General features: G+C 41.9%; 17 protein-coding genes across 17 annotated transcripts in view; 9 read left to right on the plus strand and 8 right to left on the minus strand.

Moving 5' to 3' along the window:
* Positions 1-26,089: 26,089 nt before the first annotated feature.
* CABS01_08504 (ferric reductase like transmembrane component) lies at positions 26,090-28,066 on the minus strand (the record flags this gene model as incomplete). The annotated part of the gene is made up of 1 exon (XM_060541863.1): positions 26,090-28,066. The coding sequence occupies one exon, from the start codon at positions 28,064-28,066 to the stop codon at positions 26,090-26,092; it is 1,977 nt and encodes a 658-aa protein (XP_060402020.1).
* Positions 28,067-30,669: 2,603 nt separating this feature from the next.
* CABS01_08505 (ctr copper transporter) lies at positions 30,670-31,373 on the plus strand (the record flags this gene model as incomplete). The annotated part of the gene is made up of 3 exons (XM_060541864.1): positions 30,670-30,714; positions 30,770-30,800; positions 30,895-31,373. The coding sequence occupies 3 exons, from the start codon at positions 30,670-30,672 to the stop codon at positions 31,371-31,373; spliced, it is 555 nt and encodes a 184-aa protein (XP_060402021.1).
* A 1,435-nt stretch (positions 31,374-32,808) lies between these two features.
* Positions 32,809-35,877, minus strand: CABS01_08506 (fungal specific transcription factor; the record flags this gene model as incomplete). Its single annotated transcript, XM_060541865.1, has 3 exons — positions 32,809-35,112; positions 35,334-35,358; positions 35,654-35,877. The coding sequence occupies 3 exons, from the start codon at positions 35,875-35,877 to the stop codon at positions 32,809-32,811; spliced, it is 2,553 nt and encodes an 850-aa protein (XP_060402022.1).
* A 2,391-nt stretch (positions 35,878-38,268) lies between these two features.
* On the minus strand, positions 38,269-38,496 carry CABS01_08507 (uncharacterized protein; the record flags this gene model as incomplete). The annotated part of the gene is made up of 1 exon (XM_060541866.1): positions 38,269-38,496. The coding sequence occupies one exon, from the start codon at positions 38,494-38,496 to the stop codon at positions 38,269-38,271; it is 228 nt and encodes a 75-aa protein (XP_060402023.1).
* Positions 38,497-38,954: 458 nt separating this feature from the next.
* CABS01_08508 (mandelate racemase/muconate lactonizing enzyme domain-containing protein) lies at positions 38,955-40,417 on the plus strand (the record flags this gene model as incomplete). Its single annotated transcript, XM_060541867.1, has 4 exons — positions 38,955-39,058; positions 39,132-39,280; positions 39,350-40,317; positions 40,376-40,417. 4 exons carry the CDS (start codon positions 38,955-38,957, stop codon positions 40,415-40,417), a joined length of 1,263 nt encoding a protein of 420 aa, XP_060402024.1.
* A 1,283-nt stretch (positions 40,418-41,700) lies between these two features.
* CABS01_08509 (short-chain dehydrogenase) lies at positions 41,701-42,513 on the plus strand (the record flags this gene model as incomplete). The annotated part of the gene is made up of 1 exon (XM_060541868.1): positions 41,701-42,513. The coding sequence occupies one exon, from the start codon at positions 41,701-41,703 to the stop codon at positions 42,511-42,513; it is 813 nt and encodes a 270-aa protein (XP_060402025.1).
* Positions 42,514-43,705: 1,192 nt separating this feature from the next.
* CABS01_08510 (uncharacterized protein) lies at positions 43,706-44,061 on the plus strand (the record flags this gene model as incomplete). The annotated part of the gene is made up of 2 exons (XM_060541869.1): positions 43,706-43,960; positions 44,029-44,061. The coding sequence occupies 2 exons, from the start codon at positions 43,706-43,708 to the stop codon at positions 44,059-44,061; spliced, it is 288 nt and encodes a 95-aa protein (XP_060402026.1).
* Positions 44,062-45,572: 1,511 nt separating this feature from the next.
* Positions 45,573-45,872, minus strand: CABS01_08511 (uncharacterized protein; the record flags this gene model as incomplete). The annotated part of the gene is made up of 1 exon (XM_060541870.1): positions 45,573-45,872. A coding segment is annotated over one exon (300 nt), but the record flags the coding sequence as incomplete, so codon positions are not given.
* A 283-nt stretch (positions 45,873-46,155) lies between these two features.
* CABS01_08512 (HAD-superfamily subfamily IIA hydrolase) lies at positions 46,156-47,555 on the plus strand (the record flags this gene model as incomplete). Its single annotated transcript, XM_060541871.1, has 2 exons — positions 46,156-46,484; positions 46,544-47,555. The coding sequence occupies 2 exons, from the start codon at positions 46,156-46,158 to the stop codon at positions 47,553-47,555; spliced, it is 1,341 nt and encodes a 446-aa protein (XP_060402028.1).
* Positions 47,556-48,664: 1,109 nt separating this feature from the next.
* On the minus strand, positions 48,665-49,759 carry CABS01_08513 (uncharacterized protein; the record flags this gene model as incomplete). Its single annotated transcript, XM_060541872.1, has 2 exons — positions 48,665-49,399; positions 49,679-49,759. The coding sequence occupies 2 exons, from the start codon at positions 49,757-49,759 to the stop codon at positions 48,665-48,667; spliced, it is 816 nt and encodes a 271-aa protein (XP_060402029.1).
* A 30-nt stretch (positions 49,760-49,789) lies between these two features.
* On the plus strand, positions 49,790-50,280 carry CABS01_08514 (uncharacterized protein; the record flags this gene model as incomplete). Its single annotated transcript, XM_060541873.1, has 2 exons — positions 49,790-50,004; positions 50,103-50,280. The coding sequence occupies 2 exons, from the start codon at positions 49,790-49,792 to the stop codon at positions 50,278-50,280; spliced, it is 393 nt and encodes a 130-aa protein (XP_060402030.1).
* Positions 50,281-50,930: 650 nt separating this feature from the next.
* On the minus strand, positions 50,931-51,461 carry CABS01_08515 (the record flags this gene model as incomplete). Its single annotated transcript, XM_060541874.1, has 4 exons — positions 50,931-51,018; positions 51,082-51,112; positions 51,287-51,329; positions 51,426-51,461. 4 exons carry the CDS (start codon positions 51,459-51,461, stop codon positions 50,931-50,933), a joined length of 198 nt encoding a protein of 65 aa, XP_060402031.1.
* A 446-nt stretch (positions 51,462-51,907) lies between these two features.
* CABS01_08516 (uncharacterized protein) lies at positions 51,908-53,082 on the plus strand (the record flags this gene model as incomplete). The annotated part of the gene is made up of 3 exons (XM_060541875.1): positions 51,908-51,941; positions 52,054-52,875; positions 52,943-53,082. 3 exons carry the CDS (start codon positions 51,908-51,910, stop codon positions 53,080-53,082), a joined length of 996 nt encoding a protein of 331 aa, XP_060402032.1.
* A 371-nt stretch (positions 53,083-53,453) lies between these two features.
* CABS01_08517 (uncharacterized protein) lies at positions 53,454-54,599 on the minus strand (the record flags this gene model as incomplete). The annotated part of the gene is made up of 4 exons (XM_060541876.1): positions 53,454-53,843; positions 53,902-54,176; positions 54,232-54,403; positions 54,510-54,599. The coding sequence occupies 4 exons, from the start codon at positions 54,597-54,599 to the stop codon at positions 53,454-53,456; spliced, it is 927 nt and encodes a 308-aa protein (XP_060402033.1).
* Positions 54,600-54,951: 352 nt separating this feature from the next.
* CABS01_08518 (uncharacterized protein) lies at positions 54,952-55,569 on the plus strand (the record flags this gene model as incomplete). The annotated part of the gene is made up of 1 exon (XM_060541877.1): positions 54,952-55,569. The coding sequence occupies one exon, from the start codon at positions 54,952-54,954 to the stop codon at positions 55,567-55,569; it is 618 nt and encodes a 205-aa protein (XP_060402034.1).
* Positions 55,570-61,958: 6,389 nt separating this feature from the next.
* CABS01_08519 (RNA recognition domain-containing protein) lies at positions 61,959-65,243 on the plus strand (the record flags this gene model as incomplete). The annotated part of the gene is made up of 1 exon (XM_060541878.1): positions 61,959-65,243. The coding sequence occupies one exon, from the start codon at positions 61,959-61,961 to the stop codon at positions 65,241-65,243; it is 3,285 nt and encodes a 1,094-aa protein (XP_060402035.1).
* Positions 65,244-66,001: 758 nt separating this feature from the next.
* CABS01_08520 (helicase associated domain-containing protein) overlaps positions 66,002-69,941 on the minus strand; it is a gene marked incomplete at both ends in the record, with an annotated part of 4,700 nt that continues 760 nt past the window's right edge. Inside the window, 4 exons of the mRNA XM_060541879.1 lie at positions 66,002-66,244; positions 66,311-66,386; positions 66,435-69,149; positions 69,201-69,888. Coding sequence (XP_060402036.1) covers positions 66,002-66,244; positions 66,311-66,386; positions 66,435-69,149; positions 69,201-69,888 — 3,722 coding nt within the window. The remainder of the gene's footprint in view (positions 66,245-66,310; positions 66,387-66,434; positions 69,150-69,200; positions 69,889-69,941) is intronic.

Here is a 69,941-nt window from a genome sequence, read left to right on the forward strand (position 1 = left end):
TCTTTTTTATTAACTATTATAAAGAAAATAGTCTAACGAGATAGTGGAAGTATCCACTGATACTGTGTGTTAATACTGTGTAGCTAATATCGAGAATCGCCCGAGCAGCCAGCAAAGGTAAAAATAAAAACAAATTATAAATAGTTAAGGAAAATTTAATAACTATTTACCGTAATTAATAAAAATAAAAGAATAATAAACCTCTTATTATTATAATTATTAATAAGTTAGGAAAGTATTCGTATTAATACTATAATAAATATATAGTTATACGAGCCTATTTCTATTACTAAACTAAAAATAATAGCTAGTAATATTATTAAAAATCGTAAAAGGGCTTACGTATTATATATTACTATTATAAAAAATATCGTAAGGATAATGAAAACTAAATTATAAAAGGGCCTATTACTAAAACTTTAATCTAAAATAAAAATGTTTAATAAGTAATTGATAAAGGGACCGTAATTATATAATAAAATAAAATACTTAATTAACTTAATTTTAAATACTAAACCGCTATATAGCCCTATTTATTTATTAAATAAGAAATAACTTAATAAGCTTTATACGTATATTATTAAAAGCTTAGCGAACGGTTATATTATACTTTTAATTAATAAGGTTAAATTACTAATCTTTTTTATATTTAAAAAAAATAGTACGCTACGCCTTTATATAAACTATTATAAGCTAGATAAAATGATTATAAAAAATAAATACTTATTACTACTAATTAATAAGCTCTTAAATAGGCTTTATAAAATAAAATAAATTTTAAAAATAAATATTAAAAATACTTATTATTATATTTAAATTAAAAAAGAAAACTACTAGAAAATAGCGTTCTAAAATAAACATAGTTATTTTTAAATATATTATTATACTTTTTAAGCTAACGAACGTACTTATAACGTTCTAAGTATATATTTACTAAACGCTCGCTAACTTATTAAATACTTATTATATAGTATATATAAATAATTTTATAATCTATTTAATAATAAAAAAGTAGTATATAGAAAATATTTAAAAGGTCCTTTAACGTCTATAGTTATATAGGCTTATTATTAAACTATTAAAGTACTCTTTTTATTAAAAAAGGGTCGGATTCTTAAGTTATATTATTATTTTAAAAAGAATCGAGATTAACTTTTTAAAAATAAAAATAATCGCTAATTAAAAAGCGCCAGAGTTTATTAAGGATATTTAAGTATTTTTAAAGTTTTATAACTTTTATTAAAAGTTTATTATTAAATACTTAAGTATTATTATATTAATAATAGTATTATTAAAAGTAAAAAAAGGGTAAGTAAAGGAATTTTAACAGACTAAAGAAGTGAATAAAATATTTAATTAGCTAAAAGTTGTTTTTATTTTAGTAACCGTACTTACGTACTAAAATCTAAAACGTATTATAAAAATAAAAACCGACGCTTTAGTTAAAACTATTATAATAATCTTATTATAATAAGTTAATAAAAAATAGTAACTTATTACTTATTAATTATAGAAGGTTTTAAATATAGAGTAATAATAAGCTATAGGTTAATAAGAACTATTTATTATAATAAAAGGGCTAAAGTACTAGGCTTATTATTTTTAGGGCCTTTTATAAAAGTTTATATAATAGTTTTTTTCTAGCTTTATAAGTATAAAAGATCGACCTTAACGGGATTACGCTTTTAAAAAAGATTATATAATATAATATACTTTTTAATTATATAATATATATAGTGGTTTTTTTCCGGCTTTATAGGCATAAAAGATCGACCTTAACGGGATTACGCTTTTAAAAGAAATTACATAATACGGTATACTTTTTAATTATATAATATATATAGTGGTTTTTTTTCCGGCTTTATAGGCACAAAAGATCGACCTTAACGGGATTACGCTTTTAAAAGAAATTATATAATACGGTATACTTTTTAATTATATAATATATATAATATACCCTAAGTACGTACTTAACGTAATATAGTAATTTTAATATAAAAACCGCTATATAATTCGGAATAAGTAAGTTACCCTATAGTAGTGCTAATTAAAAAGGTTAATAATAAAAGTTAGTTATAATAGTTAGTTATAATAATCGGCTATAATAATTAAAGGCGGCCCTTAACTATAGAGGTTCTAAACTTTAATAGTAATATAGAGGTTTTTAAAAAAAGGGCTAAATAAGCTAATATCTATTACTTAGAGCTCGTAAAGATTCTTTTTATCCTTATCGCTTTTAATATTACCTAAAACTACTTTTTATTTAAACTAAATAAATTTATTAAATAAATTTATTAAATAAATCTACTAAATAAACCTATTAATATATAAACTATTACTTAGATAGCTAGTTAGATAACTAGTTAAGAGGTTAGTTAATTAAAATACTACCTCGACGAGAACCTACTCTCTTAGTATATAATTAGTAATTAGTAAGCTAGAACTCTTTAAAATTACCCGTTAATAAGTCTACCCCTCTCGGGCTAGGCGCCCTCGGCTAGCTCGACGCTATAACTATTATAGCTAATATAAATACGCCTAAAAATTAGTAAAGTACCTTCTAGTAGTACGGAATTCGGCTAAGTAATAATATAAACGCTATAAATAGCTAGGCTAATATAGATATTAAGATCTAATATATTAATACTAGCTTAGAAATTATGCTCTATAGAACTAAAAATCCCTTTAATATAGGCTATATTATAGGAGGAAGGAAATTTAAAAAAAAACAATAGTCTACCGAGACAGTGTGAGTATCCACTGATACCGTGTATTAATACTGTGTAAACGACATCGAGAATCGACCGAGCAGCTAGCAAAGGTAGAATACTAAAATAAATAGGCTATATTATAAACATAAAGGAATATATAAGGGGCCCCTTAACCCTTAATAAAAAAGAATATATAATATAAGATCTAGTTACTTATGTAGGTTAATATTAAGAGGTCTTATATATATTAAAGTAGGTATAGCTCGCCCTCTAGACGGCTAGAACTTAGAGGACTATAGGGGAAGGTTAGGAGCTATTTTAATTAGTAGTTAGGTATAGAGCATAATATACTTAGTTTTCCCTAATACGTAATATATAGTACGGCCCCGGCGGATTGCTCCGTCGGGGGGGATTATATAATATATATAATATGCCCTAAGCACGTACTTAACGTAATATAATAATTTTAATATAAAAACTATTATATAATTTAGGATAAGTAAGCTACTTTATAGCGGCGTTAACTAGAAAAGTTAATAATAAAAGTCGGTTATAAAGGTTAGAAGCGGCCCTTAACTATAGAAGTTCTAAACTTTAATAATAATATAGAGGTTTTTAAAAAAAGGGCTAAAAGGGCTAATATTTAGCTACTTAAAGCTTATAAAGATTCTTTTTATCCTTATTATTTTTAATATTACCTAAAGCTCTATTTAAACTAAATAAATTTATTAAATAAACCTATTAAACGAACTTATTAATATATAAACTACTACTTCGTTAAGAACTTACTTTACTCTTAGTATATAGTTAGTAATTAGCGGGCTAGGACTCTCTAAAAATACTTTTTAATAGGTCCCCCCCTCTAGGGCTCGATAGATTAAGCCCCCTTAACACCCTAGCTATTATAATTAATATAAATATACTTAAAGAGTAGTATAATACCTTTTAATAATATAGAATTTAGCTAAGTAATAGTACGAACGCTATAAATAGCTAGGCTAATATAAACGTTAAAATCTAATATATTAATACTAGCTTAGAAATTATATTTTATAAAGCTAGAGATTTTTTTAATACGGGCTATATTATAAATATAAAAGAATATATAAGGGGTTTTTTAACCCTTAATTAAAAAGAGTATATAATATAAAATCTTATTACTTATATAAGCTAGTATTCCCCCCGACGGAGCAATCTACCGGGGCCGTACCGTATATTACGTATTAAAAAAAACTAGGTATATTACGCTCTATACTTAATTACTAATTAAAATAGCTCCCGACCTTCCCCTACTTCTAGTTATTTAGAGAGCGAGCTATACTTATTTTAATATATATAAAACCTCTTAGTACTAGCTTATATAAATAACTAGATTTTATATTATATACTCTTTTTTATTAAAAATTAAGGGGCCCCTTATATATTCCTTTATATTTATAATATAGCTTATATTAAAGGGATTTCTAGCTTTATAAAATATAATTTTTAAACTAATATTAATATATTAAATCTTAACGTTCGTATTAGCCCGGCTATTTACGGCGTTTATATTATTACTTAGCTAAATTCCGTACTATTAAAAAGTACTTTACTAATCCTTAAGTATATTTATATTAGTTATAATAACTATAGCGTTAAGCTAGCTAAAGAGGGTGCCTAGACCGAGAGGAGTAGACTTATTAATAGGCATCTTTAGCTTATTAATTACTAACTTAGAGTAGTAGTTTATATATTAATAAGTTTATTTAGTAAATTTATTTAATAAATTTATTTAGTTTAAATAAAGAGTAGCTTTAGGTAATATTAAAAGTAATAAGGATAAAAAAAATCTTTACGAGCTCTAAGTAATAAATATTAACCTATTTAGCCCTTTTTTAAAAAACCTCTATATTATTATTAAAGTTTAGAACTTCTATAGTTAAGGGCTATTTTTAATTATTATAACTAATTATTATAACTAACTATTACGGCCGACCTCTATTATTAACCTTTTTAATTAGCGCTACTATAGGATAGCTTACTTATCCCGAATTATATAGTAGTTTTTATATCGAAATTATTATATTACGTTAAGTACGTACTTAGGGTATATTATATATATTATATAGTTAAAAAGTATACCGTATTATATAATTTCTTTTAAAAGCGTAATCCTGTTAAGGTCGATTTTTTATACTTATAAAGCCGGAAGAAAACTAATATATATAAGCTAGTATTAAAAGGTCTTATATATATTAGACTAGGTATAGCTCGCTATTTAAATAGCTAGAAGTAGTAAAAAGTCGGGAGTTTTAATTAAGAGTTAGGTATAGAGTATAATATACCTAGTTTTCCTTAATACGTAATACATAGTACGGCCCCGGCGGATTACTCCGTCGGAGGGAAATATATAAGCTATTAATATTTAACTTTAACTTAAAATACTAATTAAGGAAAATAAACCTAGCGGACGGTCTATTTTAAAGGCTAGACTATATAAAAAGGGAAGTATCTTATCAAAACGTCCTTTTTATACTAGCTTAAAAGCTACGTTTTATTAACAAACTACTACCTAACGTCTAATAAAAGATAATTAGCTTAAAAACAATATTACTAAAATATATATTTAAATAGTTAAGGCCTCCCTTTATAATCCTAGCTAAATATTAGCTAGCTTTAAAAATAGGAAATCCTCTCCCTTATCTTAATAGCGTACTATAGGGCGTACTAATAGAGTAATAATAGTTATTATTATTATTATAACTCGAAGTAAAAAAGTATAAAAGTTATTAATAAACGCTTAATAATAGTCCGGTATAAATAAAAAGGAGTTAAATAGAGCTAGGGTTATTATATTAAAATAGTATATTTTACGTTTTATTATAAAGGAGCTTATAAAGAGTAAAACGGTATTTACTTCTTATTTCTTATTAAGGATTTAAAAAACTTATTAAAGAATTATAAACTAAAAACGAGTTCTATATATTATAATTAATAAGAGTAATGATCCGTAGTTATAAACTTTGTAAGAGGGAAAGTTAAAAAGTTAGAAAATCTAAAAAAAAATAGTTTAGCGAGACAGTGTAAGTATCTACTAATACCGTATATTAATACCGTATAATCGATATTAAGAATCGCCCGAGCAGTTAGCAAAGGCAAAATATTAAAATAAATAAATAATTAATAAGAGTTTATACTATTACTAATAAGCTAAAAATATATTTATTTAATAAATAAAATATATTATTTTTTAAAAAATTAACTCGTTATTTTTTAAATAAAGTCCTTTTAAATAAAGATCTTTTACTAATATTTATAAGAGATTAGGTTATAAGTACTTAACTAGCGAGGCTATAATATAAATATAAATATATTATAAGACTAAAGCTTATAAAGTCCTTTATATAAGCTCTATTTTTTAAAAAGTTCTTTTATAATACGATCTATATACTAGTTACTAAGTTATTAGTATTTTATTACTAACTATATCCCGAATTTATTATAATTACTCCCCTTTTATATAATTTTAGTCCCTAAAGTTATTATATAATATCTTTTTTTAATACTAATAATAAAGCTATTAACGTTATTATTTATAATAGATTCCTTAAGGCGTTAATAATATCCTTTCTTATTTAAAAATAAGGTATTATTTTTATTTTATTATTTAACGGATATTTTATTATTATTATTTAGTAATAGCGTACTAACCGGTTATTAAGTTAGTAATACGTATTTATAATAAAGTATTTTAATTATTATAATATATAAGAGCCTACTTAGCCTCGTAGTTATTATTATTACTAGGCTATTAAGTAAAGTAAAAGATTTTCTTTTATTATTAGTTGCGTATTTACTTTTTCTTTTCCCCTTTTATTTAGTAACCGTTTTATAAATTCTTTCCTATATAACTATACTTTTTTTTCTTATAATATTCTAATTTTATATCGTTTTTTAATTATAATTCTCTTATTATATTATTACTAAATATTTACCGAAATATTTACTATTTTACGTATTTAGGATATACTTAATATAAAATATAATCTTAAAAAGGGCTTTTATAATCTCCGTAGTAATACTCTATATATACGCTACTTAGTTAATATATATTATAATATTAATAAGCTCGTTTATATTATTAGCGCTTATATTACTAAATATATTATTTATTAAGTTAATAAAAAGAAGTATTTTATTATAAGCTATTAAGTCCTTATTAATCCGTTACCGAAGTATTAGGCTAACGATATTTTTTAAGTTCTTAAGGAGCTATATAGTACTACTTAGTTTATTTAGAATACTTTTATAAAGTTTTATAATACTAAGGAATAAGGTAGTTTTAACTCCTATAAGTGCGGCTATGTTCTTTATATTTTTAATTATATTATAAATATATAAAAAAAGGTCGCTGCTTATATTACTAACTTATTAATAAGTAATAAAAAAAAAAGGTCTATTTTAAATAAGCTACTCTCTAAGAGCTCGTTACTAATTATGAGTATTTAAATTTATTAATTTTAATTACGGTAAGTCGTTAGTAATTATTTAATAAATTTTTTTTGTTAACTTAGATTTTTTTTCTTAAGCTAATATCTTTAATACTAATAATAAAGCTAAGATTATTTTTTATTTTAGTTATTTCTAGTTAGCTCATTATTATAATAATAGCTACGTAACTACTTTATAAAATAACTTTAATATTTTAATTTAGTATTATAAAGAGACTCCCTAAGGTGGTATTATTATATATATTTAGAAGTTTCTTAATTTCCTTACTTTTTATAATCGCATTACTAAGTACTTAGTAAATAAGGTACTTATTTATATTATTACTATATATAATACTACTCCTATTTTTTATAGTCCCGAGACTCGGACTCTTATTAAGAAGTATATTTTTATTATTAACTATTTGTTTTTTTATTCTACCTTTACTAACTACTCGGGCAGTTCTTAATATCCTTTATATAGTATTAATATACGGTATTAATAAATACTTATACTACCTTAGTAAACTATTTCTTTTTTAAATTTCCTTCCTCCTTTTTATCTTTCCTTTTTATAAAGTTTATAATTACGGATTATTAATAGCAATATTAAGTACTATTACTTTATAAGCCTGCGTACTTAGCTAAGTTAGCTACCTTTTTAAATATAGTAGCTTATAATAGTAATATCGGAGATACCCTCGTTACTGTTATTAAATAATACTGACCTTATAATATCTACCCTAATATTTTTATTTTTAACTCGTATATATATATATATATATTTATTACCTCGTTTCTTTTATTAAAGTTAAGAACGCTTCCCTTATTATTATTATTACTATTACTATCTAACCGTCTACTTTAAGTATACTTTATTAAAATACTAAAATACTATTAATAACTCGTCGACCCTTAGGGCTTTTTTAATAACTAAAAGTTATTTAATTTTATAAGTATTATACTAAACGACCCCGAGCTATAAAGAGACCGCTTTAATAAATACTATATTAGTAATATTAATTTATAAAAAATGAATAAATATATTATAATAAATATTATCCTTATTAATACCTTTTTAATATAATAAAATAATATAAATAAACTTAGACTTAATAATATAATTAAGAGCTTAGAAAGAGTATAAGCGAGCGTATTAAATAAAAATATTAATAAGGAGAGGTTATTATTAAATAAAATAAAGGGAGAAAATAAGGGGTAGTATTTAGTTATTAAAAAGGTAATTAATATACTATAATAGCGGGGTTATTAATATCTTAAGTTTAATTAGTATTAATACTTAGTAATAACTACGGCCGGCTATAGTTAGTTATAAAATTTTATTAAAATACGTAATAAAGATACTCGATATTAACCTTAATAGACTAGCTTATTTATAAAAGCAAAGATGGCCCCTAATAAGGCGGACCGGACCCCAAAGGGTTATTATTAACTATATTCTTATTAATAAAAACGAATAAGACGACTTTAGGTTTAAGTTTAATAAGTCTTAGTATAAGGATATTAAATCTAAGGAGCTTAATAATAATTTAAAAAATTCTCTTTTTTAATATTATAATAAGCGTTACTATTTTAATATTAATAACTTATTAATACCTACTCGCGCCGCTCTTTTTAATATAAATAAGGGTTCTTTAGCCCTTAATTATATTATTTTAAATTTTAATAAAGTTAGTATTACGCTCCTCCCGCTCTAAATAAAAGCTTTATAATAGCTTAATAAAGCTATTACTTATACTAAAGTTAAAACTACGGGTTATAATAAGTAGTTTAATATTAATAAGTTTTTTATTTATTTTAATATTCTACTTTTACTAGCTACTTAAGTAGTTCTTAATATCGTTTATATAGTATTAATATATAGTATTAATAAATACTCGTACTATCTCAATAGACTATTTTTTTTAGATTTTCTACTTTTTTAACTTTCCCTCTTATAAAGTTCATAACTACGGATTATTAATAGTAATAATAGGCGCTACTACTTAATAAGTTCTTTATAAATATTAATATTACTAAGGTCCCTTAGCTCGACTAAGACTATAATAGCGTTACTTTAAATAACGTTCCCTATTCCCGACCTATTATTAATAATAATAGTATTACGCCCCCTATTTTACTTCTTACTCCGCCTCTTATTATAGCTCCCGTTATACTTCTTATTATAGCTCTTATTATACCTCTTATTATAGCTCTTATTATATTTCTTATTACGGCCTCTAGTAGTAATTAAGTAGTAAACGCTCTACGAACTATTATTATTAATATATATAATACTTTATATAACTTTAATTACCTCCTTCTTACCTATTATAATATTAATAACGTTAGTAGCCTTATTTTAAGTAGTTAGCTAAGTATATATATAAAGCCTCCCCGCTTCTTACTTATTAAATAGATTATTATTACTAATTATTACGTTTTAAAAGTATATATTAAAGCCGCTATTATTATTACTAATATTATATAAGTTACTCCCCCTATATAAATAGATTTTAATAATCTCTTAATAATATATTATTAAGGATTATAATATTATATTTTCTTTTTAAGAATTACGCTAAGTTAGATAAAAAGGGATTTATAGAGGATTATTAATTAACTTATTTTTAATAACCTTTTATTATAAGCTTAATATTTATTATCTTATTTTATATATACTCTTTTTTTATAATATTTAAATTTTTTAATTACTTCCGCTACCTCTTTAAAATACTTAATAAGCTTTTATATATTATATTTAATAAGTTACTTAGCCTATTTAATAAAATATTATAAGTTTCTTCCCTCGCCTTATTTCGTAACGATTCTTTTAACTTTCTAAACGTTTTACTTATTCTTTAACTCTAGGAGATTTACTATTTAATTACTAACTATTTAGTAATTTCTTTTTAATTTAAACTAAGAAACTAAGAAAATATTATATATTTTTTAATACTATTTTAATAAATATACTTAATAAGCTTATTTATTTATCTTTTTAACTATTATTATTATAATATATCTTAGCGCTAGTTTATTATTCTTAAATTATATGTTCTTTATTAATAAGCTAACGACCTCTTTATAATTAAACTTTTTTAGGGTATATCTTTTATTATAATAAGCTACTTAGCTCTTAGAGGCTTATATTTATATTTACGTAGCTTACGCCCTAATTTTTTTAATTTTCTAAACCCTTTATTAAACCCCTTAGACTATAGCTTTATAATTAAATATATATTTAATATACCTAGGGTAATAGTTATATAGTACTTTATACGGGGATATTTTTATAATAAAGTATTAATTATTATTATATATAAACTCAGCCTCTTCTAATTATATTATTTATTTATTTAGCGAGCCCTTAGTATAAATCCTTAAATACTTTTTTAATATTTAATAAGTCTACTCCGTTTAGTTATTTATTTATAAATAATATATAATAAATAATTAGTAATATATTACTTACTCCTTAGTAAACTTTTTTTAAAATATACTTATAAATAGCTTATCTCTATCTATAATAATACTTTTTAGTATACTAAACTTATATTTAACTTCTTAATATAAGATACTTATTATTTATATTACGTTAAGTATTTTAATAATAAATAAGAACTTTACGAATTTTATTATATAATAAATAATAACTAAAATATTATTGTACTTAATACCGTTATTACGAGCGCTTAGTAATAGCCCTATAATAAAGTCTATAAATATTTTTTAAAATAAATATAAAAGTAATAGTAATAACTATAGCTACTTATATAGCTTATATCTTAGGGTTATAACTCTTAAATAATACTTATAGTTCTTAACGTATTCTTAAATATTTTATTAAATATCTTTTTAATAAAACTTCCTCTAAATTAGCTCGAGAGTTTTCGTAATTCTTATTGGAATAGGGTAGGGCGATCAGTCCTAGCGGTCCCTTTTTTAAAGCTAATCAAGTCTAGGGATCTGCGAGAGAGCTAATCGGAGTAAGATATAAGGAGAAGGGCCCCGATTAGAGATAAGAGCTTAGTAGCGCGGATTTTTACTTTAATTATATATATACTTTTTAGGATCGAACTAGAGCCTTTTTAATAATTTACTTTTATACATAATAATATAAGACGATTAGGAAGTCTACCCTTCCGATCCGGTTAATACTGTCCTCTTCCCCTCGGTCGTAGCTCCGTCGATTAAGACCGTATTAACCCGATCAAAAGAGGCATCTTATATTACTTTTTTAAATATTAGTAGTTCTTCTAAAGCACCGCACCGCGAGAGTCCCTTATACCCTACACATTTTTACTATATAACTTACCCTATAGTTATTATAATATTAATAAAAGATCTCTATTTAAAAAGACTTTATTTAAAAAATAATAAGTCTTTTTTTAAAAAATAGTATACTTTATTTATTAAATAAATATACTCTTAGCTCGCTAGCTATAATACGAACTCTTATTAATTATAATATATAAAACTCGTTTTTAATTTATAATCCTCTAACGAGCTCCTTAGTTTTTAATAAATACCTCGAGTAATTATAATAATAACTATTATTATTTTATTAATACGCTTTATAATACGCTATTAATATAAAAAAAAGGATTGCCTATTCTTAATACTAGCTAATATCTAGCTAGGATTATAAAAAAAGGCCTTAACTATTTAAATATATACTTTAATAATATTATTTTATCTTTTTAAGCTAATTATCTTTTACTAAATATTAAGTAATAGTTCGTTAATAAGACGTAGTTTTTAAGTTAATATAAAGAGGACGTTTTTATAAAATACTTCCCCCTTTATATAATCTAACCTCTTAAATAAACTATCCGCTAGGTTCGTTTTCCTTAGTTAGTATTCTAAATTAAAATTAAATATTAATAATTTATATACCTATTTTAAAAGCCTTTTTTAAAAATCCTATATTAATATATTAATTATTTTGTTAAGTACTTAGTAATCCGTTAGAACTATAAACTTTTATAAAAAGCCTTAGAAATAATAAGCCTAGTACTCTAGCCCTTTTATTATAATAAGTAGTTTTTATTAACTTATAGCCTATTACTACTCTATATAATAGTTTTTTTTTCTAGCTTTATAAGTATAAAAGATCGACCTTAACGGGATTACGTTTTTAAGGGAAATTATACAATATAGTATACTTTTTAATTATATAATACGTATAATATGCCCTAAGTATATACTTAATGTAATATAGTAATTTTAATATAAAAACCGCTATATAATTCGGGATAAGTAAGCTACCTTTTTTATTACGTAGCGGCGCTAGTTAAAAAGGTTAATAATAAAAATCGGCTATAATAATTAGTTATAATAATTAGCTATAATAGTTAGAGGCGGTGCTTAACCGTAGAGGTTCTGAACTTTAATAATAATATAGAGGTTTTTAAAAAAAGGGCTAAATAGGCTAATATTTACTACTCTTTAGAGCTCGTAAAGATTCGTTCTATCCTTATTATTTTTAATATTACCTAAAGCTACTCTCTATTTAAACTAAATAAATTTACTAAATAAATTTACTAAATAAACCTATTAATATATAAACTACTACTTATTAAGAACCTATTTTAAAAATACCCCTCGATAGGTCCCCCTCTCTAGGGCTTAATAGATTTTTAGGCCCCCTCGACGCCCTAGCTATTATAGTTAACGTAAGTATACTTAAGAAGTAGTATAGTACTTTTTAGTAATATAAAATCTAGCTAAGTAATAGTACGAATATTATAAATAGCCGGGCTAATATAGATATTAAAATTTAATATATCGACGCTAGTTTAGGAATTATATTTTATAAAGCTAGAAATCCCTCTAATATAGGCTATATTATAAATATAAAAAAATATATAAAGGGTCCTTTAATTTTTAATAAAAAGGAGTATATAATACGGGATCTAGTTATTTATGCGGGCTAGTACTAAGAGGTCTTATATATATTAGAGTAAGTATAGCTCGCTTTTTAAATAAGTAGTAAAAGGTCGGGAGTTTTAATTAGTAGTTAGGTATAGAGCGTAATATACTTAGTTTTCCCTAATACGTAATATATAGTACGGCCCTGGCGGATTGCTCCGTTAGAGGGAAATTATTTATATATATTATATAATAAGTATTTAATAAGTTAGTAAGCGCTTAGTAAATATATATTTAAAATATTATAAGTACGTTCGTTAGCTTAAAAAGTATAATAATATACTTAAAAGAACTATATTAGCTCTAAAACGCTATTTTTTATTAATTTTCTTTTTTAATTTAGATACGGTAATAAATATCCTTAATATTTATTTTTAAAATCTATTTCGCTTTATAAAGCTTATTTAAGAGCTTATTAATAAGTAGTAGTAAGTATCGACTTTTTATAATTATTTTATTTAGCTTATAATAGTTTATATAGAAGCGTAGTATACTATCTTTTTTTAATATAAAAAAGATTAGTACCCTAGTTTTATTAACTAAAAATAGAATATAACTATTTACTAAGTTTTTAATAATATATACGCAAAGCTTATTAAGTTATTTTTTACTTAACGGATAAATAGGATTATATAATAGTTTAGTACTTAGAACTAGGTTAATTAAGTATTTTACTTTATTATATAATTACGGTCCCTTTATTAATTACTTATTAAACGTCTCTATTTTTAATTAAAGTTCTAATAATAAACCCCCTTATAATTTAGTCTTTATTATCTTTATAATACTTCTTATAATAATAATATATAATATATAAGCCCTCTCGTAATTTTTAATAATATTACGAGCTATTACCTTTAGTTCGGTAATTAAAATAGGCTTATATAACTATATAGTCGTTATTATATTAATATAAATACTTTTTTAGTTTATTACTAATTATAATAATAAGAGGTTTACTATTTTTTTATCTTTATTAACTACGGTAAATAGTTATTAAATCTTCTTTAGTTATTTATAATAGTTAATAAAAAAGAGCGTTAATTAATAGGCTTTTCCTTAGCCTATAGTTTTATTTTAAAAGTCCTTTAATAAGGGAGCTATAATAATAACTAGGGTTAACTTTAAGTAAGTTATAAACTTAGTATTAATAATATCTATCTCGGAGTATATATTTATATTAACTTTTACTAGCTTTTTAATAATATTTTATAAAACTATTACTCTATTTTTTGTAATTATTCTTATTAATACCTTTTTAATACTTAGTATAAGTATATTAAGTATATTATTTATACTTACTCGTTTTTTAATAAGTTGATTTTTATAACTCTTAGTTTAGTAATAACTTATTAAATAGTTATTAATATTAGTTTTAATTAGGGGTATATTAACTTATTATTACCCCTACTTCCCGACTTATTCTTTTAATACTTACTAAATATATAGCTTATTTTATTATATATAAAGTATTTAATATTATTATTATAATACTTTTATAATAGCTTAGTACGAGCGAGCACTCTTATTATATAGCTTTTATAATATTATTTTTAATAAGTCCTTAGAGCCTAGCCCCTTAGAGCTCTCCCTACTCTTTTTTTTATAAAAAGGGGATATCTAACGTAGTTATTTTAATAACGAATATAACCTCTTTTTATTATCCTTTTATAACTAGTCGCTGCCCTTTTACTAATTTATTAATTATAGTTTATTAGCTTTATAAGTTATATTATATACTTTTTTGATTAAAACCTTATAATAAATTAAATTATTTTATAATTAAAATAGTAGTTTAAAAAAGAACTAATATATTTTTTATTTTTGAATTTTTTATATTTTTTATATTTAAGTTATAATAAATTACTAACTACTTAGTAAGGAACTAAATAGGGGTCTAGCCCTTTTTTAACCTCTTTATCCTTAGCTTTTTATAATATTCCCGTTCTTAAGTCTTAGGGTCTATATACTATTAATAAATAAATACTAAAAAGGTACTTTAAAAAAGGGGATTTTAAAAGCTCTTTTTATAATTATATTATTATATTTATAATAATAAATATATTTTAAATAAAACCTATTTAATATACTATTTTATAGTACTTTTTATATAAAAATTATTACTTATTTATATAACAATAATCTAGTTTATTACCTAGGTATTTATAAACTCTTTTTTAATTAGTTTATAATTATAAAAAGGAGGTTTTTTATATTCTTATTAACTTAGATATATCGCTAGCTACTTAATAAGTTATTAAATAAGCTTCTTATATTAACGCCGTCCTTAGTTTTAATCTTTAACTATTATCTTTATTATTTTATAAAAATAGATTATTATTAAGCTTATAAAGTCTACTAAACTAGTTATTTTAGTACTACTCGCGCCTTTATATATACTTTAACCTCGTATATTTAGTAATTAATTATTAATAAATACCCCGTTTATAATAAATAGGGTCCTTAGAGTATTAATAAAATAACTAGTTTATAAAAATAATTTACCTTAATTATCTTCTTTATTTAGCTCTTTTATAAACGCTAATATTTAAATAGGACTTATTTTATAAAAAGCTTATTTCCTTAAATAAAATAAGGTTAAGTAATTAACTCTAAATAGCTATAACTTATTAATATTAATAGCTTTTTATTAAGAACTAAGTATTATTTTATTAATATTCCGTTTATTTTTATAATTTATTATTACTTATACTAATTATTTTATAAAAATAAAAGCTTTAGAATTATAAAAAATTAGGTTATAAATACTTAATTAATAAAGTTATAATATAAGTATAAGTATATTATAAGATTAAAGCTTATAGAGTCCTTTATATAAGCTTTATTTTTTAAAAAGTTCTTTTATAATATAATCCGTATATTAGTTACTAAGTTATTGGCGTCCTATTGCCGGCCGTATCCCGAATTTATTATAAAAGCCTCTACGTCGCTATTAAAGTTTAAAACTTCTATAGTTAAGGGCTACCTCTAACCTTTATAGCTAACTTTTATTATTAACCTTTCCGGCCGGTACTACCGTAATATAGCTTACTTATCCTAAATTATATAGTAGTTTTTATATTAAAATTATTATATCACGTTAAGCGCGTACTTAGGGTATATTATATATATTATATAATTAAAAAGTATACCGTATTATATAATTTCTTTTAAAAGCGTGATCTCGTTAAGGTCGATTTATTATACCTATAAAGTCGGAAAAAACCACTATATAAGTAGCTAAGTTTAATATAATCTCTTTTTTTTATATAAGTATTATTATTACTTAAGGGGTCTTATAAGAGCTATTTAAAGAATTAGCTTATTATTCTAACTTTAAATATTTATAACCTATTTAATATAACTATTATAACTAAGTTAATATTAATATATTAAATCTTAATATTTATATTAGCCTAGCTATTTATAATATTTATAATATTACTTAGCCGAATTCCGTATTATTAAAAAGTACTTTATTACTCTTTAAGTATACTTATATTAGTTATAATAACTATAGTATTAAGCTAGCTAAGGGTACTTAGCTTAAGAGGGGTAAACTTATTAATAAGTATTTTTAAAGTTCTAACCTACCAATTACTAACTATATATTAAGAGTAGAGTAGGTTCTCGTCGAGGTAGTAGTTTATATATTAATAAGTTTATTTAGTAAATTTATTTAATAAATTTATTTAGTTTAAATAGAGAGTAGTTTTAAGTAATATTAAAAGCGACAAGAATTTTTTTTATCTTTATAAGCTTTAATATAAGTAGTAAATATTAGCTTATTTAGCCTTTTTTTTAAAAAACTTTTATATTATTATTAAAGTTTAGAACCTCTATAGTTAAGGGCTATTTTTAATTATTATAGCTAATTATTGCGGCTAATAATTATAGCTAACCTTTATTCTTAACCTTTTTAACCGGCACTATTATTAAAAAGGGTAGCTTACTTATCCCGAATTAAATAGTAGTTTTTATTTTTTTTATTTTACCTTTACTAACTACTCGGGCGGTTCTTAATATTTCTTTTTTATTTTTTATTTCTACCTTTACTAGCTACTCGGGCAATTCTTAATATTAACTATATAATATTAACATATAGTATTAGTAAATACTCTTACTATCTCGTTAAATTTTTTTTTTAAATCTTTTACTTTTTTAAACTTTCTTTTTTATAAAGTTTATAATTACGGATTAATAGTAATATTAAGCGTAATATTACTACCTTATAAGCCGTCTACTTAGCTAAGTTTACGGCCCTCTAGGTAATAGTAGTTTATAATAATAGTATCGGAAATACTATTGTTATTATTATTAAGAATAGCTAGCGCCGCCCTTACGTCTACCCTTTTTTAACTTTATTTACGTATATATATATATATTTGATCCGTGGTTGTGAACTTTGTAGGAGGGAAAGTTAAAAAGTTGGAAAATCTAAAAAAATAGTCTAGCGAGACAGTGTGAGTATCCACTGATACCGTGTATTAATACCGTGTAAACGATATCGAGAATTGCCCGAGTAGCTAGCAAAGGTAGAAATAAAAAACAAATATATATATATTTATTACCTCGTTTCCTTTATTAAAATTAAAAAACGCTACTTCCCTTACTATTTATCGTTATTATATTATTACTATTACTATTATTATTAAATCGTTTATTTTAAATATATATTATTAAAATACTAAGACGTTAATAACTCGTCGATTTATAAGGATACCTTAGGGAATATAAGTTAGTAATTCGATTTTATTAATATTATATTAAAAGACCCCGAACTATAATAAGGTCGTCTTAAGAAATACAGATTAAATATTATTAACTTAAAGATCTAAAATATATATATTAATATAAATATTACCCTTATTAATACTTAACTAATATAATATAGCTTTAATAAAATATTTAATTAATTATAAAGTATAATTAATACCTTAGTATTATAATAATAGAATAAGAGGTTTAGAGAGATTAAAAAGGATATTTTAGAATTATTAAATAAGTTAGAAAATAAGAAGTAAGTTATAGCTATTTAGAGGGTAATTAATATATTATAGTAGGATCGTTCTACTTAATAATAGTTACGGCCGGCTATAGTTAGTTCTAAAGTCTTGTTAAAGTACGTAATAAAAACTTAATATTAACTTTAATAAACTAGCTTATTTATAAAGGCGAAGATGGCCCCTAATAAGGCGGAGCGGACCCTAAAGGGATTAAAATAAAATAACTAAGTAATAAGTTAAATTATAAAAAACTTAGCCCCCCGACGGAGCAATCCGCCGGGGCCGTACCGTATATTACGTATTAAAGAAAACTAAGTATATTACGCTCTATACCTAATTACTAATTAAGATAGTAATTAACTAACTCGACCGTTATCTTCTTTTTATTAATAGCTCTTAACCTTCTGCTACTTATTTAGAAAGTAAGCTATACTTACTCTAACGTATATAAAACCTCTTAATACTAACCTATATAAATAACTAAATCCCGTATTATATACTCCTTTTTATTAAAAGTTAAGGGGCCCCTTATATATTCTTTTATATTTATAATATAGCTTATATTAAAAGGATTTTTAATTTTATAAAGTATAATTTCTAAGCTAGTATTAATATACTAAATCTTAATATTTATATTAACCTAGCTATTTATAATATTCGTATTATTACTTAGCTAAATTCTATATTACTAAAAAGTACTTTATTAATCCTTAGGTATATTTATTTGTTTTTTTTTATTTTGCTTTTACTAGTTGCTCGGGCGGTTCTTAATATCGATTATATAGTATTAATATATAGTATTAATAGATACTCCTACTATTTCGATAGACTATTTTAAGTATATTTATATTAGCTATAATAGCTATAGTATTGAGCTAGCTAAGGGCGCTTAGCCCGAGAGGGGTAGACTTATTAATAAGTATCTTTAGCCCACTAATTACTAACTTAGAGTAGGTTCTTATTAAAGTAGTATTTTAACTAACTAACCTCTTAATTAGTTATCTAACTAGCTATTTAAATAGTAGTTTATATATTAAGAAGTTTATTTAATAGATTTATTTAGTAAATTTATTTAGTTTAAATAAAGAGTAGTTTTAAGTAATATTAGAAGTAATAAAGATAGAAAAAATCTTTATAAGCTCTAAAGAGTAGTAAATATTAGCTTATTTAGTCCTTTTTTTAAAAACCTCTATATCGCTATTAAAGTTTAGAACCTTTATAGTTAAAAAAAAAGCTATTTTTAACTATTATAGCCGACTATTATAACTAATTATTACGGCCGACCTTTATTATTAACTTTTTTAGCTAGCGCCGCTATATAAAGGGCAGCTTACTTATCCCGAATTATATAGTAGTTTTTATATTAAAATTATTATATTATATTAAGTACGTACTTAGGGTATATTGTGCGTATTATATAGTTAAAAAATTCCGTGGTTGTGAACTTTGCAGGAGGGAAAGTTAAAAAGTTGGAAAATCTAAAAAAATAGTCTAGCGAGATAGTATGAGTATCTACTAATACCGTATATTAATACCGTATAAACGATATCGAGAATCGCCCGAGTAGCTAGTAAAAGTAAAAATAAAAAAACAAATAGTTAAAAAATATACCGTATTATATAATTTTTTTTAAAAGCGTAATCCCGTTAAAGTCGATCTTTTGCGCCTATAAAGCCGGAAAAAAACCACTATATAAAAAACTTAGACTTTTTAAAATTATTAAAAAAGTCTTATTAATTAATTACGAATTAAAACTATTAAATATAATATAATACTATCCCGTTTTTTATATTTTATTACTTAAACTTATATTAAGAGGTTTATATATAACAAATTATATTATTATTAAACTAAACTAACTAGAGTATAAAGTTAAATAAATTATTGATTATAGAGTTAGGAATAAAATATAAGAATTCTTAATTAAATAGAAAAACTATAAATATAAAGAAAATATATAAAAACCTATTACGAACCTCTAGAACTCTTAAAAATCCTTTTTAAAATATTAAAATTAAAATTAAAACTAGAACTCTTAGTTATTATAATATCCTAATTAATTATTTTAAAAATATTATTAAACTATACTTTTTATATAATAACTAACCCCTTTGGGGTCCGGCCCGCCTTATTAGGGGCTATCTTCGCTTTTATAAGCAAGCTAGTCTATTAGGGTTAATATTGAGTTTTTATTACGTACTTTCATAAGACTTTATATTAACTAATAATAGCCGGCCATAGCCGGCTATAGCTAGTATAGCTAGTATAGCCGTTATTAACTATTAATACTAACTAAACTTAAAATACTAATAACCCTACCGCTATAGTATATTAATCGCCCTCTAAATAGCTAAAAACTACCCCTTACTTTCCGCCCTATTTAATAACTCTAGAATATCCCTTTTAATCCTTTCTATTTTATTCTTATATTACGTTTTTAAAACATTAATAATATTCTAGAGTTAGTTAGGTATTTTAAAGCTATTATTTATTTTAGTATTCTGCTTTTACTAGCTACTCGGGTAATTCTTAATATTAATTATATAATATTAATATATAATATTAGTAAATACTTATACTATCTTACTAAACTATTTTTTTTAAATTTTCTAACTTTTTAACTTTCCCTCTTATAAAGTTTATAACTACGGATTATAAATAGTAATAGGTACCTAACGCTACTATTTTATAAGCCTATTACGTACCTAGCTAAGTTAGCTACCCTTCTAAATAATAATAGCTTATAATAGTATAAAATTAAAAATACCCTTATTACCGTCGTTAAATAATATTAACTTTACGATATTTACTGTATTTTTAACTTTACTCGTATATATATATATTCGTTACCTCGTTTCTTTTATTAAAGTTAAAAAACGCTTCCCTTACTATTTATTATTATTATATTATTATTATTATTATTACTATTTAACTATTTACTTTAAGTATACTTTATTAAAATAATAAGATATTATTAATAACTCGTTAACCCTTAGGGCTTCCTTAATACCTAGAAGTTATTTAATTCTATAAGTATTATACTAAACGACCCTAAGCTATAAAAAGACTACTTTAATAAATACTATATTAATAATATTAACTTATAAAAAATAAATAAATATATTATAATAAGTATCGCCCTTATTAATACCTTTTTAATATAATAAAGTAATATAAATAAGCTTAGATTTAATAATATAATTAAGAGCTTAAAAAGAGTATAAGCGAGCGTATTAAATAAGAATATTAATAAAAAGAGGTTATTATTAAATAAAATAAAAAGAGAAAGTAAGGGGTAGTATTCGGCTATTAAAAAAGTAATTAATATATTACGGCGGGGTCGTTAATATTTTAAGTTTAGTTAGTATTAATAGCTATGGCTAGCTATTATTAATTATAAAGTTTATTATATAATAAAAACTTAGTATTAACCCTAGTAGACTACCTTGCCCGTGAGGGTAAAGTTAGCCCCTAATAAGGCGGACCGGACCCCAAAGGGTTTAAAGCTATTATATTATATAAGCTAGGTACTAATTAAGGTAATAATTATATTAATATACCTTTTTTTAATTTTTAAGTTAATAATATTTAATCCGTATTTTTTTAAATAATTATATTATAGTTCGGGGTCTTTTAGTATAATACTTATAAAATTAAACTTTTAGTTATTAAAGAAGTCCTAGGGGTCGATAATAACTAAGTATCTCGGTATTTTAATAGTATATATTTAAAAATAAATAGACGATTTAATAATAATAATAATAATAGAGTAATAGTAATAAATAATAAGGGAAGTAGCGTTTTTTAACTTTAATAAAAAAAATAAAGTAATAAATATATATATATATACGAGTTAAAGTTAAGAGTATTAAGGTAAATATTATAAAGTTAATATTATTTTTAATAACGGTAACGAGGGCATTTCTAATACTACTATTATAAGTTATAATTACTTAAAAAAATAAGGAACTTAGCTAAGTATATAGTAGGTTTATAAAGTAGTAGTATTACGTACTTAATATTATTATTAATCCGTAATTATAAACTTTATAAGAGGGAAAGTTTAAAAAAGTAAAAAATCTAAAAAAAAATAGTTTAATAAGATAGTAGGAGTATTTATTAATACTATATATTAATACTATATAATTAATATTAAGAATTGCCCGAGTAGCTAGTAAAGGTAAAAATAAAAAAATAAATATAAAGGAAAACTAGGTATAATATGCTCTATACCTAATTACTAACTAAAATAGTAGTTAACTAACTCGATTATTATCTCCCTTTTATTAATAGCTCTTAACTTTTTATTATTTTTAACTACTTATAGAGCGAGCTTTATTTATTTTAACGTATATAAGACCTCTTAATACTAACTTATATAAATAACTAAGTTTAATATAATTTATTCTTTTATATAAATATTATCGTTACTTAGGGGGTTTTATAAAAGCTATTTAAAGCGCTAGCTTATTATTTTAACCCTATATACTTCTAGCCCGTTTATTATAATTATTATAACTAGGCTAATATTAATATATTAAATTTTAATATCTATATTAGCCTAGTTATTTATAGTATTTATAATATTACTTAGCTAAATTTTATATTATTAAAAAGTACTTTACTAATCTTTAGGCGTATTTATATTAGCTATAATAGCTATAATATTAAATTAGCTAAGGGTACTTAGCTTAAGAGGGGCAGACTTATTAACGGGCATTTTTAATAAACTATTTAAGTAGTAGTTTATATATTAATAAGTTTATTTAATAAATTTGTTTAGTAGATTTATTTAGTAGATTTATTTAGTAAATTTATTTAGTAAATTTGTTTAGTTTAACTAGAGAGTAGCTTTAGATAATATTAAAAACAATAAGGATAAAAAAATTCTTTATAAGCTCTAATATAATAAAAAAGTAGTAAATATTAGCTTATTTAGCCCTTTTTTTTTAAAAAACCTCTATGTTATTATTAAAATTTAGAACCTCTATAGTTAAGGGCCGCTTTTAACTATTATAACTAACTATTATAGCTAATTATTACGGCCGACCTTTACTATTAACCATTTTAACTAGCGCTATTACGTAAGTATATTACTTAGCCTATTATTAATAAGTAACTAAAGAGGATAGCTTACTTATTTTAAATTAAATAGTAGTTTTTATATTGAAATTATTATATTACGTTAAGTATGTACTTAAGATATATAGTGGTTTTTTTCTAGCTTTATAAGCGTAAAAGATCGACCTTAACGGGATTACGCTTTTAAAAAAAATTATATAATACAATATATTTTTTAACTACATAATACGCATAATATACCCTAAGTACGTACTTAATATAATATAATAATTTTAATATAAAAACCGTTATATAATTTAGGATAAGTAAGCTACTTTTTATATAATAGTACTAATTAAAAAGGTTAATAATAGAGGTTAGCTATAATAATTAGCTATAATAATTAGCTATAATAATTAAAGGCGGCCTTTTTTAACTATAGAAGTTCTAAACTTTAATAGTAACGTAGAGGTTTTTTAAAAAAAGGGCTAAATAAGCTAATATTTATTACTCTTTTACTATACTAGAGCTCGTAAAGATTCTTTTTATCCTTACTTTTAATATTACCTAAAGCTACTCTCTATTTAAACTAAATAAATTTACTAAATAAATTTACTAAATAAACTTATTAATATATAAACTATTACTCTACTCTTAGTACATAATTAATAATTAATAAGTTAGAACTAAAGATGCCCGTTAATAAGTCTGCCCCTCTCGGGCTAAGTACCCTTAATTAGCTCGACGCTATAGCTATCGTAATTAATATAAATATACCTAAGGATTAGTAAAATACTTTTTAATAATACGGAATTTAGCTAAGTAATAGTATAAATACTATAAATAACCGGGCTAATATAGATATTAAAATCTAATATATTAATATTAGCTTAGTTATAATAGTTATAATAAATAGGCTAGAAGTATATAGGGTTAAAATAATAAGCTAGTACTTTAAATAGCTCTTATAAAACCCCTTAAATAATAATAATACTTATATAAAAAAATAGATTATACTAAACTTAGTTACTTACGTAGGCTAATATTAAGAGGTTTTATATATATTAAAATAAGTAAAGCTCGTCCTATAAGTAGGTAGCGGAAAGTTAAGAGTTATTAATAAAAAAAAGATAATAATTAAGTTAGTTAATTACTATTTTAATTAGTAATTAGGTATAGAGCGTATTATACTTAGTTTTTTTTAATACGTAATATATAATACGGCCCTGGCGGATTGCTCCGTCGGGGGGATATATTAATATTATATAATTAATATTAACCCTTTGGGGTCCGGTCCGCCTCATTAGGGGCCATCTTCGCCTTTACGGGTAAGCTAGTCTATTAGAGTTAATATCGAGTATCTTTATTACGTAATAAACTTTATAACTAATAATAGCCGGCCGTAGCCGTTACTAAATACTAACGATCCCGCTATAATATATTAATTACCCTCCGAATAGCTAAAAACTACCCCTTACTTTTTACCTTATTTAATAACTTTAAAATATCCTTTTTAATCTTTCTTAACCTACTCCTACGCTACGTTTTTAGAGTATTAATAGTACTCTAGAGTTAGTTAGGTATTTCGAGGCTACTATATTATATAAATTAGGCGCTTATTAAGGTAATAACTATATCGATATATATTTTTCCGATCTTTAAGTTAATAATATTTAATTTATATTCCTTAAAACGGCCGTACTATAATCCGGGGTCCTTTAGTATAATATTTATAGGATCGAACTTCTAGCTATTAAGGAAGCCCTAGGGGTCGATAATAACTACGCATCTTAGTATTTTAATAATATATATTTAAGAGTAGGTAGACGATTCGATAGTAATAGTAATAGGGTAATAGTAATAGGGCGATAGTAATAGACGGCGAGAGAAGCGTTTTTTAACTTTAATAAAGGAAATAAAGTAACGAATATATATATGTATAAGTAAAGTTAAAAGTGCTAGGGTAAATATTAGGTCAGTATTATTCTTAACGACGGCAACGAGGGCATCTCTAATGCTACTATTATAAGCTACTATTACCTAGAAGGGTAGCTAACTTAGCTAAGTACGCGGGCTTATAAAGTAGTAGCGCTTATTATTACCGTTAATAATCCGTAATTATAAACTTTATAAGAGGGAAAGTTAAAAAGTTAAAAAATTTAAAAAAAATAGTCTAACGAAATAGTGTAAGTATTTACTAATACCGTATATTAATATTATATAAATAATATTAAGAATTGCCCGAGTAGCTAGCAAAGGTAGAAATAAAAAAAAAAAACAAATAATTAATATTAAAAACTGCTTAAGTAATTAATAAAGGTAAAATAAAAAAATAAATATTATATAATTTTTTTTAAAATTATAATCCCGTTAAAGTCGATTTTTTGTACTTATAAAGCCGGAAAAAAACTATTATATATACTAATACTATATAATTAATATTAAGAACTACCTAAGTAACTAGTAAGAATAGAAAACATAAATAAATACTATCCTATACTTAGTAGAATATTTTAAACCATTTATCGTCTTAAGGTATTTATTAAGTACTTCGTAGAGTCGCTCCTATAGTCTATTGCCCCTGGTTATTGCTCGAAAGGAACTAGAGACCTATATTTAACTCCTTCTAGCTCCTCCTAGGTCCTGATCACGGAATTTGATAAGTGCTTATTGAGTCTTACGCTTATTAACCGGCTTGATGCTACACTGGCAAACGTGCGGCACATATACCCTTTGCTAAATATTTCACTGATATCTGAATGTGCCGGTTTACGATAGAAGTTGATTTATTTGAGTAAAAGACGAGAAATAGCTCGTCTAGGGTATATAGTAACTCATAAGGCTTCAAATGCATTTCAAATCAAGATCGACCACCACACTGGCCCCACGTCGGGCTGCCCTATTGTGATTATCGCTCCATACGCTCGTCATGGATGAGTGATACGTTATACCGCTCTTCGCCACTCCATACCTTGCCCACCGAGTTGCACTGGGCCACCGCCTGTCGCATGTCGGACATCAGTCCGCCAGGGCCACTTGCAAACACCGCCGTTCGCCCATCGACAGTGGCGTCGACAAATTCTCGGACAACTGTCGCCAGTTCGGGATGGCGGTGGGTGTTGTTGACGCCGACCTGGTCTATCGCCCGAGCTGACACCTGCACTTGCTTCTCACCCGAACTATTACCAGCATCAGACGAAGATTCCGACTCCGAGATGTCCCCGGAATCTCCGGAGCGAGAGGAGGCATTGCCGGAGTCGCGTGTGGCAAAGATGCGAACCACCACCTTCGGGCCTTGCTCAGCTTCCAAAGCATCAAGCTCGGGTTGCACCCAAGCTACGTCGTTTGTATGTCTCACAACCCAGACCAATTCGAGCTTTCGAGATGCCCCAGAGTGCTTCTTCAGACTCATCAAAACAGGGAGAACGTAGGTGATGCCGGTACCACCAGCAACGCACAGAATGTTGACGTCTGAGGTGACATTTCTCAGAATTGGGTCGCCGTAAGGTCCAGTCAAGATAACGGGAGTAGTTAGGCCGGCGTTAGTCTTCTCAACAGGACCGGCAGCGAGCTTGCGTGCAGCAATCTGAGCAACCTTCTTCGTCTCACCACCCTTTGCGCGGAAAATGTAGGAATGTTTCGTTTTCCCGTTCACAGTAACAGGGGCGTTGAGAGGCGTGAAGGGATGTGATTGCCAGATGCTACTCTCGCTGAAGCACAAGTAGAAGTGCTGACCAATCTTCCAGGCATCATGGGGGTGACTGAAGTCGAGTCGGACAACGTCGCCATTCTCTGAATCGGGGAATACTGTCATAGCCGCCTGCGCAGCAGAGAAGCCCATACCCTTACCCTCAATGAAGTTGTGATGCATCAGCGCAGTTCTTACACCACGGGCGAAGCGGTCCATGAACCAGATGACAAGAGCTGGAATCATGAAACACTCCAGGTTCTTCCAGTGACCAATGCAAGCACCAATGTATAACATGGCAAGCACGTAGTGCGACTTGCGGAAGAATTCGTAGCCGGTCAGACGAATGACCGGGGGCAAGCTGAGGATATATAGGGCCATGAGGAAGAACAAGGCAATGCAGCCCCATATCATGTAGAGCTGGGAGATCCATTCGTTGGCTACCGTGGGCTGAGGCTGATATAGACGGACCTCAATCACCAGCCAGCCGATGGTATGCAAACTGGACTGGACAACGATAATGTAGCCAACCCAGCGGTGAAGAAAGTTGAAGTTCTGATAGGGGATGCCGGTGAGAAGGGAGAGGATTGACTCTCGTGTCGAGAAGAGGACAGACAAAGGTGTAAGGGCGTAGGCAAGTGTTCCAATACGATCAGACCAGGGACCGAGACTGACTCTAGTATTGTAGACGCCTGGCATCTTCTTGACGGGGGTGATCCATGTGTTGTAGATGATACCAACAAAGGAGAAGATCAAGAGATAACCGGACAAAACGGCCAAGACCAGTACCTGCAGGCGGGTTGTCCTACCGAAGATGGGACGGACGCAGTCGGGGAGGAGGTATCGGTTGATTGCGGACGAGGCAGTCTGACGAAGGCGGTTGAGAAAGCTCTTGCTTGCTCTTGTATCCTCGAGGAGAGCAGCTCGGAGGACATCCTCCTCGGAGAGAGACGGCAATGACCGTCGACCAACGGCCCATAACAATAAGATGGCGCCAATAACCGCCCACAAAATACCAACGTATAGCATGCCTAAATCATGAGAGGCGTAGACAACATCCAGATAGGCGCAGGACCCGGCGTCGTTGGTACATGGAAGGGCCCGATCCACGTAGCCCCAGTGAGGCTCTATCGTGGTGGCATCGCTCAAGTTCTGGATGTGGCGGGCCGCCACTTGAGATTTGAGTTGAGAATCCATGGTGTTCTTGGAGGTGCTGTGAGAAGACCAGATGTGAGAGTTGACCGAGGGTCGGCTTGTATCTTTCGACAGCGCTCAGCGCCGTCTTGATACTTCGGTTTTCTGGGGGTAATCTACTTTGAAAGAGATGCGTGTGCGCATGTGGTCGAGATGGTGGATGTAATTATAAGTGCCGTTGTAGTGCCGGTCTCAGTACAACATCAAGGTCATGAGCTTCCCGGGAGCAAAGAATACTAGATCTTGCGATATGGACCGAGGATAATGTGAAGGACAACGTAAAAAGAAGTCGGGGGACTGTATGGTAGATGATGAGAGCAGATGTAGATAAACGGCAGCCAGCGAGGCAGAGACTCTTAAGGGGAGGATGGTGTGGCACGGAGGATGGAGTGTACCGGTAGTATCATCATTCGAGAAGAAGAAACGGGACCGGGCGGGATTTGAGAAGGTTTCCGGGACGTCTTTATGGCGGGTTATGGGGTTTGCGAAGGTGGCTAGTTAATCTAGGGGTCTTGGTAATGTTTCCAGGTTTGGGGCGGCTCCGCGATGTTTGGAGCCGGAAGGAGGGTAACGGGGCCACTGGTGTCACTCTTAAAGAGAATCCCCATATTGAAACCTGCTTATACAGTTGCTTTTTGAGCAAGTTTCTGTGTCATCAAGAATGGCTGCGCTGAGTCTGGCCAAGGCAATAATTACTCCCCAGTTCTGGAGGGCGATGGGAGGGGCTGGCCAGGTTGGAGATCTGCTATTCGCAAAAGGAACAAGGGTTCTTGGTTTGGTTTCTGGAGCACATTAGCGGGGAATGAGCCGGAACTGTGAACTTCTGGAGACCCATAGCGAAAGGACTCTTTAGAAAGTGGCAGAATGGCCATGTGGACTAGGAGAATCGAGGGATCAAATGCTCAGTGAGGTAGTATTCTATGAACAAAATGGGCAACATAAGCCGGGTGAAAGTCAGCGACAGTGCTGTGAAGATGTTGTAAAACACGGAAACTATGATCGTGTGGTAGAAGAGGAGTGAGCAAGTTGAGCATCTTTGAGCAAGTTTCTGTTAGAAAGTGGATCCGAGCCGGGGTCTCGCGTGGGAACCTAACTACGAGATCCACCGTGGCGTGTGGGGCCGGGCTGCAGGAGCGGCGCGGCTCTCGGGACCGTCAAGGTTCTTCCTGCCATGTTTCCCCTCATCCCGAACTACCACCAGTCATCTCACCAATATCTCTTGATGCTGTGAAGGATCATCTCCAGCTTGTCCAAGCCATTGCCTCTTTTGGCATCGAGTCGTTGTTCCCAGCAGGGCGGGCAAACCTCAATAAGGTATGTTCTAGGGCTGGCCCAACAGGCTGAACGCTCACCCGAGATGATTTCAGCGGAACCTGGAAAACGGGAGACCCGCCCTCGGGTCGGGTGGCTTTTGCAACGACGGTCAAGTTGACAACTGAACGCCGAAAGCGTTATGGACATAATGGGTAACACCCGAGATATCTTATTGTGCAACTCAAGAGAAAACTCAAACCATTTCACTCAAGATTCCCTTGAAGGGGTTGCGTTGATTGTCTTCAGCAAGTATCGTTGTCAAAGACATAGTATCGAGTCGCATATTACAATGGCCTGTGGATTTTAACCTGACTTGATCCGGTGGCAAAAGGATTCGAGTCATTTCCGGAAAGACACATTCCCAGTCTGTTGCTATCCAGCAGCTTTAGGTAAGGCCAGGTAAGTTGCTAATGGTGTCTATTCCTACTCTGTTTCCCTTGGCAAACACTGAGGCCAGATTAGCGTGAGCAAGATAGAGGGTCTGCTGTCGTAATTCGGATACACGCCAACTATCCAACGCCCAACCTTTCCATACCATCGTAACATCCTTTCGGTTGACTAAGGCAGCATGAGTGGAACCCTTTGAATCGTCAGCAACGGAAACAGACGCTCCTAAAGTCCTTACTCAATCCCTCCATGCTCATGTCCCATGCCGACCCCTCTTGAAACCTGCGCAGCACCACCTTTGCCGTTGACTGACCAGGATCTGCCAGCCATATCTGCGCTAACCCATAAGTAGTGACATCCCCCTCCACACACCTTCTTTGCCCTCTCTTTGCGTTATGTGTGCCATTTCCCTCTTCTCCGGGTCCCTGTCACTTCTACAATCCTGCAATCGCTGAGTGTTCGGCCCGTGCTGACCCTGTACCTGTGGGACGTTCATTCAACTCTCTCATATCCACCCAACACCCATCCAGCCTCCAGGCCTACTCCGGGTCTTCAGCCCGTATAGATATCAAGCGATTCCGGCGCGAGCGGCCTGCGGGGTGCCTGCTGAAGTTATCTCTACGTCTGCCAGCGCTCTACTTCACTCCAGCGCTCTCAACCCGAACCAGTCCTCACTACCATTCGCACCACATCGCTGCTCAATCGCCCTCGTCAACGAACGTCTCCATCGACCGCCTCAACAAATCGTATCCCATTCCGTCCAATCGTACCTGCGACGCCTCACCTATATCGACTTTGCTACTCTGAATAGCTTCATTCAACGCCAGGCTCCCCTGCTTTTGGTCGCTCAACCCTGTCTCTTCTCCCTTCGCATACAAGCTTCTGGCTTGCCAAATTAGCCCATTATGGACCACAGTTCGATGGCCAGCTCAACAGACTGCAAGATGTCGGTGTGTTACTGTCCGCGGCCTCCAAGTACATGTGCTCATCTAACATAACGACTAGATGTTGTGGAACTGGTATACCATTGACGCATGTAAGTACAATGAGAGTATCTTCTCGAGGTACAGTGCAGCATTGTGCTGTAAGCCCACACATTCGGAAAATAAGCTAACGAGCCGATGCGATAGGTTTCCTCGCGTCTTCATGGCAGATCAAGAACGCCGGCATGTTCGCCGCTAGCTGCATCGGTGTCGGTCTGCTCACCGTCTTCCTCGAAGTGTTCCGACGACTCGGAAAAGAATACGACGCCCTCATCCAGCGCCAGTTCCATGCCCGCGCCGCCGAACTACAAGCTCGTATGCCCAAGGAGACGGACTGCTGCGAACCTCCCACTGTTGTCGCCCCTCAGACGCTTGTCTTCCGTGCATCGCCACTGCAGCAGCTCATCCGATCTGTAATTCACGCCGCGACTTTTGGATTGGCATACATCGTCATGTTGCTGGCCATGTACTACAATGGCTACCTCATCATTTCCATCATAATCGGCGCTGGCTTGGGCAAATTCCTTTGCGATTGGCTTGTTATTCGTGTCACTCTGGAGGCTCTGGCACCAGCAGCTCCCAATAACATTGTTGGAATTGAGGAGCCAAGTGTCTGCTGCGGTTGAGAGAATGGTGACCTAATTGAATTAGCATTCTGATTTTACAACGAGCGTTTGGAAAAGGCGTCTCATGACGGGGCGTTGGTGGCGCACATGTCTGCTATTTGTCGCGTGAGGTTTAATATTCCTCGGTCTGGTAGCAATTTGCAAGGTGCTCAAAACCGTGCACACAATGAATCAATACCCTTTGTCTCTTGCGTTCGCTCTTCTATTCGTTCTGCTACTTCTTGGTTCATCATGGCAAATTATGAAGTTGCCTCTTCCTGCAGCTATGAATCTAGTCACTGCTCTCGTATCCGGAACCAATCTCGGCACAAGAGCAAACCTTATCCAATCCTTCATAAGGCTGAGCAATGTGATGGTTTTGCAGATCTATTTGAGATGCTCCTTGCTGCCTGTCCACAGCAGTGGTTCAGTGAGTCTGCATCTGTGATAATCGCCGACCACTGATCAACGATGGTTTCAATCTATCGCACATTTGTACGGCCTCATCGAAGACCCAAGCAGCCGCTACATCACCACCGGCATAGTCATACCATAGGCTATGTATACCTCCGAGGTCAACTCTAGGCTAGCGATCCGAAACAGCGAGCTTGATCACTGGAACCATTTCCATTATCCTTGAAGTTTGTCCATTTGGCCCACAGCAATATGTACATACGGTGGTGGTCAGGGGTTTCAGCCACATCATCAAGCTTGCTGATGTACTTCCGTTACATCGTGATCCTCACTAGTCTTTTCAATAAAATTTTCTGTGTGGTTATACCAATGCTTGAAAATAACGCACCAAAGAGTATCGTCATACTCCTCATCATTGTAGATTACCTATAATCAAATGGCGTTTATCTTAGTTGCGGGCAATACTCTATGTCATACGTCCTCTCACATCTACTGGTTTATAGAAATGGATTGGATTCTACCGACATTCTCAGCGCACACTTCAATAGCTGATAAGTCGCACAGCATTCAGCTGGGATTGGTGTGTCCAAGGCGGCTAGCGCTGCCTGGTACCTACCTCATGCGAGAGGCCGAATGGCCCGCCGGGACGCGGCCTGTGATGCAGGACGTGGGTCAAACAAACATGGACACAGAGCAACGTTCAAGACTAGGTGGTAGTCCTTCATGTCATCCTCTTTTTCTCATTATTGTCCTCCGAGACATCGTCCCCAAGCCACTGACTGCTTGTTCATCCTCATCTTCCTCACTAGTATGACAGCCCTAGTTTTCTTTTTCACTCACGCTCGTCCTTCCGTGAAGTCCATCATGATCATACAAGCCTCCAAATGCCATTTCAAAAGTAAAGTTCGCTAAGTCGAATGCAAAAGTGGGAGACTTTGCTAAGCTCCTACGTAAATGATGCCCCCAATAAACCCGGTAAAGTAGCACCCACGCTCAGGACCCTATTCACGAATGTCTCCTCGTCGTGGCACTACTACCCCGCTCATGAAAGAAATTTGGCACCCTCCTGCTTGAAGAGCCAATCACTGTTGGCATCAACCATGAAATTCGTAATGTTGAACTCGTTGCCCGGGGCTGGTGGCGCATTGGATCCGCCATTTTCACTACTAGCATCCATGCCCGACGTGGTCCCGTTCTGCCCGTTACTGCCGCTCATGCCATGCTGAATCTCGTTGCCAGCGGGTAGGCGTGGCACGTTGAAAAAGTCGAATACGTCCAGGTACTCGAGCTCATTTGGTGCTGGTGTTCTGGCTGGTGTGACGCTGGGAAGCCGGCTGTGATTTGGCATGCCGTTGGCACGGGGCTGACGGGATATTAAGAAGTCGAGGTCAAACGCTGTGCGACGCATGTCGGCTAGTATCTTAACTGAGCTGGGCGTGACACCATCCCCTTGACGCTCACTGTCGCGATGTTCATCCAGAACACGTTGCAAGAGGCCGCAGTATCGCGCAGCTACAGGCCAGTAGCGTCCCATTTCGCGTAGTGTCTCGACAAAGAATTGAATCTGAGGCGAGAGCTTGTGCTCAACGGTAGACCCATGGACTAGTAACAGACGCGAGGCTACCCATAAGGTGAATGCGAAGGGAGGGCCTAGCTTTGCCAAAAGGCCGTTATTGACGACAAATTCACCCAGCGCAGCAATGTTCTCGACTGCCCCGTGACAGCGCTGCGAGGCACTGTATGAGGGGGTGAAAATTGGCGAACGAGTTGTCGGATACGCCGCCGATGAATGCAGTCGGATCACAGCCGTGTGGTATGTTGCATGCAGCATCACCCAGCCGCAGTTCAGCGTCTTATTACCGGGCTGGAATAACTTGGCCATATTGCCATACTCCCCAGGAAGGCCGAACTTCCAGGATGTGAGCATGTTGTCGAGCTCCTTGTATCGCATCTGCCATTGCTCCACGTCGCTGAGAGCGCTTATATCGACGGGTTGTTTCAAGAACTTGTGAATCTTGGACAGTATTGCCAAGATCTCTATGTAATATGAGAAAGCACCGAGGTTCTCTGGCTTGTTGATCTCGTATTCAGGATTCGTGTCCTCAGAATGGTCCTGGGTCCTAAACCATCGGGTTTCAACTTTCTGATTCTTGATCCATAGATCATCTCGGCACGGTAAGGTCCGGTCGACTTCCTTGTCATCCAGAGCGAATTCGAAGGCAGTGGCTAGAGTAGCATACCGATCGAGAAGGTAAATCATCCAAAAGAGCCGCCGCCTAGATTCCTCCTCGATGAAGTCCTTGGGTTCCGGTAAAATCATGGCCCTCAGTGTATAAATGGAGGTAAAATTTGGCGAGACTGAAAAGGAAGTGCTCTCAACGGCCAGCCCGAGCTGAACAACTGATCTAGTAATGAGAGCCATAATGTTCCAACCAGGGGGGCCATTACTGCTGCCGACGAGATCCAGAGCAAGAATTACCAAGGCTTGAAGGGCCTTAACAGAGGAATTTTCCATGCCATAGAGCAAGACCCTCTGCTTCGATATGGAATGGTAATGCTGCCGACTTTCCTCGGTCAGTCTTGAGTCAGTAGAGTATCGGAGTGTTGTGGCAACAATGGCATGAAGCAGAATACGATCTGTCTCTTCAAGGGTGGATGGGCCAAACAAAGAATCCAGGGTCGTCTTTCGATGCAGAATAGGACACCAGGTGTTAATGTGCTTGAAGTAAAGATCGACGAGGGCATAAAGCAGGTCGTAGGGCGGCAGCTCCTGGTCTGGCGCCGTTGACGCCTGACTTTGTGCCATGGCAACATCTGGAGAATGTAATTGGGTTTGGTTTGTGCCGTAATATTCCTGTGCCGCACTGCTAGGGTGTGACATGGCAGTGATATGGCTTGGGGGTGCAGCCATGCTGGCCATGGGCATTTGACCTTGAAACTCGTGCATGGATGGGGTGGGAGGCGGCATTCCGAACTCCATAGATTGTGAAGTTGAGGGGTAAGATGATGGTTTCTGAAGGAAGAGAGCCGTTTCCGCCTGCGGCGTTCGATGGGACTCAGATGGCCTAAACAAGGCATTGGTCTCTCGTGGTGTGCCATGATCACTCGGCAGACTTGGATTGCTATTCCGAATGCTTGGGGCTACGCCGTGGTGTTGATTGGATGTCAGAGTCGCCTGGAGAATCTCAGAGTGAGTTCTGAGTATCTCCTCAAGCTTGTCTAGTCGCTGCTCCAGCTCGCGGCCGTAGCCAGCACGGAGGCCGGGCTTCTTGCGCTCCTTGTACTCGCACAAGGCTCCATTGCGGCTGCACCAGCCGCAGGAGGGCTGTCCTCGGTCACACTTCACCTACTCAGTCGAGGCGAGTCAGCCACAGATTCCAGGTTTAGAGCTAAGCAGGTCATCTGAGGCGTAAGAAGAGAAGAACAAAGAGGATATCTCTGAGAGTAGTTCGTGACTTCTCGGCTTGTGAACGAGTTACGCATGACACAGTGATAGGGTATAATGGGAAACTGAGGTTCAGGTACAAAGGAAGAGAGAGACGGAAAGGAAAAGGGACTTCGTGTAACCTTTCTCTGCTTGCATAGCTCGCATCTTGGAGTTGGATTGTTAGCTTCAGGGTTCTGCTCGGAAGGCACGGGTTCAGGCGATGGTGGTTCGAGGGACATGGGGGCAAAGCCCAAAGAGGGCAATTAAAGACAAGAAACTGGGCAAAGGGGGAGGGAGAGAGGCAGGTGGGTGAGTAAGTGGATAGAGGGAGCAAGGCACCCAAGCAGCCGGGTTTGATATGAGTTGAGATGAGTGAGGCGTGATAGGGTTGAGTGAGAGTGAGCGGCATGGCATGGGGTGAGAGGCAAGGTGGGATGAGCTAGGACGGGGAACGACATACGAGACAGATATGGGTCTCTTGCGCTTCCCAAGGCGGGTGACATCCTGATCGTCTTGGTCAAGATCGTTTTCGTCTCCGCTTTGCAGCTGGTTGCCGTCGTCAGAGTCCTGGTCCTGGCTATGAGACTGATTTTGGTCATGGCTCTGGCTACGGTTGTGCTGAATCGACTTGATGTTAGCTGCAGGCGGTGACCGGCTGCTGAGGGAGTGACCGTTGTGCTGCATCCTCGGTGTGGCAGTCTCCGAGCAATGGCTGGCGGAAGGGTAAAACAAGGCCGAGAGATGTGTATCTGAAGAGCAAGTGTGACGCAGGCACAGAGCCGAATGGTTGGGTCGGGCGGGCGCGCGCACACACACACACACACACACACGGATAGAAGGCGAACGCGTAGGCGTGCGTATGAGTTGGAGTCGCAGGCGTTTGTGCGAGATTCCAACGCGCGGATTCGGGAGAAGCTTGGGAATCTCGGGTTAATGTTGAGCAGAGGGTGGGAGAAAAAAAAAAGGGCACCGGAGGCTGGGGTCGGGAAAGAAGAGGCTCGGGGTATTTTTTTTTTGTGTTTTTTTTTCTGTCCCACACGTGCCACACTCCAGTGAGAGTCCAGAGCACCGAGAAGGACTGCACGAGGCAAAGAACGACAAGGAAGGGGGCGGGGAAGCAAGTTCGGGGGAGGGGAAGGAAGCGGAGGTGGAGAGGATGAGCTAGAAATACGTGACCGGGATGGGATTTAATTGGACTGGAAGAGATGGGGAAAGAGGGATGGGCCTGACGAGCTGAACATACTGTCCCAATGGGCTAAAGGAAGGTACGGTACCTTACCTTGCGGTGCTTACCCCAGGTGCGTGTAGACGTACAAATTCTTGGCTACCTTGGATAGATAAATTGATACCACTGCCTCGCAACTGGGAAGCTTAATGTAGAACACGGAGTCTGGTCCCTAGTAGTCGTTTTTCTCTTTGGTCTGCTTTCGTTATGGTTCCTGTACGCGTGGGCTGCGGGAACAGATTACAACAACAAGCACGTTCGTAGGTACTCGGTGTCACCCGGAAATGATGCCTTAGGAACGAGCTGTCAAGACAACGTGAAGGGCCCAGGAACGTCAGGCGACGACGCAATTTCCGTGCTAGAGGGTCTTTGTGAGAGAGCGCTCGCCCTTGGCAGCTCAGCAAAATGACGACCACTATAATATCAGGCGCAAGACAAGATCAGAAAGAACGCGGGATGAAGCGACAGGTAGAGAGCGAATGTTGCCGGCGGTTGGGGGCGGCCGAATCGAAAATGGATTGTGTGGGGAAGAAGAAGGAAGCGGGCACGCACGCACCACTGCCCGCACCACTGCCCGCACGAGAGCGACGAAAATGCGGAGAAATCGCTGACAGATTGGCACCTTCCGAGGCTCAACGAGGTGCCCCGTCCTTGGGACGCTTTTATCCAATGAAACCTTCGGGACTGGAATGTGCGGGATGAATTAGCCTCTTTCATTGGATGAGGCATCCCACACCCAGCCACAGCAGACTCCAGAGTGTGGAGGTGGCTGTGGTCCCAGACATCGGTACGTACTTTGAATAATGTGAGACGGTCACCATGGCACGCCGCAGAAGAATTAAGTATGTCAATGTTAATACCTACCACAGACCAACACAAAACAAGACTCAGTCTTTTGTCCTGTACAGCCTCGGATTCCATCCATACAGTATCAGTCATATCAGGTTGACTATTCTGCATCAATGAACAGCCTCTTCAGTTATCATTCATCTTCCAGGTGCCACGCTCTCTCTGCTCACTGCTCGATTGATTATGTTGGCTCTCACTGTCGGCCTACCTCCGACCTTAGGTAAGATGTCTTATGTAACGTGCTTCGGAGGAAAATGTTTTGAGAGGAGCAAGGCAAGATGGAATGAGGCAGAGGAATTTCGTTGAGAAAGCGTGCAATGCCTCGGACCAGCAAGAGTAGGACCCACATCGGGCAATTCGGTGCAGTTCTCGGGCGAAGATATCCCACGTCTCCGAAGTCGCCCGTAACCAGCGGTGGGTACTTGAAAAGAGGAATCGCGTGCAGCTCGATACTGCTGGGATACAGCTTGACCGAGTCACGAACTTCACCACCGTAGAACCTAGGTACCGACAAAATAGAGGCGAGAGGGGAAAAAGTAAACATTCAAGAGTCAAGATAGCCATTATGGCATTATTTGCGTACATACCTTCCATTGGACCATACGCTAGCTAGCCCATGGTATAAGGTAATGTGCCACAAGCCTTCTCAGCTACGGCCTCTCCCGTCCCGAGCAACCGGGATTGTGCGCTTCACCACCGCCTCAAAAGTCAATTACTGAGTACCTATGTTTGTGCGGATACACTCAACTATGGGACTGAATTGGCCTGCTCGTTACCCCCAGACGAGAGAGATACTCCCCCCGTGCCCCCACGGTGATCTTGTCCATCACCATGCGCCTTCTCACACAACCAACACACACACCCTCAACTCATTGACGACTCAATGACTGCAGCAATGCTTGCAGTAGACACTTGGCCTAGCCAGTCCAACGCCCAGAATTGTCCGATTGGCCCTGTGCCCTCGTGTCATCGGTTCTGGCCGGAGACTAAGCGAGAAGCCATTAGAGAGTTGAGGTGTAATCTACGCACGATTTTCCCTTTTCGTGCTGTATGTGTATGAAGCATTGATCATCGTAGCTGGTGCACAATAAACGTGCCCAAGTGCCCATGCACTGTTTGATGGCCCTCGAACGCCCGTATATTTTTGTCTCACAGTGTTTCTTACTTCGCTTTAGACTATTCACAAGTCTGAAAGCCTCAGGAAAAGCCATGTCACTGACACCCGACATCCGAGGCCGGCAGATGGGGACTGGATGAGGGGGAGGGGTCCTTTCCCGTAACCCACTGCCTTGCCCCTGTTTCCGCCTGTCGGTGCATCTGCTGCCGATCTCCAAAACCTTCCCGTCCACCACCGTCCACCACAATGGCACAAAGCAGTCTGGCTCCGAGCCGACTCGTGTCGAATCTGCTGTGTCTAGAACCCACTAACGTGGACTTTCGTCCGATTCGGTCGCCATGGCTCCTCTACTCCTGTCTTGTTCACTGCGCTCACATGTCTTGGAATCCCGGCGACAAGTGGTCTTCCGTCCCTCTTAAAAGACGCCCATAAACCCAATCCCCCTCCGTTCCCCCTCACTTGCTCTCTCCATCATCATACCGTGTCTCACCTGCGCACTCTCAAAAGCCCCCTCTTTCCTCCCCTTCCTTGCTCACTACACTGGCAGACGCGGATTCTGGAGGCAACAAAATGGCGTCCGTGAGGTCCTTCCCCTCCATCAAGGAGATTCGGACGTTTGTCATTGGCGGCGTTGGTTCCGGCGGTGATTACCACAATGTCAAGGGTGGCCACTGGTACGTTTGTAGCGCTGCTCTGAATGAGCCTCGTCACACATAGAACGACATGAGTTAACAATGCAATAAACAGGCTGATTGACAGCCCCATTTCCACTCCCTGTTCGCGATGGGAGCAGTACCGTAACTCAAGAACTAGCTGGGGCATCAACGTCCTGGGCTCATTCCTCATCGAGATCGAAGCGACAGACGGCACTGTCGGCATTGCTACTGGCTTTGGAGGTGCGTAGTCTTGTACATAATACGAGAGCACATGGCTGAGGAAGACTTTGCTGACCAAATCCCGCGCAGGTCCTCCGGCGTGTTGGCTCGTCCACCAGCACTTTGAGCGTTTCCTCATCGGCGCTGATCCCCGAAACACAAACCTGCTGTTTGAGCAGATGTACAGAGGCTCCATGTTCTATGGCCGAAAGGGTCTTCCTCTTGCCGTCATCTCCGTCATCGATCTCGCCATCTGGGATTTGCTTGGCAAGGTGAGAAATGAGCCTGTATACAGGCTCATTGGTGGCGCCACCAAGGAGCGCCTGGACTTCTACTGCACTGGCCCCGAACCGTCGGCAGCCAAGACGATGGGCTTCTGGGGCGGCAAGGTCCCTCTTCCGTACTGCCCAGAGGATGGCCACGCCGGCCTGAAGAAGAACGTCGAGTTCCTTCGCAAGCACCGCGAAAGCGTTGGGCCCGATTTCCCCATTATGGTGGACTGCTACATGAGTCTCAATGTGTCTTACACAATCGAAATTGTCAAGGCCTGCGAGGACCTCAACATCAACTGGTGGGAGGAGTGTCTGTCGCCCGATGACACGGACGGCTTTGAGCAAATCAAGCGCGCGCACCCCACCATCAAGTTCACCACTGGCGAGCACGAGTACTCTCGATTCGGATTCCGCAAGCTCATTGAGGGACGCAACCTGGATATCATCCAGCCCGATGTCATGTGGCTCGGTGGCCTCACGGAACTGCTCAAGGTCTCTGCCATGGCCTCAGCATACGACATCCCTGTTGTGCCTCACGCCAGTGGCCCTTACAGCTACCACTTTGTCATTTCGCAGCCGAACACGCCCTTCCAGGAGTACCTCGCCAACTCGCCCGACGGCAAGAGCGTTCTCCCCGTCTTCGGCGACCTGTTCCTCGACGAGCCCATCCCGACAAAGGGCTTCCTGACGACGGCTGATCTTGACAAGCCCGGCTTCGGTCTGACGCTCAACCCCGCCGTCAGGTCAAAACTGATCTCGGGCAAGGCCCTGTTGAATGCCAGCCCCGTAAGTGGACAGAAAGTCGTAAATCATTGTGTTATCAGATGTGCTAACAACTGCGTAGGAGAGGCCCCTCAAGTCGGTGGAGGAGACGGAGGCGAAATAAATAGCAGCTTTATGCATGATGTTGCGGCCAGATTCAAAGGCCCGTGACATCGTCGAAGTAAAATAGCATGCCACTTGCACGGCTATTGGGAATACTTAGACCGGGGCGGTTGGGTTCAACTATGTAGCGGTGTTGGACATGACTTATTGGCGCAATGTACATGGCGAATCAGCTGGTATGCTTAGCTACCACGTAAAATAGATTTATGACAACGTTTACAGCAGCTACATGGAATGTTGACCATCACGAACTGGATTTGTTTTCTCTGTAACCAAGGCTAAGGATGCAATAGTATGATCATTAATTGCCTTACGGCGGCAGAGAAACCCTCGGGACTACTCGTAAAATGTGTCAGAACCAAAGGCTTCGACTTGATCTGTGGCGATCAAGTTGAGATTCGCGGAGCCGTGCGCGACATACGCGGAGAGTGGGGGTTCTATGTTTAGCTTGGCCTACGATTGCCATCCTCGACATGTATCATTAAGAGAAAGGAACCAGTTGGGAGGCAGTGAGGGCGGAGTGACGAAATCACAAACACCACAGAGGAAACACCGTACCTGGGAAGAGCATGAAGCATCTCAGGTGGGATGGATACGCAATATGGTCAACGTGGTGGTTGGAGGGGTGAGGCTCGCTATAATTATGACCGAGAGTGCGGGGTGGAAAGTGGGATGCCCGCAAGTCATGGGGAATTCCGAATAAAAAGGGTACCCACGCGTGCCACGGTCTCACGCAGGTCACGGAAGGGGTGTGTCATCGGCAGCTGCCCCGGGGTCACAAATGAATACGTACAAGCAGCCTTCCTTACCTAAGATCCCCCAACTCTGCCCCCCCGAGTAGGTATCGTGGGACTCGGAAGGCACCTCCTGGAGCGGGCGGCAGTCGTGGCTCGGTCATCGGGTCTCACTTGAGCCGCCCTCGCTGCATAATAACCCCCCCTTCCGTCCTCACAGCTCTGTCCCGCCTCCTCCGCACCAACCAGAATTCTTCCAGGCATGTATCGTCAACTACAAATATAGACTTGCCGACCACCCGTCCTCGCGCACGAGCACGAGCGAAGCCTACCACGGATTTACAGACGAACACGATCACTCGCCAATCGTCTGCCATCTATCGCCAATCGTTCACCGTTTGGTCCTTTCTTTGGCTGATCCAATTACCAGGATCTGATTCGACGCCGTGCCGTCCAAGGCAACCCCGCATACGACCTCATTTCGACATCCTATATATCGACGACAGCCTTCCTTTTCAAGGAAGCTTGCTATATTTTCACATTGTGCACCATGGCCCCGACGAACTTGCTTGCCGGCAAGACTGCCATCATCACGGGCGGCACCACTGGCATTGGAAAGGCTATTGCGTTGGAATACATAAAGCAGGGTGCCAACGTTGTCGTAAACCATTTGGGTCTTGAAAAGGACCAGCCCCACCTTGATGCTCTCGTTGCCGACGCCGCTGCTGCAAAGCAAGAGAACCCCAACGCGGGTCGTCTGGCCGATATAATTGGTGATGTTCGCGAGCCCGAGACGGCAGCAAAGTTGGTAGCCCGTGCCGTCGAGCATTCCGGCAACGCCCGTCTAGACATCTGCGTCTCCAATGCTGGCATCTGCACATTTGCCGAGTTTCTCGAGCTGACTCCGGACCTGTTCACCAAGACAGTCCGTACCAACCTCGACGGCGCCTTCTATGTCGTACAGGCAGCCGCTCGCCAGATGAGCCAGCAATCGCCCGCCGGTGGCAGCATCATTGGCATCTCGTCCATCTCCGCCCTCGTCGGTGGCGGCCAGCAGACCCATTACACCCCAACCAAGGCTGGTGTACTCAGCCTCATGCAGAGCACTGCCGTTGCCCTGGGAAAGTACAATATTCGCTGCAATGCTCTGCTCCCCGGTACGATCAAGACACAGCTCAACGAGGAGGACCTGGCCGACGATGCCAAGCGGGCCTACACGGAGGGCCGCATTCCACTGGGCCGCACCGGCGTGCCGTCCGACCTCGCCGGGCCCGCCGTCTTCCTAGCCTGCGAATACCTGAGTGGTTATGTGACTGGCGCGCAGTTGCTGGTCGACGGCGGCCTCTTTGTTAATCTTCAATAAAGCGCTCTCAGCCTATCAAGCTCGAGTTTGCTTTGTTTGGTTTAAAGTGCTTTGGTATCGGGGTATCCCGCCTATTGGCCGAGTAGCAGATAGAATGCCGGCCCATGGAGGACTCAAAAGTACGACGGGATGAGGGATTTATGAGGGCACGGATGGGAAAAGAAAAGACACAGTTGCAAAGACCGCCTACCTTTCCAACCGGCGCATTCAAGCACCGCAGGATGAAACAAAAGTCCAAGGATTGAGGAATGTATGATTGATTATTAGCAAGTGAGCGTTATTCCTTGAATCCACTTGCGTGCTCATGTTGGCCAGTCACGCTAATCCATTGATTTCCTTTCCCCTTCCATCAAACGCTCTTATCCTCATATTACTGGACAAGGATCAGGCCTCCGTATGCAAGCCAATGCCCCCCTTCTGCCCATCCCTCATACTTGTCGTTTGTCTGCTTTTTGTTTGGGCGAAATGTGGTTCCGGTTTCCAATTTCACCGTCTTCGGTGGTTTTCCAACTGTCCAAGCGAGGGCAACGGACGAATAAGACGGCCTTGATAGGTGCACTCGACTGGCTGAACGAGTGACGGACTCCATCCCTACATACATACAGTATGGATACGGACAGGGGCAGGGGTGTCTGCATGGAGTCTGGTCAACGGTGACGGCATCACAATGCGACTGACGAGTAGCGTGTATGGCGGCAGCGGGACGCGACAGTAATAGCGCCGGGCTGAAGCCTGGTTTACGCTTGGTTGGCCGTGGGTGGGCGTTCTCCTCCGGCTCGGCAATGCTGGATAATGGCGTAGTTGTGCAGCAAGGAGGAAAAGAAGAAAAAAAAACGGTGACGGGAGGCCGGCCGCAAAGGAAGCAAAGGCCCGCGACGGGAAATGGGCGTTTACCGGTACAACCGCAAATCTCGGGAGTGTTCGGTGAAGCGTGTGATACGGCAGGACGGGTATCGAGCTGTTGAGCAACTGCGCTTGTGCTACATTATTATCTCGAAACCTCTTCATGCTACGAATACACCAAGATTCACGTCTGTTCACTAGATACACTGCCCGTGTCCATGCTATACCCAATTCTCCGCTCGAGAAACGTCGAGATCGACCGTCGGTCACAGAATAATGAAACCCCCGGACTTGTTTAGAGGAACAGGCCACAAAATACACATGTTGTGAGCGGGTACAGCATAAGTGGATGGTCTGGAGATGCGTGGTTTCTTTGGGTATCAATGTTCTGGACTTGGTGATATTTTGTGGCCCTGTTCACGCAACTACCCTGAATACTGTCGTACTCAGTCTGGACTCTGCGTACATAGTGTGTTCCTACTTTGAGATGAAGAAGGGAAAGATGGACGTCATTCGCCGAGTCATGAACCAACCTAGAATAGTATCTAAGCGCTCTTTCGGGGCGATGACACAAGTGATGAGCGGCGAAGTGGCCTCTTTGGAGCTGGAAAAAAAAAAGTCAGCAACAGAAGAATCTCTCTTCCCCCTTCTTCTTCGCCTCTCCGCAATTACTTTGCCTCTGTTTTCTTTCAATGTCCCAATTAGTTAATGATGGTGAGACAAGCGCAATCATGCAGGGCCGGTGTCGAACGGCCAAGGGACCGAGGGGTTTCCGGACCCGATGCCGCTGGATGCCCGGTTCTTTGCCATAGGGGGGCACTAGAAAGGCTCTCTACTATTACCTAAGCCGCTGAAGAGACGACTGCCACTTCGGGCCGTCTAGCGGAGCCTCTCGCCCATGACGGCGACCAATGAGGTGTAGCCATCCCAGCCACGGGCGTTCTCATCGCAATCCTTGCTGTCGCGACATCGGGGCCCACTGGCGGTGACGTCACTACGGGGTCTCCGTAACCCGCTTTTATGGAACCCGCTGGGCCACCACACGGGCAAAGTTCCTTGATACATCTCTCACCTCATGGTGCAAGTGCATTCTCGCATTTGTGGACCACCACCGGCGCTATCACGACTTCCTGCGGGCACCATCCCTGTGTCAGCCTGCCGTATCGTAAGGAGTCGTCGATAAGGAGTAGGCACACGCCCAATGGGAGTCATGGAGGGGTCTTCAAGGAGGCGGGCGAAGGAGGGGCAGAGATTGCGCCGGTGCTGCTTTATCTGATGCTGAAGACAAGAAGCCGACGAGACCGACTGACTTAGGCATGGTCTGCTTCACGGACTACCTTACGGAGTACCTTTTCGTGCCATTATACAGATAAAGGTACGGATACTCGACATACGAAACGCCGCATGGTATTTACCTTTTCCCCCTCTTGACGTCCTTGGTCCTGGTCCGAATTACCTACCAAGATTCCTTGTGACAAGGCCAAGTTGCCCTGGAGTTCCCCTGGCTTATCCTTCCATGTTTGGGCTTGAGAGATAGATACCGGTACATGCCCGAACGAAAAAGTGAGAGAAATTGAACACACCAAATAGCCTTTGTGCATGCTGTAATAAGCCTTTGCATTTTGCCTCAGGGTCCAACGGCTGGCCGTGACGGCGGCTCGCATGTGCTTCGTCGTCGCGCCAAGGCCGCCTCGGGTAAGGGTCGATCGCTGCCGCATCGGTACCCAGATCATCATCATTGCTCGGGGCATTTCGAGGCCCCTAGCCATATGCCTTGCGCGACACACGGCGGAATCTTTTGCAGCCGCAACGAGGAACCCGAAAAGCCAAGTCTCCACCATGACGGTTGGCAAGATGGATCCCTCTTCTGCCTATGGAGCCTCCTAAACATGCTTTTTGCCCTTCTCTTGTTGGTGGCTCGCTGGGTTACTCGCCCGTTTTGTGACTTGCACTACGTCTGTACTTTGTACTTCAGATCTATCTGTGTTGGTAAAACCCGTAGGAGCCAGGAACAAATGTTACTTAGACGGACTAAAAGTCTGCCCTGGCGGTGAGATGGAGGAACCTTTGGTGCCACACGAGTTTTCTCCCTCTTGGCAAGTAGCCGCATCCCGGTCCGTTTCCCTTTGGCGGTACTCTTCTGTACGGAAGTACGTCTACTGCAGCAGTGCTGCTCGCAACAAAGGGCAGTGTCTTTATCCTCTTCTGTGTCGTAATCATAAAATTTCACCACCAGGTAAGGTCCTTGTGTGTACAGAGTGGAGCAAGGCTCCTCTCCTGGTCTTGGATCCAAAAAAACTTCTCATGCTACTTCGCCTCCACGGTATCCACGACCATGCACGACTCAAGAAACTCATCCCAAGGGTGTCACTGAGCAAGGACCCGCGTTTGCCTGGTTTTAGCGGAGACTTCCACATGTTGGAAGAGGGTAGCGCAGGGGCGCCTCGAAAGCGCGCATTTCTGAAAGCGAGGGGCAGGGAGAGAGTAAGAGAGAGTAAGAGAGAGTAAGAGAGAATGAGATCAGAGACGTCAGCATCAAGTCAAGATGTTCTCATACCGGGAGTATATAATCTGGCAGCCCCCCCGTGATTTCCTTTTGAATTATCTACACCTGTTTGTCTTATCACTTCATCCCAATCTCAACTTATCATCTTCGTCGAAAGCTCCGTCTTTGACAGATATAGCTTCAATTTTCACTCCCCAAGTCAGCCCCTCTAGCCTGGACATTCACAGGCTTACAGCTCTTACCCACATTCAATTAACCAGTTTTGAAGAGCTTCACTCTCTACACCACCCACCATGGCTCCCAATCACCGAGCTTCGTCCACCGGCAGCTTCATCGAGAGCATTCAAGCTGCCCGGAAGCAACTGGACAATATGGCACTGAGCACTCCTGATTCCTCGCTCGACGGCTCAGAAGCATCATCCCCTGGCGACTCTCCTGTCGGAAGCCCTGCTAGCGCTCTTTCACCCGTCACCCCTTCGATAAGAGTCGATGCTCCCGTGGCCGATAGCTTCGCTTTCGCCTTTGACATTGATGGTGTCCTTATCCGTGGTGGCCGTGCCATCCCCGAGGCCGTTGAGGCTATGAAGGTACTCAACGGCGAGAATGAATACGGCATTCAGATGTAAGTTGCTTCTAACTCATTGCTTGACCTACATCCGAAACTGACATGGAAGTCTTTAGTCCTTATATCTTCCTCACGAACGGAGGCGGCAAGACCGAAGAAGAAAGATGTGGCGACTTGTCAAAACAAATGGAGATCGAAATCTCTCCTGCACAATTCATTTGTGGCCACACTCCCATGAGGGAAATGGCCGACCGATTCAAGACTGTCTTGGTTGTCGGTGGAGAAGGCGAGAAGTGCCGTCAAGTTGCTGAAGGCTACGGCTTCAAGGACGTCATCACGCCCGGCGATATCATCAAGCACAACTCGGCCACAACACCATTCCGCAAGCTTACGCCCGACGAGCTCAAGAACTCTCGCGAGCGTGACTTCACTGACGTTACCATCGAGGCCGTCTTCGTCTTCGCGGATTCTCGCGATTGGGCCGGTGATATTCAGATCATGCTCGATATCGCAATGTCCAAGGGCGGCAAGATCGGTACTCTGAGCGAGACCTTTGATGAGGGCCCACCAATTTACTTCTCCCACAACGACGTCGTCTGGTCCGCGGCCCACGACAACGTGCGCTTGGGCATGGGTGCCCTCCGCCGCATGCTCGAGGTCGCCTTCAAGGACGTTACCAAGAAGAAGGGCAAGCTCCACACACACGCCTTCGGCAAGCCCCAGGTCAGCACGTTCGAGTTTGCGACGAGGCTCCTGCAACAATGGAGACGCCAGCAGCACGGCCTCGACGCCCCTCCCGACACTGTCTACTTTGTCGGCGATACTCCCGAGTCCGATATTCGCGGCACAAACCTGTACGACGAGCACGCGGACAACGAGTGGCACAGTATCCTGGTCAAGACCGGTGTCTACCAAGATGGTACGGAGCCGGCTTACAAGCCCAAGGCTACCGTTAACACCGTCCTGGACGCCGTGCGCTACGGTATTCAGCGCGAGATCCGCAAGCGGGTCGTCACCTCGTTGCGCAAGGACATCCTCGGCGAAGAAGACTGCCTTCGCGCCATGCAGGAGAAGGGTAGCGCGTGTTACACTCCCCTTGAGGAGCGTTCGCAACCAATTCTGGGTTAAAGAAACGGCGACTTTTCAGCATTTACAACTTTGCGCGATAAAAAGGGATGTTCGGGATATTAGCGGTTTTTTTATTTTTTGCCAAAGCTCTCTTCAGAGCTCCCTCATTTTCTGAATCTGATTATTCACTTGGACGGAGTAAAAGTGTGATACCAAAGGCGTCAGCAATGAACATCACGACTACAGATAGATGCTAGAGTCATAAATAGCTTGTCAGCAGATTCGCATCGGTCAAATCTACAGGCGCATTAGCCGCCAAATATTTTTGGATTACTCTTATTACTTCCGATTAACCGTCTTGTGATGTACTGAGCGAATTATAGCGGTGAATGATAGCCCACACGTCGGCTAGCGATAGTTCATCATAGTCCACCATTTCTAGCATTTGCGAGTAATTATTCCGCCACAACCGCCTCGACATGAACATGCACATCGAACCGGGCAACGGAAATACTACTGCAAGGGAAGCAAGCTTCATGAAAGCATGCTGTTGGCAACCCCCCTCCCCACGAGCCGACCCCGAGCCTGCAGAACACCGTCATTCACGGACCTGGCGCCGCGCCGCCTCCCGCACAGGTCTGCTAAGGACCCGGCCGGGGTCGAATATAAGCTGCATCCCTCTGTTTATTTCCTGATCCCGCCGTTGGCGCTACTGTTCATTGGAGAATTGGTACCCGTGAGAAGCCGAGTGGCCGAACACGTCTTTGCTTGGCAAAGCATCTCAGATGTTGCCCAGACGAAGATTGTCTCCCAAGAGTAACTCGTCGCCAGTTTCCCCCCTCGCATCTCGCCTGCTTCTGTGGAGAAGGCAACCCACCGCGCGCGTGGGTTTCCTCACGGGCAGAAATGGATTCGCGGGTTGTTGATCACTGGTGGAGGAGGGGAGGGGAAGAAGTGGAGGAATTGGCGCACGAGTATGGAACTCGGGAGGAGAAAAGAATGGCAGAAGTACATGTACGAAAAGGTGGTCGCAGAGAGGAGTGTGAGTCTGCTTGTTTGCTATGTGCACACTCCTCCCCATCCCCGCCTCCACATGGTGCTGGCTCGTCTCCGTCTCCTCGCTCCTCCAGGAGTTCCTCCAGGAAGTCCCTCTGCAACCTCCGCATCTCTTATCGGTCGGTACCAGTGACACGCTTCGACTGCCTCGGATCCCTGGCATCGGGCGTCGTAGTGCTAGAGTGAGATTCTGTGAATGTGAAACTGCCCCACTGCGAAGAGGCAGCCCACGACGCAGCTTCGACGGCTTCCTGGCGTTGCTGGCGGTCCTTCACAGCCTCCGTCGCGCTGCAGCCGAGGGAGAATCCCGGGACGTACTCGCGGTCAACGCGCAGCCATCCTTTCCAGGCGGCAGTCACGTCGCCGGCCCCGAGTGCGCCGATGACTATGGTTCCCCACCATTCCCGGGCGCCGCTGTGGTGTCCGCCGTAGAGCATCCAATTCTCCGCAGCGGCGACGAGCTCCCGGATTTGCTCCGCGCCGATGCTACTACCGCCTCCGCCCCCGCTTCCGCCGCTGCGGCTATCAACAGTGGTGCTCCGGCGAGCTGGGCGATGCACGTAGGCGTGGCGCAGGTCATCTGGGTCACCAAGGATGCGAGTTGCGTCGAAACGGTGCTCCGTATCGAGGATCAGTACCGTCTTGTTATGTGGATGTGACAAAAGGGCCGAGACGAGTGCGTAGACGAGCAGGAGTTGGCGGCCGGTCACAGCCAATGGAGCAGACTTTGTTGCACGAAAATTCCGTTGGACAAGATCGTCAAGTCCAGGAACGGGGTATGACTTTGGATGCTTCGATTTGTTTGTTGGCGCATCGGGATCAATCGCTATGCGGAGAGCATACAGTATCTGCGGTGCTTCATGTCAGTGCTAGTGCGTATGTGCGACTTCATTGTGGTCATTTGGATGATGCGGGGCTGGGCGTGAGTACCAGTGATGAGGTCAAAGATGGCTGGTGGTGGTGGTGAGGAACGGTCATGGGGATTTCGGCGTTCGCTACACGGACGAAAAGTTGAACGGAAACATCACTCATCCAGCTTTCATCGACCGGAACCAATTGAAGAAGCATCCCCCCAACCCAAAACCCACAGCTTGCGCAAACAGAACGGACTCGTGATTCTTGCGTACCTCGTCCAGGTTCGTCTCTTCGATCTCGCCCAGCAGCCTTGCGCCGGCTAAAGCGGCCACCGAGGGCATTTCCATCTCCATATCCGTCGCCGTCGCCGTCGCCGCTAGCAAATGTCGCCGCCGTGTGCCGCGTTCCCACCGTCAAAATTGGATGTGCACGTCCAGGCAGATGTCAAGGGGAAGAAGCGCAAGCTGCCAGGAGGCGCCGATGTCGACCTGACCAAGTGTGCGTTGAAGGAGATGACGCAGTACAGGTGCTTTGTCGAGAACTCGCAGTCCCGGAATAGCCCGGTCCGCTGCTGGCCAATTCACCGGCTCTTCCGACAGTGAGTTTTGATTTCTTCTAATACCTTCTCCTTGCCAGTGTCGCACAAATATCCGTCGTCGGGAATATTGTAAACTGATTGTGTATGTGATTCATTAGATGTCAAGACAAAAAGGGCACGTTCATGGTTGAGACCACAGCTTGGGAGGGTTCAAAGTCAGACCCCACCACCACCACCCGTCACAACTCCCAAGCTATAGGCAACGGCAAATCGCAAGACGGCCATTCTAGTGAGCCATCATACCATCAATGGTCTCAGGCATGGGAGGATGAATGAGCCAGGGCATCATTGTTTCCGGGGTATCTATGGCGTCTAGACGCACACTACACGTCATCCAGGTATCTTTATCTGGTCATCTCATTCGAAGCACATAGTACGCGCACCTGGCCGATCGTATGATGATACGGCCCGGCTAGATTGTGTCGTGGATAATCGATCCGAGTGCATCGAAACCAAGGCTGTAATTATATCCGTAGATCATGCAGCAACGCTCCAACGTCGATCATGTGTATCACCAACACAGGTCTCGAGCGATGAAGCCTGTATTTTCTGGATACATGAGATGATCAGACGAGCAAAGCCAAGTCCTCTTGATCGTACCGCAGTCTGTCGCACTTGGTTCACACGAGGTTTCGGCAAAGCAAGACCTTCAACGTGGAGGCAGCATGGATCAAGTGACATGGACTGGTGGGCAATGGTCCGTCGACTAGGGCGACAAACATCGACGCATGCATCCAATCAATTCACATAAAGAGGCTCTTGGTTCAATTGCTGAAGTGTATGGTACAATCGGGGTTGGATGATCGACTGATGAAGCCCGTATCTTGTCTATGACTGCAAATGCCCTCTCGTGCTTCCTCCGCCCAATCTAACAGACCATCTCAATTCGCTCCGTTCCCGCTTCGTCTCGGCTGTTTGATTGTCGCTTATGCCTTGCGGGCCTCGGCCTTCTGCTGCTCGAGCTTGGCGTAGTAGCTGTCGCGGGCGTTCGTGCGCGGCATGTGGAAGCCGTACCTATGATTCAATCTTAGTTTTCGGGGGTGGGACTTCTGTAGAACTCAGTCGACGATCGCGTACCAGTAGACGTTGGCCATGGCGAAACCAAGACCTGTAAAGGCAACGTTAATTGAGTCATTCTCGGATTGTGTCGGAAAGCAAGGGTTGAACACTGGAGTAGCAAATCGCTGCATGCTGAAGCCAAGAGGCTCAATTGACGCATGTCGCCCTCAATCCAGCAGCAGCAAATCTGCAAATTCCAGCCCTGCCCACGAAAAAGGCTTACCGAGGGCGATACCAAGGTCGAGAACGAGGTTGCGTCGCAGCATCTGTCAATTGTCGTTAGCCCACAGTCCGTTGCCCTTCGTCTTCTTCCTCCGAGATTTCGGCGGAAATTCTATAGTCGGAAGGGGGGGAAAACGCACGCCCGTGATGGGCTTAACAGCAGTAGCGCCGGCCATTGTGATGTGTAGTGCGGAGAGGGTTGTGGTAGTCGATTGAGCCGAGAGTTCGTAATCGGAGGGTTGTTTGACGATGCTGAGATATTTGGCGGGTAGCTGGAATGGTCTGATCAATTCGCGCGACGGGAAACATCACGTGATATTCAATTCCTCTTCAACCAAGGTAATGGCTTTGTGACGGCTGCTGGGCCTTAGCTAAGCATTTCGGTGATTGAAACTGCTTCGCCCTGGTTGGCCCTGGCATCTACCATTGCATCTCAGTCAGGAAAAAAAAAACTTAGGTAAGCAGACTGGCCGGAGGAACACCGGCTAAACAGGCCCAGGGACGTGGCCCAGGGGCGACCATCAACGCGCATGGGATCTTCCGAGCATTTTTTCCCCGTAACGGGTGGGATTGAAGCTGGTTGACGATCAATCAGCTTGAATCAACAACACCAGTAGCAGCCATGAGTCTTCCCACGAGGCGGTTGGCCTCAGCCGGTATGTCCAATTGATGTTATTTCGGCTTCGTTCTCGCCCCCAACGCTGTGTTATATCGCTGTCACCTGTTGAATTGGGCTCCCTAAGTAGCTAACTTTCTCTGAACTACCAGCTCCTTCGACACTTCAAGCCATCACCCGACCGATTCCTCGATCCTTTACCCTACCCATTCGACCAGCCACTCAGGTGCGAAGCAAATGGACTCTCGGCAGTATCTTTGGCAGCCGTCGCGGCAGGCGAGCCCAAGCTTCCGATGACATGATGGGCGAGAACCTCGATGACCCAAAGGTCCGCGAACGCTTTGCCGAATCACAGCAGCCCAAGATGTCTAGCTCGATCTTCGAGGAGGAAGTCGACGATGTCGTCGCGGACAGCAAAAAGGGTGGCTCCAAGGCTCAAGCTGCCCAAGCGTCGGTGAAGACACCAGAGACGATGGCGTGGCGCCTCGACCCTGATCCGCGAAGTCGTCTCCGCTGGGAGAGAAAGAAGGTCATCCAGATGGTGCGCAAGAACGGCCACGTCACCCGTGAGGAGCGTATCGCACAGACTGAGAAGAAGCTGTCGCACAAGAGCCCCTTTTTGGAGACCAGCGTCAAGAAGCTCGTGCATCTGGCGCGCCAGATCCAGGGCAAGTCCCTCGAAGAGGCCGTTTTGCAGATGTCGTACTCCAAGAAGAAGATGGCGGCCGAAGTCAAGTATCAGCTGGAAGAGGCCAGAGATTTGGCTGTTGTCACCCGCCGCATGGGCATCGGTCGCGTTGCCACCAATGTGCAGCCCATCAAAATCCAGACCAAGGAAGGCAAGACCATGACCATCACAGACCCGACAAGACTCTATGTTGCTGAAGCCTGGGTTGGTCGAGGACCTTGGAGGGCCAAGGAGCTTGATTACAAGGGCAGAGGCAGATTCGGCATCATGCAGTCGCCCTCAACCAGTATGTTTGATGCTTTCCCATTCTACCACTCAATCTTGTCCGTCATGAGGTTAACAGTAGTTTGCAGGCATCTCAATCGTCTTGAAGGAGGAAAAAACGAGGATACGAGAGCACACGGAGAAGTTGGCCAAGCAGGCGAGGAGAAAGCCCTGGGTGCATTTGCCTGACCGGCCAGTGACGGCTCAGAGACCCTACTACTCATGGTAAAAAAACAAAGGTCACGACTGGAAGACACATAACCGGAAGTGCTTGAGATATCATCTTGTAACACACTCAAAACCTGTAAGAATATGTACAATGAAAAGCTGTCATAGAGTCCTTTACGCCATCTTCGCTGCGTATCCCCCTTACCTTACCGGTGCCTTTGGGTGTATGTATGCAATAGAAATAGGATATCCCGTGGTATAATGCTGACCTTTTTTCGACAACCGCCTTTGAACCCCACTCCACCGCAACCGCTCATTAACATTCATTTAGTCATAATTCATATAGTGGAAGACATCCGCTTGCACTGCTCATCTGCTTGAGATGGGCCAGTCGAAAAGACAGGCATGGCGAATGCCTCGGTGAACTGCCTCTCACTCGAAACGCCTGGGTGACTGGCGCGGCAACATGTCTTCGTACCTTCTCGACTTCATCTCCAGCTCCGAGTGATTCTTGTCTTTGATTCCAATGAAACCTCCAGTGTAGTCTCTTCCGGAGCCAGGCATTGGGCCCGAAATTTGCATAGACTTTGTACGATTCTTTGGTCGTCTGATGAGGAGCCACAGGGCCAAGGCGATGGCTAGGACACCTACACCTGCTCCCACTCCGATACCTATCTTAGCAGATGAAGAGAGGCCTGCCGCATCGCTCTCTAGATTGCCCGCTCCGGTCTCCGAGGCTGAGCCGGATTGCGATGGGCGAGCTCCGGTAGATGTCGACGTCGACCTCGAAGAGGTTGAGGACAATGACCTGGTAGATGTGGCCTGGAATGAGTTAGTCAGTGCTAGAGACATCATCAGAGACTGAAAACATTAAGCTTACGAGGGTGGTCGGAACTGCAGTCGACGGCTGGAAGGCCTGAGCAGTATCAGTGCCAGGGTTACTAGAGGTTTCCGATGGAGTTGTTTTGACGACTTCAGAGGAAGTGGGAGTCTCGGCGGCGCTGGGTTTCGGCGGCTCGCTCAAGCTTGATGGCGACGGAGGCGGCTGAGAAGTCGACGGCAGCACCGCCGGGGGTGTTGTCTGCTGAACGGCGGGTGTAGAAGCCGGCGGATTTGACGCAGGCGGTGTCGAAGCAGGAGGTGCTTGCGTAGCAGCTATCATGGAAAGTCAGTGACGTCTCAATTAGATCAGGGAAAGAAGTTGCCTCACTTGCACATAGACCCGCGACATATTCATTGACTTTGGGTGCTACATCTGCGGCGCATGATTGCGAGGCGCAATCGCGAACACCAAACACGAAGTCTTGTTGTTTACAGAGGCAGGCATTGTCTCCAGAGGCGCAACCAAATCCTTTGGCAATGACATTGTTGACACAGGTAATCTGCAGGGCAAGAGCGTGTTAGTCCTTGATACTCGCTCAGCTTTCTAGAAATGTGTCTTATTGCAGCCAATCATGTCTCTGAATGATTATTTCGGCAAAGACTTACACCACATGGTGGCAATGAATCCAGTTGCGCGCAGACATTGCCAAGAAGGGCCGTAATGACGAAAGCCCGAAACCAGAATCGACGTCTCATGATGAGAATGGTGAACGTAAGTGCGACAGAATACTTGATGTTATTAACGTCAACTGAAGTGTCTTGGAGACAAAACTTCGGCGCGTCACTCTCTGGAACCTCCTAACACCTGTTGCGCATAAGACCGGATCTTTTAGAGTGTCGCACAGAACATCATGATCTGTCTCGAGTTCAAGTGGTTGGTGAGGTACTCCGGCACGGCGCAGATATTCGTATGGAAATAGGACGTTCGTTACGTGGCGCGAAATAGGCTCAGAGAGAACGTGTGAGACTGCTCGGCAGACGGTCAAGGTGACTAAAGAGGCGACGAAGCTGACAAAAGAACGCGAACCCCCAAGACTGAGTGAGGTAGATGGCTGAAGTGATCTGGGCCAAGACTGGCGGCAGATGGTCGACGTCGCGAGAGAGGGGGGGAGAGAGAGAGAAAGTCAGGTCAAGTCGAGTCGGATGGACTTGCAGCGGGAGGGGGCGGGAGAAGCGAAACAAGTTGACCAAAGCTGGAATGGAAGATAAACGGTCAAGGCGAAGTGGGAGGAATGGAAGAGAAAAGCCAGCGTGGGACGAACTGGGGAGAAGAGCTGAAGAAGATTCCGAATGGGCAGAAGAGAAGAAACAAGGTACAGAGCGAGGAGAAAAGAAGGGAAGAAGCTCGCAGGTGAGGTTCCGAGGGAATGAGAAGGGAGCGGGGAGTGAGGGTAATATTTCAGATTTAGAGAGGGAGGAGGGATATTGCCGTATTGAAGAAGGAACACGGTCCTACTCCCACACCCACATATCCCTCGCACTTGCACTTACACTGGCAGTCCAGGGAGGGACTACCTTGCCTCCACAGAGAGAGCAGTGCAACTTACCTTACCACGGTGGCTTACCCACATGCAGAAAGGACGGGAGGACGTGGGCCAGAAGTCATGGCAGGGGCCAACCGATCCGATGGGATCATGGGATGGAAGGCACTGTTGGCCCCGTATGAGATGCACGGGGCTGCCCTGGTTCATGAGCAAAGAATCCAGATACATCATCGGACGAGGAAATCAAAACAGAGAGCCATGTCACTCATGACGAGGGGCATTCCTTCCTCTTTTTGTCAAGAACAGGGGAAAGGGGGTGGGGAGAGAAATAGAAGGGGACCAAAAAGGCACGAGCACAGGCAGGAGGCTGTGAAGACAGCCCGGGGTTTCCCTCTGGTGCAAGTGCGACGTTGGCAGTTGACAGCCCGTGGACCTTGTCGCGTCCACGTTAAATTAGTACAGTCGCGTCAAATAGAGGTATAGACGGAGACGTGTTCAACCATTTGTCTTCTCTGTCGGTTTTAATGGCATCCGACGTGTTGCGTACCTTTAATGTATAAAGTCTGGACTCAGCAGACCGATACCCAAGGTCGACAAGGTAAGTTGCGGCAGATGAATAATGATGGTGACAGGCGTGTCGGGCCAATTGCTGGCTGATACTGGATAGTCCTCTCTAAACTCTGCAGAGGAAAGCTAAGGTAGGTAGGTACCTTACTTTTTACTTGTACTTCCTCAAGCAAGCAGGTAGACAAAAGTGACGGACACGCACCTTAACTGGCAAGTATCTTGATGCGAGGGGTGGACGGGTTTGAGAAGGGAGCAGGCCCGGGCGCTTTCCAGGTTGGTTGAGGTAAACTCAGGTAATCCCTTACCTGAGGTAGGCACCCTTGGCACCTTACCTTATTCACCTCAGGGCAACGTAGACTGGAACGAGGAAAAGGAAGGAGAGGCCCCGACGGTCTACCTTAGTATGGCTGCATCTTGCTCTTCTTGCATGTCCTTGTCTTTCTCGTGTTTTGGCTTTTTAACACGATCAACCTGCGCATACCTGGAGCATCACCGCAAAAGCTGCGTCATCCGATGATTCAACAAAAGACGCACATGGGATCCAGATTCCCATCCGAGGTCAGGCAAAAATGAAGTGGGAGACTCTTGGCCTTTTCGTCACCCTTGACTTGTTATGCGTACGTAGTACGGTGTACCTACGAGGCTAAGTTCCCGTCGAGGCAAGTCACATCGGCGGCTCGCCATGGATTCTGGTGGAGGATCCCCAACTGGGCCTGGGCCCGATCTGAGGGAGACTACCACGTACTCTGAGTCTGTGCCGCGAGCTGCCATGCCAGGATGAGCCCGCTTTGACAGGGGTTGCGGAAATGGAAATGGGGGTCCAGGGATGACGTTCAATGGAGGGGGAGGCCCGGCAAATGGCAAAGACGACTCAGCCGTACATCCACTCTTCTTGGTGAGCGATTCGCACAATCCGGACGTGAAGCTTCCATGTCCAATTCCCTCGTCACAATACTTTCGACGGACTACAGAGTAAGAATGATGGGAACAATACGACAGGTCGAGTTTGCGGCGCATAACGTTGGCTCATGTTTGCACATCAAAGTAGCGCTGATATAGGTGTGCCGCCGTGGGGTTGCACCTGCGTCGTCCTATTAAATCTTATAGATCGTCCGAAGCTATTCTTGAAGAATAAGCCACGCACGAATTCGGCCCCGTCTCTAACAGGACCTTGTCGGATTGTTGGCGAACGCTGGCCCCATCCGACCCCAACGACCTGCTATTTGCCTGGTCGTCCGATCCCTAGTCGTAGTCGCAGCCAGGGGTTGGTTGGCTGGATAGGAATTGCTTGTAGTTGCGACACGGGGTACAGTCAAAGCCCCCTCGCGCGACGTGCCCCAGCTAAAGACTACCTAAACGAAGGTTGGCGGCAGATTGGTGGAAAGGGGGCGAATCCAGCCTGTGAACTGCGCTTTTTGTCCTCTTGGCCGATGAGGGGTCTACAACGGTCAAGCACGTGCCTAGGTACCTACACTCATCGACCACTTTCACCTGTCGTTGGTTCCGAGGCTGATCTGCGCTAGGCAGGTCGTGTATCTTGCTGCCGCAAGCCACCGCAAGCCACCGCACATCAATCGCTTCACCATAGACTTAGGGAGGCACGGAAGATAGGAAAAGGAGACGGCCGCGACGGGCTCGGAGCGCATCGTTCAAAATCCATCCCGACACCCAAGTCCACGGTAAGTAAGGTAGAATGCTACAAGACTTCCTTTTCCGATCTATTCGCTTAGCCTGTGCGCACTGCGCACCATGATACGAGGATTCCGTCGTCATCCAACAAGGGAACAAGACTGCAGCATGACAAACCGGGTGCCCGAAAAGGAAAGCAGGAACCTGGGAGTTCCATGTTCCATCGAGCTGCATGAACTGCGGATGCCGGTGCGGCACTCCCGTCGCCGGCATGGGGACCTGGACGGCCTTACTTAAGGCACCTTGGTCTCTATTCTTCTCTTCTATTGCCCTGGAAGTACCTTATGTAAGCTGTCATCTGACAGTGCTGACAGGACTAATGGGTTTCTAACTACTAACCTTAAGCAAGTTGCTATACCCAGACCCCAAACCTGTGCCGCTTACCTACTTGACTGGTCGTAAGGAACGCGCCGAATGCCAATCCCATGCAAGGTAACCTGGGCTCAAAGACAAACGTTCTATGAATAAATGTTAACGACGTTGTGAGGTACCAACATGAGATAAGTTGAAAAGTTTGTGAGCTCGAGCTGAGGGTGTTTTCGTATTCAACCAACAGCATTCTTCCGATCCTGTTCGTTCCCACCAAACGCATGCTATCCTCAGCGTCCGTATGCCTTCCCTCGCACCGCAGTCCCGGAGACTTGCGCGTCTACCGCCGGTTACTTGGCCTCCACCGCTGGCCCTTGCACAGAATATTCGAATGGGCAGACAGAACGAAGTACCGCTGTCATGACCCCTCGCTCCCCTGTTTCAGCGCTCTCCTGAGTCGAAACGGGAAGCCTCTATCCACACACTCAGCGGCCTGGAGCCCTGGACAGTGCTTGCCAAATCTCTCGGCTTTTCCGTTGCTGCACTTGACCCTCACTTTCTTGCTGCTAACTCCAAGATACGGAGCACAGCCGGAACAATACGCCTGCCCAAGGCGTAGTCCATTCTCTGTCGCCGCCGTATCATGGTTACAACCGGTACCTATGGAGGCATCTCCAGAAGTTCACTCATTCTTTTCAAACGTACACATTCGACTGCGAAAGCCCCATAACAGCTAGGCCATATTCAAATGTCGAACAGCTTGCCCTGTCGCCTGCCGCATTCTCCGCTTGCTTCTTTCTGCCCCTTCATCTTGACCTGAACATGGCTTTGCCGTCGATAAATGGACTCGCTTGTCGCGAATTCATGCGCCTCGCGGCATCACGGCTACCGGCAAACAAGGCTACATCTCGATGGCAATAATTCGGCTGTTCTGCTATATGTGGCTTGCGTTGCCTAGGATAGACATCCCCTGCGCATAAATCAGAAGGGGCGCGCTGTAACAAGCACCACAAAAGTGGAGCTTTTCTTCTTCTTTTCTTCTTCTTTCTTTCTTGACGACCGCCTGCCCGAAATCTTCAGGGTTCTCCATTGCGGTCTCATGTTGATGGCTGAGCCAACTTGTCGTTCCGGCTCTCGTTGCTTCGCGACTGCGTAACGGTGTGAAGATACTGATGACTGGTTCTGCTATTCAAGTTCTCCATCACCAGATCTCTTGAGGCCCGGTCATATGGCAGAAAGACACAGTGATGCCCTTAGTTGGATATTCTGTTTCCTAGCACAGCTGCCAACTTGATGCAGATAAACATGGGCTTATCAGAATGTTCGTGGCGGTAGACTGAGTAGGATGTCATATTCGCTCTATGAGTAAATCAGACAGCTTCGCGAAACCTTCATAGTCGTGTAGCTGATCTCGTTGGGCTGAGACGGCGCCGGAGTGCCCGTCTTCGTCACTACTGACTCCGCTAAACCGGACCACGGCTCCGGCGTTGTAGACTGACAGGTCATTGGGTGACGGAATGCATCAACAGATCCCATGTCTCTACGTTTCATAACTACCTCTGCCTCTATCGATATCTCAACTTAATGCCCCAAATTACACTTATTCCCTCTTTATTCGATGGTATTCTCTACAACATCCTCAAAGTAACGGTACCTCGGCGAGACTGTGACAACAAGGAAAATCGGAACGGTATTGGAAAGAGGGTTAATCATATGCTGACTAGCTGTCATTTTACCACCCGCCCGAGTGACAGTCGTATTGAACCAGCATACAGCGAATACATCTACAGGCGTCGATTGCACATCACGTGGTTTCATAGTGGTGGGAAGTCAAAGTTTAGAAGCTGTTGACGGGTATGCTGTCGAGACTCAAGTGTCAGATCCGGACTCGGAGTTCATTCCGGTGCCGAGACTGATCGGAGCCGGCTGACCAGACATCAGAGTCTAGACTTCTGAATTAGGCGACTTACAGATAGACTCGCGTAAATTGCGGGCTAAGGCCCTTGAGGGCTAAGGCAAGTACCCGTAAGCAGCACTGGTACGACTTTTTGAGTAAGCTCCTGACTCCATTGAGTCCATTCCGCAAGGTAGGGAGACTAGCGCTGGAGATCACTACGAATGCTATGAATAGCTGGGCTCAAGTGCTTTGAAAATAGCGATGCTTAGTTCACGATCATGATGGCCGATTCGACCAGCAAAACGTGCATAGAAAGGGGGAGACATCGGCTGTACCTGGAAATGTACTCGGAGCCAGAAACAAGACGCATGGAAGGAAACACAAGAGTTGGAAAAACCCAGCAGGTCAAGAGCCTCTTGGGCGTCGCATCATTCTCGCGGCACATCGGCATGACCTCACCAATGCCAAGCCCACTGGCCTCGCCAACGGCTTGGTGTCTTACTCCTCAGCCATCTGAAAAACGGCTAAACAGCCGGGCAAGGCAAACGAGATAAAGTTCAGCCCCTTTGGAAAATTCTTACCAAAAGTTTACTTAACATCTTATTTGTACGGCGATAAGGACTGTTGCCCGGCCGGCCGTGTCCATTCATCAGAATATAACAGCCGGGCTTCGGCGTAGTAATGCTCCGGGAATAGGCGGGCTCTGGTTCTCCCTCCCCACAAGATGTGCCCGGCATTCCACTTCTCATCTCAATTCAGCTGATCAGGGACGCGCTGGTGACCTATTACGTGGGCGTGAGGTAAGCTAAGTATTGGTTCGAGCTACATGTATCGACAAGTCTGCGAGAGTGTGCGGAAAATGAACACGAGGCAGGACTGAGCGGTTCGTGTAGTTTCGCTGTGGTTTTCCCTCGTTCTCAACCTCTCGATACCCCGGCCTCTATGAGCTTCCCGCAAGCTTTGTTGACGCTCGCTTTCGCAAAGCATGCAAACCAGTAAGATGACTTTACCTTGCCTCAATTGGCCGTGATTGGGTCCGTGTCTTCGATCTATGGCGTTTCCTTACATAAGAGTCCTGGGCGTTCACGGTACCTTCACCTAGGAGAGTCCCAATGTCCAAGGTTCCGTGCAACCATGAATGAGACGTCGCAGCAGTCGATGTCTTCAAGTATGCTTAAGCATAAGCAAGTCGGCTGGGCAATTGGTACCAAGCCTAGGGCTTGACTCTTACTAGAATGCATCATCCCAGTTTGTGTAAGGTACACATCGGCAAGTTTAGCAGTACAGTAGAGTAACCAGGCAGTATCGACACTGAGCTTACTCGACTTTGGAATGCTATAACCTTCGTATCATATGGGAATGTAGAAAATGAACCAGTGGACAACTCAGTAAATGAGGATAATGGGCATTTTCCACCGCAAAAGAAGATTTTATGACTGCCAGTTGCAGCTCCAAGTTCCACTAGCGCTCCTTCTCGTTCTTGTCATTTTTCGGGGTAGGTACCTGAGGTACCCGTGTACTTGCCGACAACGCCCAAGGTACCCCAACCAATTAACGTACCTGCTGTATTGTTTTGCTCACAGCCTGGCCTGGTAGGTACCAAGCAAAGACGGAAAGAAAAAAAAAGGGGAGAGAGCAAGGCGGCCGGGCTGAATAGACATTGCTTGCCTACGTGCCCGCCCTGTCTCGTACCGGCGCAAAGGTTTCCATTTTGCTGTTGACCACGTTTTAATTTTTCAATCCGTTCTCGTCGTTGCTGCTGGCCAACACTGTATTTCTCCTTTTGCGAGGAACTAGAGCCGCAGTCTGTGTCGCTGCCGCTACCGCGACTTCAATTCTTCGATTGCGAATACTCATCGTTGCTAGCAGCTTCCGAAGCTCGTACACGCGCCGACCGTCCAAGCTTGACTTTTCTTCAACAAAACTCGTCGTCCACGTCCCCGTTGACAAACCACACCCACCTCCCCTCGTCGCCGCCGTCGGCATCGCATCATCCTCAATTTTACACCCTCGGTGCATGAGTCTGGCGCAAGCGAACGACTGAACCACACTCTGTGACGACTGCTCCTCCCATGATTCGTCTGTTGACGACCTCACGATTTCTGCAAGATGGCGACCCTGCCGGTAGGGGAGGACAAATGGTTGGATTACGTCGCTGAGAACAGTCGACACGCCAACGATCTAGAGAAGCGCGTTCATGTCATCGAGCTGTTCAAACATGCCGTCGAGGCCGAACCCAACAGCGTCAAAGTCTGGCGCGCATACTGCGATTACTTTTGGTCCCTTTATGTCGACAGTCAGTCTTACGAAGCAGGATGGCCCGACGAGGAACGCCGCATGGGCTGCGAGCTCTTTTCTCTCAACGCTGCCCTCTCGCTATGGCAGCAAGGCTACGAGGCCATCCTATTCCGAATCAACGACAGTCACGAACTTTGGAACCGATGGATATCACTGGAAAGTGGGCTGCTCGCACGCTCGCGCACCGCCGAGGGAATCCGCCGCATCACGTTCCTCTACACCGATCGACTGCAGGTTCCACATGTAACCCGCGACAGTACCATGCAAGACTTTTCCGAGTTTTTGTCGACCTATAACAAAGCCGCCTGGGAGGAGACTATGCAGGGAATTACTGCAAATCCAAAATCACAAGAGGCCAAGAAGTTGACCGAGGATCGTGACGACTACGAATTTAAGCTGCGCCAAGCGTCCCGTGAGGGCAAGGACGAAGCTTACCGCAATCTCCTCAGAGAATATCTTGAGTGGGAGTGCGCTCAGAGCAAGAGAAGCAATAAGCAGGCAGAGGCTACGGGTGACCTCTGCCGGGGACTTTACGCCAGAGCCTTGACCGGCACCTTTGCCTTCGACGATACCACCTGGAATGAATATGTCCGCTTTCTATCTACCTCTGGGACATATGCACAATCGCCCCAGGGTATGGTTGATGTTTTGCGTCGGGCTGTTGACCACTGCCCGTGGTCAGGGGCCATTTGGTCGCGCTACATCTTAACCGCTGAAGACGCCAAGCTCCCCTTCAACGAGATCGAGCAGATCAAACACAAGGCGACGAGTAACCCTGAGCTTTATAAGAATGGCATGACGGCGCTCATCGACATGTACGCGGCCTGGTGCGGGTTCCTCAAGCGAAAGGCAATGGATCTGAATGCAACCGACGAGGACGTTGATGTCGCTGATATGGGCTTGCGCGCTGCACTTGAATCTCTTGAGGAGGCCAAACACCGTTACAGCGATAGCTACAGAGGCGATCCTAATTTCCGTCTGGAGCGCATCTACATTCAGTATTTAACCGAGAAGAAACGCAACGTCGACGAAGCGAGAAGCGAGTGGCACAAGCTGGCCGAAAAGCAGCTATATGCCGATAGCTACGACTTCTGGCTGAACTACTACCTTTGGGAAATGATGGTGTTTGCCGCCAACGGCAAAGACCGCAGCCCAACACCGTCCACCGCGGCGATTGGCTTAAGAGTGCCGTCGGTGGCTACGGCTGTCCTCGGAAGGGCCATCAAGCGTAAGAGCTTAGACTGGCCTGAGAGGGTCATTGACGTTTACGTCCAGCACTGCAATGACTACGAGCTCCCCAGTACGGTTCGCATTGCTATTGACACGGTCTACGAATCCCGCAAGGAGGTCGCCAAGCGGCGAGAGAGAGAGGCAGCTCAAGCCGCTGAGTACTATGCTGCTCAGCAAGAACAGCAAAATGCCTATGCAGTTCAAGCGGTGGATGATGACGCGTCTTCCAGCTCTAAGAGGAAGCGGGAAGCGGAGACTGATACAGCCGATGATACTACCAACAAACGACCCAGAAGTGAGGCCACAGAGGCCGAGACAGCCTTGAAGAATCAGAGCCTCAAAAGGGATCGAGAGAACACATCAGTTCTCGTTAGCAACCTTCCTGCGGAAACGACCAAGACCAAAATACGCCAATACTTCAAAGAGTACGGCCACATTGTCGACGTTACGGACCCTGCCATTGACCCTTCAGACAACACCCAGACGGTCATGGTAGAATTCAGGACCCCGGAGGAGGCTCAATCGGCTCTGCTCCGAGACGGGAAATACTTCGGACCGGCCCAAATCAACGTCAAACCCGGAACTGATCTGACCCTCTTCGTCACCAACTACCCGCCCACAGCAGACAAGGCCTACATCGCAAGCCTCTTCAAGGATTGCGGCGAGATACTGAGTATCAGGATGCCCAGCTTGAAGGGTAACGTTCGCCGACGCTTCAGCTACGTGACATTTCGCGATCGTTCGGCTTCTGCTAAAGCAACTGCAAAGCATGGTACTCTTCTCGATGGAAAGTTCAAATTATCGGCCATGTACTCTGATCCGTCCCGTGCGAAGAAGCGTGATGGCGCCATCGAGGAAGGCAGAGAACTTCACGTCACCAATCTCGACCCTGCGGCCAGCGAGGATGACGTCCATAAGGTTTTCGAGAAATACGGAACTGTGAAGCGCGTCAGCATCCCGAAAAACATGGCAGGTAAAGGCCATGGAGCAGCCTATGTTGAAATGGGAACCAAGGAGGAGGCCGAGAAGGCTGCTTCTGGGCTGAACAACGTCAACTTCCGCGGCAACGTCATCGCCGTACAAGTGTCAACACCCAGCATCTACAAGAGGTCAGCGGCTGTTTCGAAAGAGGGCGCATCTCCGGCGCCAAGTCGAGACGATGACGGAGACGCGACGATGGGAGACAGCAACGGTGATGCCACTGGCCCCCAAGGTGGGCCAAGTCGCGCCGAGATCGCCTCACGGACCATCGCCCTTCTAGATATCCCAGACACTGTCAACGACGCGCGGGTGAAGGAAATTGTTGAGAAGGTGGGGGGCTTCAAGAGCTTCGTTCTCCAGCCTAGTCATGGTGGCGCCAAGATCGAGTTCGAAGACGAACCAAGTGCCGGTCGCGCCATGCTCCAGCTCGACGGCTATGTTTTAGATGGTCGCAAGTTGCGAACCGGATCTGTTGAGGAGCTGAAACGGGCAAAAGGAGAATTCCGGACAGAAAAGATTGTGTACGGTACTGGCGGCAAGAAGCAGACTGACAAGACTGCGGCACCAAAGAAGGCTGGAACCGGCCCTGCCTTTATCCCTCCTTCCACGGCTGTCAAGCGGCCAGTCTTGGGCGGTGCCAAGAGGGGAGGATTGGGTTTTATGCCCAAGGCTTTGAGCGTGAGAGAGGGTGGCCCTGCCGCAAATCCACAACCAGAATCCAAAGTCAATGGCGCTGGTGTGGAAACAGAGACTCGGAAACCGATGAAGAGCAATGCCGACTTCAAGGCTCTGCTTATGTCTACAACTACTACAACTAATGCGCCCAAGGACGGAGAAAGTGTGGGGGAAAATGGCAGTGGTCCGGTCGTGGAAGACCGTCAATAATTACGGCGTTTATGGGAAAATGGTATTATGACTCTTGCATTTGAGTAGGAGTCCTGGCAAACACAGAAACACACACTTATACATATCTTATCATGCCTCAACATCAAAGGGGTTAATATCAAGTGCCTAATGCTCTGTCATCTAATTATTCGACTGACTTGTCCCCCAGCTAGCCTAGGTTCCGTACTTGCGTCTAACTTGATCTGTTTGCTGTACAAGCCATCCTTTGTGATTCGGAACCTTCCACTGATGTGCGGTTGCAAGAGGCAGAGCGTACTTTGCGGAGTGAGGCTAGCGAGACACAAGTACAAGCATCGGTTGTTGGCTTGATAATTACATGTAGTCTGTCATTGTCCACCATACACAAGGCACAGCTGGTGCTCTTTTCAGTGTGCTTGCTGCCTTCCCTCAATGGCTTTCGGTAAACAGTGCCAGCGATGTTGGCCTCGCGGCCACCCCAAGGACTGTATCCATCAATGGACATGCTATCTCATCCAACTTTGGCTGCTCTGACTCTCCAAATGATTCCCCAGATGAAAAGATGCATGGCCATAGGCGTCGTACAATGTACCGCCCTCGTGTATACAACACATCAGCTAGCAACAGGATCTCCTGGGCCTACAAAGGCAGAAACATCTTGACAGGATCATGCACAAGGCTGCTTGCTTCCTTTCACCCCTCCAGACTTTCACCCCTCCAGAAGGACGGCCTCCGTGTAGACGGTTATCGTCCTAGGACAAGCGAATGCTGCAAACATTCTATGTTTTGCTGACACTCGCAGTCATGTCCCTTTCTTTGTTGGCCTCCTGCGAGAAAATCTTTTGCCAGATGGCCAACCATCTTTCATGCTGTGCCGACGGCAGTTTGCCGGGCTGCTTAAAGGAGCGAGTGAGGAGCTCGCGAAGCCTGGTGCGGAGGACCTTGATAACGAGCATCGTCTTCCAGTCGGGCAGGGCAAAGCGGCAGCGGTTACCGTCGAGGACGAGCACACCGGAGAACATCTATGTGGGGGGAAAATGGATTAGTTCCTGAAATTGGGCTTCAAGCTTGACAAGGGAGATACTCACGTCGGCTCGGACGTCACCACACAGGAGAGCAATGGCAAAGGGGTCAGCCACCGTCGTCTCATGCGCATGATAAACGCTGTTGGCCTGTTAGCTTCTTGTCTATGCACTTCGTAGGCTGAATAACAAGGAAACTTGCCTTTTCGATTGCATGATGTGGTAGTAAGACAGCCACTTGAGCTCATTGTGTCCCTTGTTGACAGAGGATGGGTGAAGACTGATTGACTGGTTGTTACTGATATTGCGCAGACCTCGGGCTCCTGGGCTTTCCCGCACCAGAAGCTTGGGATAGAAGCTCCATGTGATGACTGCTGTGGTGATGGCATCGTTTTCGCTGTTGATGCTCACACGTTGGGGAATGTCAAAGAAGCTCTGGTTGCGTCGTCCCCCTCTCGAGTTGGATCCGTAGCGTACTCTATTGAGCGCTCTTCTCTCCTCGTCAGTCAGCATGAGGAAGCCAGAGTCTGCAACCGAGACTAGCAGCTGACCCTTGAGGTCTTCAATATTGGCCAAGGTCTGCTGGCTGAGGAAGTTCTTGCGACAGAACTGGAAGTCCTTGCCACCAGAAGCGGTGTTCGATTGGCATACGCGCTTCCATGCGAGGTAGGCATTATAGACGGTAAGGAGATCTGAATCGCCTCTGCGGAAGCCCTTGCGGACAAGGTCGGCCTGAGCTCGCTGACCGAATGGTGCTGTGAATGGCGATTTGGAGGATAGGATTGCGGCGACTGTGATGGCCATATCCAAGCATTTGAAGATCGCACCCATCAAGATGAGCTTGCCAAGAAAGACATCCAGAGGCAGCCTGGCCAATTGATTACCCAGAGGCGTCAGGTCCTCGGCAGGCGTCAAGGCTCTGACATCAATGAGGGCATCCACAGCGCGGCGGATGTTCTTGGCCGAAGGCGGATCCAAGGCTTCGCTCAGCGTCTCCTCGATGCCGCCGATCTTGCAGATCTTGACGCGGATCGCCAAGTCTTGCAGCGAGAGACGCAGCATCTCGGGAGTTTGCTGGTCGCTCATGACGGCATCGTGCCGGTGCTTTGTGAACATGTGGAAGCAGAGGCCCTCCTGTACACGTCCGGCTCGCCCGCGGCGCTGCTTTGCATTGGCGCGGGAGATGAAGGTGTCGATGAGGCGGGAGAGCTGTCTTCTCTCGTCAAATCTCATCTCGCGATGCTTGCCCGTGTCGATAACGCAAGTCACGTCAGGGATCGTGATGCCGGTTTCGGCAATGTTGGTTGCTAGCACTATCTTGCGCACGCCGGGAGGCGGCACAAGGAAAGCGGCTTCTTGGTCCTCGGTCGCGATAGTGGAGTGTAGCGGGTAGATGAGCCAGTCGCGCGCAAACGAAGGGTCACCGGAGAGCAGGTCGTTCAGGGTCCGGATTTCTGCGATACCCGGAAGGAAGACCAAGATCGCCTTGCTGTAGGGGATGTACTCGGGCGCGGAGGCAACCTTGGCAATTAGCTGTACAATCAAATCAAAGTCGATTCGATATTCGTCCATCTGGGCAAGGCTGTTCCTGGTCTTGGCGGAGTAGGCTGAAAGATCAGCTCCGACTGTGGACTTGGGTCCTTCGGCTTCCGCCTCGACAACATCATCGTCGAGATCAACCATCTTCTCTTGAGGGTTCTGGCCAACGGTGTAACCGGTTGTTTCAATAGCATCCTCCAGGTACTTGACTTGAACGGGGAATGTACGTCCGGGAACTGTCAGAACAGGCGCGCCGCCGAGGTAATTGGAGAAACGCTCGGCGTCGACTGTGGCTGACATGAGAACCACCTTCAGATCCTTGCGTCTCAGCATTAGCTTCTTCAAGATGATGAGCAAGAAATCACTGTCAATGGACCTCTCGTGAACCTCGTCCAGGACCAGGTGAGTGACCTCCCGAAGATCATTCGAACCTTCCAGCATTCGCATAACGATACCCGTAGTCGCAAAGACTAGCCGGGTCTCGCGAGAAGTGTTGGCTTCGAGACGGATGGAGTAGCCTACCAATGACCTGGGCGTGCCTAGATCATTACGGCCTTCACCGAGCTCTTCACTGACTCTGCGAGCCAACGAGATGGCTGAGATTCGACGCGGCTCAGTGCAAAAGATCTTGCATGGCTTACCTTGGGCCAACTGGTGCTCCAAGAGGAAGGCCGGCACCTGGGTACTCTTGCCACAGCCAGTCTCTCCGCAGATAATGACGACTTGCTCTCTGTCCACGGCATCCGTGACTTGCTGCTTGAAATTCCACATGGGAAGCTGCATGCGGGATTGGAGCATGGTCTGATACCTAGGAGTGTTGATCTTCTGAGCCCAAATATTTTGATAATATTCAGGCCCATTGGACAGACGCTTGGCGGCCTCTTGAGCTGCCTCGTCTTTGTTGTCGTTCTGGTTGCGGGCAGCGGCCCTTCCCCTGAAGGCGTTGGGGAGAATGACGCCATCCTCCAGTTCCTGATCCTGTCTTTGGCGCACAAGAGCCCGTAACTCTCTAATTGCCTCTCGATCTTTTGAGTCCAGCTGGCTTTTTCTGGCTTCTGCAAGCTCATCCCATAACTCACGCCATACATGAGGCAACCTCATTCCGACCTTCTCTTCCTTTGCTGAGGTGCCGAAGATGTAGAACAAGGCCCACGTTGCGACGTATGCTTCCGACTGTTTCTTGTCGGGAGTGGCGATGGACTTCATGCTGAAGCTGAAGCTTGACGGAATATTGACGACGTCAACTGTATCGTCCTGAGATGCGGATGGGACCTCCTGAGGCTTTGCCCAGGTGATGGAGACAGAGTGACGGTTAGCAAAAGGAACTTCTGAAATGAGACGGTAGTTGATCCTCGTAGAGGCGTCCCTGAAACAAAGTCAGCATGAGTATCAAGCATCAGTGATTGAAATGCCATACCTCGCTCTGCAGGCCTCTTCCAAAGCCCGCATAGGGGAGACACCGGTCCATTTTCCGAAATCCCGAATGGTAATCTTGACGCCGTCTGTGCCGTTAAGCACCGTGCTTGATTTGCCCGTGGCGTCCACTTCGGTGACAGGCAGATTGGCAAAGAGATCACCAAGACCGCCATCGTCATCGTCGTCGTTCTGTGCCAGAATCTCAGCAGCGATACGCTCGGCCTCGTCGTTGATGTCTCCATCAGAAGATCCAGATGCTTCGGCGACCGCCTTTGGAGACTCCTTCTCCTTTTCCTCCTGGGCTTGTTGCTTTTTTGCGGCTGCAAACTCTTTCTCCAAGACCACCTTCTTGGTCTTCCACTCTTGCTCCGCAGCAAACTTGTCGAAGAGGACGTCCTTCTCGATCCTCACAATCTTGGCGCGGAGCTCGGCTTGCAGATCTGCCCCGTCACTTGCCTCAAATTTGTTGGTGTTCTGCTTTCGTTTTCCTTGTTGACTTTTCTCAAGCTCAAATAATTTGATCTTTGTTTCGAGATAAACAGGAACCAGCTCATCTGGCTCAATGTCAATGTCGCAAGTCACCACGGCCTTCTTCTTGTTGCCATTTTTGGATGCTTGACCAGGCTTCTGGCGTCCATCAGGTACAGGAGTTGTGGCTCCTGAAGGCAAGGGGCTCTCAGCCGGTGTATCTGATGAGTCTGGTCAGTTTTGCTTCTTTGGCAAGGGCTTTGAATTTCACAAA

Source organism: Colletotrichum abscissum (assembly GCF_030869225.1).
Source record: "Colletotrichum abscissum strain IMI 504890 chromosome Unknown Scaffold_19.1, whole genome shotgun sequence".
In the NCBI taxonomy this organism is placed as follows: domain Eukaryota; kingdom Fungi; phylum Ascomycota; class Sordariomycetes; order Glomerellales; family Glomerellaceae; genus Colletotrichum; species Colletotrichum abscissum.